Source organism: Mytilus californianus, unplaced genomic scaffold, assembly GCF_021869535.1.
Source record: "Mytilus californianus isolate M0D057914Y unplaced genomic scaffold, xbMytCali1.0.p SCAF_8, whole genome shotgun sequence".
Taxonomy (NCBI): domain Eukaryota; kingdom Metazoa; phylum Mollusca; class Bivalvia; order Mytilida; family Mytilidae; genus Mytilus; species Mytilus californianus.
Window position 1 is genome coordinate 62231572 of NW_026262734.1, and position 72089 is coordinate 62303660.

The 72089-nt window shown below is 32.4% G+C and overlaps 1 protein-coding gene and 1 long non-coding RNA gene across 2 annotated transcripts; one reads left to right on the forward strand and one right to left on the reverse strand.

The window, feature by feature from the left end:
* Positions 1–20343: 20343 nt before the first annotated feature.
* LOC127712131 (microfibril-associated glycoprotein 4-like) lies at positions 20344–40564 on the forward strand. The gene is made up of 6 exons (XM_052218394.1): positions 20344–20676; positions 31983–32097; positions 32848–32972; positions 36226–36322; positions 37213–37377; positions 40169–40564. The coding sequence occupies exons 1-6, from the start codon at positions 20374–20376 to the stop codon at positions 40423–40425; spliced, it is 1062 nt and encodes a 353-aa protein (XP_052074354.1). The 5' UTR covers positions 20344–20373; the 3' UTR covers positions 40426–40564.
* A 21941-nt stretch (positions 40565–62505) lies between these two features.
* LOC127710704 (uncharacterized) lies at positions 62506–65184 on the reverse strand. Its single transcript, XR_007986288.1, has 2 exons — positions 64514–65184; positions 62506–63146 (listed from the first exon to the last, which is right to left on the reverse strand). It is a non-coding gene; the product is annotated as an uncharacterized LOC127710704 (long non-coding RNA).
* Between the last annotated feature and the right edge of the window lie 6905 nt (positions 65185–72089).

Below are 72089 nucleotides of genomic sequence, written 5' to 3' on the forward strand. Positions count from 1 at the left end.
AAAGGGATTACATTTTGTTTTCCCGAAAATGACAACAAAAAATAGAAGCCCAATTGCAAAAAAGAGAATTTAGTGTTCAAATATCAACGAGGGAATTCAAAATTTAAATAAGACCAAGTTTATGATTTAAGTTTTAGATTAAGATTACTAATTTGCAATCAATAAATTTAACATTTTGTAAGTTTGTCTTAAATCAGTGGTTTAAATGAGAAAACCACATTCTGTTATAATTATTTGAATTTTATACAAAAATTATCAAATAGAAAAGTCATATTTGGAAGGATCACATATACGCTGATAGCTAATGTATATTCCATAGTTAATGCGTTCTCTTTAATATTATCTATTTCAATGTGTGAGATAATCTCTGTCTTCAAGAATGAAAAAAAGATTCCACGAGTCTTCGGAAGATCGATAGATGCGAAGCATTATGAAAATTTAAAAAATATGTTAAAATAACACCAAGGAAAAATGATTTTCTAGCTGACTTATATATAGTCTCAAATTTACGGTTTTCCAATTTGTAATATCTGTTTAACTCAGTGATCATTCTGCTCCGAGATTTTCAAATATTTATGTTATATCACACATGAAGCTTGACAAATATGCTGATACTTTTGTCTCTCCCATCTGCAAGGTACTTTATCTCTCTTTAAGTTGAGATTTTTTACCTGCTTTGAAGACCTGCTTTGAAGTACCGAATTTCATGTAAAGTCGTGCACTTTTACCCTTCCGTATGTACATTTGATTTTTATATGTTTATATACGTCAACTTACATCTTCGATGAATGAGTATAAAAACGTTATGAAACCTTTCATTATATTCAAAGATATAATCCGCATTCAAACTTTCAGTCTTCATGTGCTAACAAGAAGCTTTATTGTACAGTGCTTTTAAAACTGTCGTATTTAGTTATAAAGAGTAAGTAACTTGACTTACATCTAGAAATTGACAATGAGGGTCGGTTGAAAACAAAACTTTACGACAAAAGAGATGATTTCAGCTTCCCAATTGTGAACTTTCCATTTCTATGTAGCAACATTCCAGCAGCGCCTGCATACGGAGTATATATCTCCCAATTGATACGGTGTTCCCGGGCTTGTATTTCCTATCATGATTTCCTTGATAGAGTATTGCTTCTCACATGGAAGCTATTAAACCAAGAGTTCCAAATGGTGAAGTTGAAATCATCCCTTCGTAAATTTTACGGACGCCATTACGAGTTGGTTGACCGTTACGGAATAATCGTTTCACAGATGATATCGGATATGTTCCTTATGTCGTAACTACAATACCCTTTCCTTTTCACGAATGTGACCTACCGAATTAGACTATTTACCGGATTTGTAATAACATAAGCAACACGACGGGTGCCACATGTGGAGCAGGATCTGCTTACCCTTCCGGAGCACCTGAGATCACCCCCAGTTTTTGATGGAGTTCGTGTTGCTTAGTCTTTAGTTTTCTATGTTGTGTCATCTGTACTATTATTTGTCTGTTTGTCTTTTTATTTTTGGCCATGGAGTTGTCAGTTTGTTTTCGATATATGAGTTTGACTGTCCCTCTGGTATCTTTCGTCCCTCTTTTAAGTTTTATGTGCTTTTAGTTAAATCGCACTATTACATGTACAATCTTGTTATCTTTACTAATGATAGAAAACGAACTTACCGAATGGTATAAAAAGTGGCAGGTCACTGTTCGTGATAACACAGGTATCTTCTAAACAAGGGTTTGGCCAACACGCGTTTTGATCCTGCAAATATGTTTCCTTGTGTTTAATACATATATATTATTTTATCAGATAACGCTCTCATATTTTGACAGTTATAGCGCATTCATTGTTGAGATTTCTACTCTAGTATTACTTCCTTTTTTATATTTTCATCTATTTATTTGTCTTTCAAATTTGCATGCATTCCATCCAAATCATTTTCCCTATTTATACATTTTTTCCTTTCATCAAACAATTAGCTTTATGTGCCCCGTGGTTGTTTAAATGCTTGTATTATACACGAAATTGTGGCAGTATTTGTTTTAAGATTTCGTTACCCAACAAAGTCTGGGATGTAATGACTTAACCTGCATCTGTGCACTTTTATGTACCTGAGATCACCCCGATTTTAGTGGGGTTCATAGATATAAGAAGATGTGGTATGAGTGCCAATGAGACAACTCTCCATTCATGTCTTTATTTTTTGTGTGTTGTGTTTTGTATACTGTTGTTTGCCTTTTTGCTTTTTTGTCTTTTTTTGGCATGGCGCTGTTATTTTATTTTAGACTAAAAAGTTTGGATGTCCCTTTGGTATCTTTCTTATATCATAGAAATCAGCTTAAATGGGTTCTTAAAGATATCTTGAAAAAAAGTTTTAACAGAAACCCCAAACTTTAAGGTAAATTCAAATAGGAGAAAGTCCATAAAACCTTACAGAATCAAACGCCCAACTATATCAACCAAACGAACGAATGGAAAACAACCATCATATTCCGAACTTGGAACAGATATTTTCCGAAGTGAGATGTGAGCTGTTACTCCGCTTTGAAAGCATAATAATGACTTTAAGATGTAACCAAAATAGTATATATGAAACCGAAAGCACACATACAAACCTTTATAAGAATAACTTTTCGGAAGAAAAAGAGCCGATAATAGATAAATTCAAAACTGTTTTCCCAGAATTTTACAGCAAAAAAAAAAAATAACAAAATTGAGAAAAAATTAGATCGGCTGTATCAATTCTTCAACCATTTCTGTGCATGTAAAGTGAACACGTAGACGACTTAATGATAAATTACAATTCCTGGTACAGAAAATGTAAATAAACATTATAAAACACATTCATTATTGGCGATTCCAGGTAATTGCCGCCGTTGAAAATGTGACCAAGTCCATGCACAATTACCCAAGTTGTTATCACTTGTTTAGCCATCAGTATTTTCCTGAAATAATTTAAATTATATTTCATAATTCCGTAATGTCATTCATTCGATAAAAATGTAAAATGGTATAGAAAAATCACAATGCAATTATTAGTTGTATGGTGTAAACAATGAGTAAGTATATTCAAATTTTAAGAAAGTATTAAATATGTCGTGTAGATTTCTTTGTAGAATAAACATGCAATGTGTGTCGATATTTTTACTGGTCTTCGTTCAGGAATATACCTAAAAGATAAAATATTTCCGATGAGTTATGAATATTTAATCTTGACCATTATAGCTTTCTATACTTTCTCTTAAAAGTTTTGTAAGAACTCTAGAAAGGTTCAAAGCGACATTTACACGCAAGCAAACGAGAGATAACAAAATGACGGAAATGGTCATCACGTACAAACTGCAGACATCTGAGCTGCAGGAATTGTACGATGTACCATCAATATTGTTGAACCTATTTACAACTATATTAATAAAGGGTTATTGCAATAATAATAAGGAATATACGTGCAGTATATCACCCTTTGATATTAATTGAATGTATTAATTAGTCAAAATCGTATAAACACTTGATAAGTGTGATGATATGTTTGCAGTCTTACCTGATTGAAAATTTGTTCACTTATAAGCTACAAAGTATTTGAAGAAATTTTGAAATAAACAACAACAATAAATAATAGGTTAAACTGAATTCTAATCGAGTTATGTTGCATCCAAATGGTTAGCGGACTGCTGTATTGCATGCATAAGTTTTTATAACCGCTGTTTAATTACAGATTAGCAAAGTGTAACTTTCCGCTCAGAAATTTTCAACAAATGATCAATTTGACACCTTCAACAGCAGTTTTTTTAAGGGGTCCTGTTGCCTTGCTCTCTGATTTTTCACATAGTTTTGTAAGGGTGATGAAAATTAATCAAAAACACTAAACAAGAAAATAACCTCTCTCCAATCAAAATAATTACAAGGAGCCTAGGAAGAAAAATTTACCAAAGTAAGTAAAAATACAACATCTGCAGATCGCACTGTTGAGCCTTTTTTTTTATTTTTTTATTAGATTAACCTTAATTCAATTGATATGCAAAATTATAATAAACCTATCTCTATATCATTATAATGCAACGAATCGTTACCTACTAATGTTGACAAATACTACATAATTAATTAATTACGTCAAAATTATAAATCATTTGCAGCGGTAACAATTATGTTGTTTAATAATAATATTGATTTTATCAAAACCCATGAGTATTTATATACCAGAAATGCATTTGTATTAAATCTTATATAATCTGAATCATAGATTTATGACATTGAAAACTCGGAGACACATGATTTTATAGGAACAGAAAAAGACGTTAACAAAGCAGAGCGCTGCGTTGTCTGTGCCCCAAAAGAAGAAGGATACTTCAAGAAATATGTATCGTATGCTATCGCCAAATGCCATGTTATGGAAAAATACTCAGTCTTCGGGGCAATGCACTTTTTGTCATTTTTTACAGCAACACAAGATGGGAAACATACCAGGTGCACAAGAACTACTGGGGATAACGAATAACGAAAAAATAGTAAAAGAATATTTTGATAACTTAAGTACAACAGAGGCAAGAAATAAAATTTTTAAATGTAGAAATAAGATCTAGAACAGATAGAATAGAGGTTAGATGTACAATGACTACATCCACAGTAGTCCTGTCAAATACTCATGTGCAGGATGAAAGAACAAAAAGACCGTCAAGTACTCATGTGCAAGATGAAAGGAAAAGTAGGTCATACTCGAGAAAAGAACATTTCTAAGAAGATATAGATTATATAGTGCATAATCTTCCAATTCAAATCATTATGTTCCTGGGACACTTGCCAACAGAAGGGAACATGCTGAACTGTCATTTTAAACGTCTTATGGGTCATTCCCTTCAAAATTACAAACCTACCAGAATAATAAAATTGCAAATGAAATCTACTCCACCTATCCTGTTAGTTTCAGAAGGTCTGTCAGAGCCAGCTACTGGTGTACAGTACCAGTTAATAGTACGTCCTTCACTTTCAAAGAAATGAGACCAACACGTCATGCGTCCGAAGCGCTTATTTGGATTAACCTTCATCAGGAACGCTTAAAGCCGAATATTTGAAAGCTGTGGATGTATCAGGACCAAACACAGATGAAGAGCTATATGACCGAAAAGTACCTTAAAAAATAGCCAAATCCATTTAAGGTCAACTTTGCCTGAAGGAGTTGAAACCTTAGTTTCTTTATAATTTAAAAATTTATACACTGACAATTTTAGAAAAGTTTGTTATAAATCATATCAGTACTAAAGTACTGACGACTGAGCTGATGATAGCCTCGGGGACTGATAGTCAACCAGCAGAGGAATCGACCCAGTGCTTTAAAAACATGAAAACAACACGTCAAAGCATCAACACCAGTCAGTCGTGAACTGATTCAAGCGATGCCTGTAGAAAAGGCAAACAACCTACAACATACGATATAAAAAATAGACTTTCTGTTAAAAGGAACACCGCTATGAAGGAGAATCGTCTAGTTTTAAACGTAAGTGGTACTAAATTTGACATATCGCTACAAACATTAAAATCAATTGTAATCAGTCGTAGTCGATACAAGGTATGGGTATAATGGTAAGCTGGAAATCTACCTAGACAGATATCCAGCTCACTATTGCATATTATTAACTATTTCAGAAATCAGGGAACGTGTGATATTGACACTTTGCCGAAGGAAAAAAGGGTACTTGAAAGTACTTCTAAGGGAAGACACAAATTTGATGTTGGAAGACTTATGTTTCATCATACAAATAAAATTGAAGTTATTCGTCATTGTAAGGAGACTTGATAACTTGAAGACAAGAAATTGAATTAGAAAAAAGGAGACAATGTGATGAACAGTAATTTATAACGGTATATATTATCATTATATTTTGATAATTTATTGTGCTTGATATGTTTTACTTTGATTCTTTATTGAGATGTAATTATGATATGTCCCTATTTAAACTTTGTACCTTGATTTATCGTCTGATTTATATATAAGAGTCAGTATTGATTTTTATCACAAGTAAATTTAAAAAAAAAATTTAATGAAAATCAACCGGGAAAGGGCCTGGTAAATATATAAACACCAAGATGTTTCAGTCGTCATAACATTATCCCAGAATAATTTAAAATGTGACATGTGTAAGTTCAGTTACTATTAAGAGCAATTTGTGGAAATTTTTTGTCTTTACTATGTACGGATGGCTGAAAGTGCAAGTTTGATATTTAAAATATATTGCAAAAGATTACCTGGGAACGAATAAATGACGGCGATACCTTTATCATCTTTCAATGTCCATAAAACTTAGGTTACAACTTGGATAGATATAAGAAGATGTGGTTTGTCCATCCAAGTCACAATTTGTAAAACTAAACCATTATAGGTCAAAGTACGGCCTTCAACATGGAGCCTTGGCTCACACCGAACAGCAAGCTATAAAGGGCTCTAAAAATGACTAGTGTAAAACCATTCAAACAGCAAAAACAACGGTCTAATCTATATAAAAAAACGATAGGCATAGATATAATTTCTATTTAGATATGTACGAGTTACATAAAGTGTCTCTTTAAGAAAAAAAATCAAAAGAAAACGATCACGTGCGTTGGATAGACGAAAATTCATCTTGATATCAGTTTATATATACAAAAGTATAAACAAGAATACAGAACTCCAAGGCAAATTCAAAATTGGTAGATTTATGAAAACTGACAAAATCAAAGCTAGACTCTAACAACCGACGGAACGAATGGAAAACGTCTGTCATATTCCTGACTTGGTACACTCAATTTCCAAAGAAAATATTAGATCACACCTATAGTTTTATAGCTATCTTAACATTCAACTTGTATGACATTTGTTTCTAGGTCTATTATATTGATACAATTGGGTGAGGCACCCAAACAGGCATAATAGGTTATTTATGACAACAATTGGGATCCAGCCGCCTAAACCATGTAAACACACATCACAGAAATACAACGCAACTGGATAAAAAAAATATACAAAGACGCAAACAAAAACGTTATTGTAGTCGATAGTAAATCTGACAAAGACGCCAACAAAAAGGTTTTGTAGTTGATAGTACATCCAGTATATAGCATACACTTTCTCGGTAAAGTACACATTCAGTTATATATAAATACAAGAGTAATTAAAATGAAATGGACACTGTAAAACTCTCTTGCGTCTGATTTGCACCTATGGATCCACCTCCATCAGGAACGCCCAAAGCCAAAAACTGCTAGCTGGATGAATAAATACCGAGTCACGTCAAGAGTCATAAGACCAAAAGGAAAATAATAGCTCAAATACAAATAAGGGCGGAAATGTAAAGTAAATAAAAAGATACATAACTTCAGCTTCTAGAATTGAAAACCATCTTGTTTCATTTGTGAAGTAGACACTGAATATTTATCTATATGGTCTAGGTACTTTCCGATGAACTTGTTGAGTAAGAATACAAGACGTTCTTTGACATAACCCTGGATCATTATTTTTTTGCTCAGACACCGATGACGTTTTATAAATTCTGAGTAGCAGCTGTAAGCTCTTGAATATCGTGTGAATTGCGAAATGTTTACTCCATACTTATGTGAAGTTTGTATATTGCTGCTTAGGTGAGGAAAATTTATAATTTCATATTTGAAATCATCATATATTCTTGGTACTGAGATGACCGCTGTAGTCAAATTCGAGGGATAGGTCTAAAAGTTTTAGTTCAGGAGGATATATTAATAGGACCCGATCACAAAATTAAGTATTGCTAATGCAAAATCAATATACTTGTATGTGAAATTAATTGATCTACCTTCTTTGATCTTCTTGTTTTTACAAGTGTATGCAGGAACTCCAACTCATATAAAGATAGGAAAAGGTCGGACAAAAGAGGGGCACTGTTGGTTCCCATAGGAATGCCGACAACTTGTTGAAAATTTGACCTCCAAATAAGTTGTCAATGAGAAATTCTAGCATACTGATCACTTGTTCCTCGGTGTAGTATGTTTATTTGCGTTTTCATTGTTAACAATATACGCCAAATTATATCCCAGTTTGTAGAGTAAGATACCAGTTTGATGGAGGAAAGCATTATGAATTATTACTTTTAAACATTTTAATGTGGTATGGTGGTGTTAAGTGTGAAAAAATCGAGGGTTTTGATAAAATGTATTCCAGAGAATGGCCGAGATTTAAAATTGTCCGGAAGTTTTTTTTAGTTCTTAAGAATCCACATATGGTAAATGCCACTTCGCGGTATCATTTTGATAGTAGGTTTTTGAGCACAGGAACTGTCATCTACACATTAGTGTCTGTATGTGAATATAAGAATTTAAAAGTTATGTTGGTTCAGATTAAAACAAAATCATAGGAAACTATTTTTACAAACATGATCATCAGTTTAAAAGCTATACTTTTTTTAACGTTTCAATAACGGTATCAATTGTTCTCTCAAAATATTTAAGGTGATACCCTTAGGGACTAACAGTCCATCAGCAGAGGTATCGATCAAAGAACAGACCAAACCTGTTTCGTTTGTATGTTATAATCACGCAGAATATCTTTTGAAAAGATAATGTATACTCATATGTCTGTGAATCCATTTTTAAATGAAAAGCACAACTAACCATTTATCAAACAAGCATGCATATGAAAAATATAATAATTCATTAGAAATAAAGTAAGTATCTGATATCAAATAAAATTTTGTTACAAACTGAGTGCTTGTCAAGATATTTCAAAGTACAAATTTAATAATTAAACACAATTCAATTTAATTCAATGTTTTATCAAAGTCCCATCTTTCAACAACATATATTTATACATTGTAAAACAATATCACTTAAATTGAGAGCGCTTCTATACAGAGTCATGAGAGACTATATATTAAGTATATTAAAACGTATAGATATATTACATTTAACAATATAAATAATGTACTTTGTAATTAAATAACAGGTTTTGGCACACACACGTATCATATTTACATCTGAAAGTAAAATTACTATGATTATACATCTGAGAGTTAAAACACGTATGTTTGGTTGTCAACTTAATTATTAAAATGTTCATTAAAACTTTCATCAAAATAATATAAAGGTTTCTAAACTCTTCATTAAGAGGACATCTTTAAAATAAAACATGCGCTTCGTCTTTGATAAAATCATTATATACATGACATACTCTTTGTTCTAAAACTATATTTTATATCACCCAGTTTCAATGCACAGTGGGGCTACACCACATCTAAGTTTGGAAAAAGCGCTCCTGTAACTAAATGGGAGGGCTATTTTATAGAATTAATCTGGTTCTAAATTTTCTTTGAACAATTTGTAAATTCATAGCTTATTGCTACCTCTATCCGATAGGGATTTCTCAGAATGTAACAAATCCAATTATGGACATGTTTATCTAGTAATAAACATTAAAATAAGATAAAATATGTAACAAAAGTTTTAGATTTTTTCATCGTTTGCTATAATAACAACGACATCAGCATATAACAAACCACACAGTTGTTCATCGCCTATTTCTATTGTGCAGTCAAATACTGAAGAAAACATAACCAAATCATAAATATATAAGTTGAACGAAACAGGCGAAAAAGGACATTCTTGTTCCAAGCTACAGCGTACACCAGACCAGTCTGTGAAATTGCTGTATATTCTTACGTAACATAAAACATTTGTATGCATTGACCTGAAATGGCCAAAAAACTTAACCAAGTCACTCAAGCATGAAATATAGGTCGAAGTATATAAATTGCTTAGATGGTAGTACTTGTGAAATATAATTGATATATCACTATGGGTTCCCGAGATATAACTGCCAAATTCTTTCAGAGTCACTCAAGCATACAATTAAGGTCAAATTGATCAAAATATTTTTGAACTGTGTTCTCCATTCTAAGAGGACTGCAGTGGTATAATAGCATTGATATATCGCAAAGGGTTTCGGAGAAATGGCCTTAACACAAAAACTGAACCAATCCAGCCGTATGTACAAACTTCCACATTCGTGGACAGGACATAATAAATTACTCAAGTAAGAGCACAGAAACCAATTTTTCTACTGATGGGCAATAAAAACTACAGACCATTACAATATATAATCTTGTGAGGTTCTAACTGAGAGCTGTAAATTTGGTGCTGATTAATAAATCAATTTATCCGCTCCTTGGGACAATATCATATTTCACACCTATGAAACCAATAAAGACCGGATAGCATCCTTGTTTGGTATTGACTGATAGTTTTTTTATTCTGTTTTAAGTTGTCAAACTGATAATACAAACTTCAACTGATGTAAAAGAGGGGCGAAAGATACCAGAGGGACAGTCAAACTCATAGATCGAAAATAAACTGACAACGCCATGGCTTAAAAATTAAAAGACAAACAGACAAATAATAGTACACAACACACAACATAAGTGAATGAAATAGACTTATTTTGGGGATTTTACTTACTTGTGACTGGGAAAAATCATTTTGACTTCCATACTCTTCTGATGTTACTGTATATTCTGATGCAGAAATTTCAATTTTAAAAATAAAAATGCATTTCGATTACAATTTTTGAAATGCTGCATGTGCTAAATGCAGCTACACATTTTTAGTTTTCAAACTTAATTAATTACTTTAGAAATAAATATATACAGATGTTCTAAAATGACAAGGCCTTTATACTGTATAATTTGTGGTTAACTGTTATTCTAATCTTGTAAAAACTGAGAAAGTTTGTACCACAGACAAACATAATTTTTTTTATGTAAGACATGATGCATGTATATAAACCTGTTTATACAAACTTGACATTAATACATCTACTATACATATAAAGCAAATGAAGAGACCCCTTCAGTTCATATAACGCAAGCCTTCATCTGCCATCAAAGTAAGTAATGAAGAAAAAAATGCAAATGAAAATATATACTTTCGTTTAAATAAATATACTTCTTTGCAAAATGTTCAGGAGATTATTTTCTATTTTCTTTGAACTTTCATCAATTGAGAAGTAATTTTCATAAAATTTTATGCTTCGAAATTATTGTTAAAAGGGACAGATTTCTAGAGGGCTAATGGAAGTTAAGCACCCCTTCAGGTAGCAAAAATTCTAGTTTTCTTATTTGAATTATTTTACATTTGTCATTTCGGGGCCTTTTATAGCTGACTATGTGGTATGGGCTTTGCTCATTGTTGAAGACCGTACAGTGACCTATAGCTGTTAACTTTTATGTCATTTGGTCTTTGGTGTAGAGTTATGTCATTGGCAATTATCAATGATTATACCACATCTTCTTATTTTAATATTTATATGTCCATTTGAATTGTGCCAAAAAAAATTAAATATTGTGAAACCGTGCTATGCTTGGAATACAATTGCGGTATTTAAAATCATATATGGTTATTGTGTTGAAATCATGCAAATTACATAGATATTGTCAACCTTGCTATAATTGGCTAATATTTTAGGAACCCCCCCCCCCCCCCCCCCCCTCAAAAAAAAATTTAAATAAAGAAAGAAAGAAACATCAATTATATTATTACATTCACTAGCTGTGCTTACAAGACTATCACAATTATTTTCCTTTTCTATTAATTTATCCAACTCGTCAGTCTTCATTTTGAAGGCTTCATCCTCTGTATTCCAGTTTGTGCATTGCTGAATCTGTTGAATATAAATGTAAAATCATTATATTTCTTATACTATTGATAAGAATTATATTGTTTATTTAATATTATTTGTCTACATCAGGTCAACATTTTTTTTCTTTTGGATTGCTTAATATTTTTTATCCAGGGGCCCTTGATAGCCTTTCCATACCAAATGAATTGTTCTCATGACTAAAGCCACACCGTGACCTGTATTTGTTTATATATGTGTTCTTTGGTGGATAGCTGTCTCATGGCCAATCATACCACATCTTCCTCTTTGTAGAATTTATATTGAACAAACATACAGTCAATCAAGCATAAACATATGCCAAAGACTTAAATTTTAGTGGATCATGGTGCAATGTATCTGTTGTATTGTCATTATATTTCCAGCTAGAATTTCTAAAATTATTTAGTAATTAGTTTCACCGCTGGTGTCAGACCTGTTTACAAAGAAAAAGTCAAACTGAGTCCATTTTTTTATTATTATTTGGTCCAGTAAATTAGGTTAGAGTCCATTAACCCTATGCAATTTGTATAACATGTATAAAGTGTATTTTACTGAGCAGTTATGTTAATATTCATTGGATTTTATTTTGCCATTTTCATGTTTGTAGAGCTTGCAAAGCTGAACAAGTATATAAGGGTAATGAATTTGAAAATGGATAAATTCCACTGATATTCTGATCATTAAAATAATATATTGTTTGCCATACCTGGTCATATTCACACTTTCCTTGATCCAGACTTTCACCTTATATTTCTGTGTACTGCTTGAAAATTTTAATAAGGCAGCTGGTACATGCAGCTGGAAAAAGAACATTGACTTAACATCGGTTGTATTTATCATTTAATTGTATGGAAATGTGTGTCTTCAGATTCAATTTTTTTGAAAGGTTTCACAGTTATTTTCATAATGGCTGTTTTAATATATTGTATTTGTTTTTCTCATATTGGTACTGATCATTCCTGAAAACTTATATATACATGTATATGTATATGGTTAGAAATTTTACAGCCATGGTTATGTTTAGTTTTCATCTTCGAGATACTTACATTCAACTACTTCAACTCATTTTGGCCAGTTCAACTTAATTTGTAGATTTTCATCCACCAGGACAAAATATTGATTGAACTGGACAATTTTATATTTTTTTTTTTATACATTTGTGGGTAACCCCTATAAAGTAAATGCAATTTTCTGATCAGAAATGTAGTTATAATCTTTCATGTTAATGAAACAATAATATCTTTATCCAGTAAAAGACCCGAAATGCAATTAAAAGTAATCTACTGTCTAATATACAGACCAAGACATTATGTTCAGTCGTCACGCTTAACCACAGGCCCACCAGCCCACGCTTGTAAAATTTCTTTTGTACCTGTAAAAATCTATAAATCGGTTAAGGAGGAGTTGTGGATTTAAGATGTGAATCCTTCCCCTCTTAGAATTTGCCGAAGTCCGCGTTATGATATCAGGGAACCACAAATATCATTCTGATAAAAAAAAATTAGAAAGACATGCACAATGGCATTATATGAAAAAGATACCCTAAACGATTTATGAAAATTCATTCATTGGTTAATTATTTCATGCATTTTCGCTAGGCTTTGAAAAACACCCCCATTCGTATATTGATATAAGCGAAAATCACTACCCATTCATCATTGTTCACATACATGTATTTCATAAGAAAATCACAACCCATTTATATCATGTATATATATATATATATATATTTCCCACCTATCATTTCTTATAATTTCAATGAGATGTCAACCACATGGGATCCGTGGTTCATATTATTAGATTAAAAGATCAGAACACAGTTTTTACAGACATCTTAACAGAAGATGAACATGTTCATTTGTATGACCGATTGACATATAAATTTCTACCCATTGATATATTACCTCCAAGAAATTGCACCCCATTGATATATTTGACATTCCAAAAATGTGACCTTTACCAGCGGCACGTCTGTGTATACCTTTATATAGGAATAAACACCTAGTGTGTGAACCTTCTCCCTTGTAAAGGGTTGCTCAAAACTGGGGCTCTTTTCATTTTTAGAGGGTTATTTAAAAATATTAGAAAAATAATAATAAATTACCAGGGCATTAGAAAATGACAAATAACCAGTCATATACAATTAAGTTTTTTTAACTTACGTGTTCCAATTGGAAGTGTCAGACCATACCACTTCTGAATCTTCTCAACATCGTTGATATTAATGTTCCGGCTAGGCTTTGGTTTTTTAACACTAACAACAGAATTTGATGATACTAGAGAATGAGCACTTATCAAAGTAGGAAGCTGACATACTTTTCTCCTTCTCAAATCCGAGTTTCTATTTGGTTAAAATGAGTTGAACATATGAACAAAAATCAGTATATTTATTTGGCAAAAACACAGATTCAGTTAAAATAATATTTGTGTCATTGGCATCACATGTCTTGATATCAGTTGCATCGTCAGAACACTCATGTGTAGTGCATTTGGTGTTACAATTGCAAACAATTTCGTGTATCTGCTGCTACTTCAAGCTTTTCATTACAACATAAACACAAAAGAGTTATACTAAGGGAAATAACTCTAGCAGAATTTTGCACTTCTAACTGCAAATTTCTAAATGATCAAGAGTGAATATTTTTCTTATTTGAAATAATACATATCTTATTTTTGGTATATAAAAGCTATTAGGTGGGGACTTTGTTCTATGTTAATTTTAATGGAATTCTATTGGTGCAATTTGAAGAAACACCAAATTGGATTTTAAAGGTTTCTACTATAAAATTTCAAAAAATTAGTTAAATGGTTACCATGGGAATGAAAATTACCGCATGTTTATTATGACAATAATGTTTCTACATGACTAAGCATTCATTAAGCAAAGTTTTATCAAAATCTGTGACCACAGGTTTCCATCATATTTTGATGATTACAGAGAATGGCTCTAAATATGGTTAGAAGAAAAGGATGAATTTTGGGTTCCATTACTTTGTTTTTTACACAGGTTTTTTTTAATTTTTTTTTAACCATGTGTATATTTTGTCAGCAATTTGACTGTTTCTTTTTCTATTGTGATTGCACGATTAATCTCAGGAATAGTCGGGGAAAATGCAAAACATTTCAAAACAATAAATCCAATTAGACGTATATTATCAAGTAAATGTTTAATCGTAAACACACCTAATTTATCAAAACAGTCACCAACTAACTACATTTATTCTTTTTTTAAATATTTTTTTAGGGGATGGGTTAATGATTGTTTTTCAACGGCATTACCCTGGCACCCTATCATGAATTTATGGTTTCTTTCTGGAAATATGTGACTTTCTTTTTTGAAATAGTTTTCTCTTTTTGAATTATAATGTATGTTTTAATTGAATTATGATATCATCTTGAATTCAATATAAAACTTAGGCTGAATAAATAATATAAAAATAAGAAGATGTGGTATGATTGCCAATGAGACAACTATCCACCAATGTTCAAATGAAGTGGATGTAAGCAATTATAGGCAACCCGTACGGCATTCAACAATGAGAAAACCCCATCCCGTATAGTCGGCTATAAAAGGTTCCGACATGAAAAATATGAAACAATTTAATAGAGAAAACTAACGGCCTAATTTATAACAAAACAATTTACGAAAAACAAAGATGACAGACATGAACCAACGACAACCACTGAACTACAGGCTCCTGACTTGGGACAGGCACATACAAAATGTGGCGGGGTTAATATAAATAAGAAGATGTGGTATGAGTGCCAATGAGACAACTCTCCATCCAAGTCAAAATGTATAAAAAGTTAACAATTATAGGTGAAAGTACGGCCTTCAACACTGAGCCTTGGCTCTCACCGAACATCAAGCTATAAAGGGCCCCAAAATGACCAGTGTAAAACAATTCAAGCAGGAAAACCAATATTCTAATCTATATATAAAACGAGAAACACCTATGAACCACACTAACAAACAACAACCACTAAACAACAGGCTCCTGACTTAGGACAGGTGCATAAAAATGCAGTGGGTTTAAACGTTTTAACAGGCGCCGACCTTCATCCTAACCTGAGACAGAAACAGACACACCATAAAATATCAATTGACATGGCTTAACTCGATCAAAAAGACATTTAAACAAAAACAAGTAAACACAAACTGAACGAATAAGTTTGATCTATGACACAATTTAAATACAATTTTAAAACGTAGGTGCCTATATAACAAAGACGTTACAGGTAGTAATAAAAAAGGTGTAGGAAGAGTGTCAGTAAGAAAACTCTTACCTGGGACAAAATGGCGTTAAATAAAACAACGTTGACAGGTAAATTTAAATATAATAATTTTGGTGTTAGGAGAACGGAAGTAAACATTTTTTACAAAATTAATTTGTTGTTCAGAGTACGAGTACAGAAGTGAAAATTTATCGTCATACTAAATATTTATCAAAGGTTGTACATATAAGAAATAGTGAGACGAGATATAACACAAAATAGGTAAACATTGAATTATAGAAATACATTACAAATTGTGTCAACAGGTCAAATTAACACAAAAGTACGATTTGAGAGTACTCGCAGTTACGGAAAGCTAGTTAAAAGCCAAAAACAATTAACAATAAAAAATAATACATCAGAGACTAAAATCAATTAAAACACATCCCAGGGATTTAGTGTTTTAACGCCAAAGAAGACATGACATGAGCAATGCCAAAATAAAAGTATCGATAGGCAGTAGGATCGTTAGGATTTAACCTTATGATAAATACTGTGGATTCATTAATATTCGTTGGATACTAATTTTCGTGGATTTCGTGGATACAGGTGAACCACGAAATTAAATGTTCAACGAATGTCAAATTTTCTATAGGCTTGTATGCAGACTTCAGCAAAACCACGAAATTAAATATCCACGAACATTCAAGTTTTCCCTAATCCACGAAAATTGGTACCCACGAAAATAAATGAATCCACAGTATGTATCATGTAATATATAGATATATCAATCTCTAAATAGAAAATTAAAGTGAATGTGTATTTATACATCCCAAAAACTATTCGAAAAGAATACAAATTTAGTTATGTTTTAATTTATTGATGACAAAGTCGATGTTAGTGCCAATGTAAACAATATTCGAAGATCTTATTACAACATTAATAAGATCATCTTTATCAATAAGTTTGTTTAAAGGGTCGATGAGTTTACACGGATCACATGTTTGTGAGCGCTCAACCCTCCCCCTAACCTGGGACAGTGGTGTAACAGCACAACATAATAACAAACTATCAAAATCTGTTGAAAAAGGCTTAACTCAGTCTTACATCCAAACACTTCAGACTGAAAATTTCATATCTTCTCTCAATTATAAAATGGTTAATTAAAGCTGTAAATCTGTTATCTGATGCTGATAAAGGTACAGATAATATTACTTAACAAACATATGTCTAAAACAAAAAAATTGAGTTTGTAATAACAGTAGAGATGATAATACAAAATGTGTCCAGTTTCTGATATTACCATTCCAGGACAGAAACAATGAAATTAATTGAAATTTTGATTATTTTAACATTTTATAACTAATGATGGAAATTAAATATCAATAAGGATGAAGGAAAGTTTGTGATGTTATATTTCCCTACACATTAAAAAAAAATTGAAATTTTTATTTGTCTTCCTATAATTTTTAATTTGTATTACATGTTTACATTTGTAATTAACTAGATATTCACATTTGTATTTACTATTAATTTATTCATGCAACAATTACCACCAATTATCAAGAAAACTAAACATGTGGTATTCATCAACTAACAAACTTATAATTGTAGTGACAAATTTATTTGAAAATTTTTGTGTTTTCTAAGTGGTGTTGGTGATAAGCAGATTTTCCATCCAACATCATTTTGATGCAAATTATTGGGCATAGTTGTAGGACTGTAACTCATCAGATCGATACAAAGCAGGTGATAAGACAAATAATGATCGGTTAGACTAACTTAAACGACATAATTATTTGAACAAACTTAAAGTCTGAGTGCTTGGCTTTGGTTAAACGTACATAATGATCACACAGATGAATATATCTGAAAGAGAGGCGAAAGATACCAAAGGGACATTCAAACTCATAAGTCGAAAATAAACTGACACCGCCATGGCTAAAAAAATGAAAAAGACCAACACACAAACAACATTACACAAAACACAATATAGATAACTAAAGACTGAGTAACACGAACCCCACCACAAACTGGAGATGATCTCAAGCATAGATTTTATTCACTTTCGCTCATACTAGGCACGTTTATTACCTTTAAGTTCACCATTGCAACCATTAGTTGATTGGCGCGATAAATTTATTGCGGTTTCAGCTCAAACGAATTTGTTCCTTTAACTGGATTAGCCATTGGTGTTTCTTACCTAATGCATACCTTCTATGATATTACGTCGACTGACATTTGCATATATTAACGAACTGTTAATAGTTTTTATGTCTTTACATAAAGAAAATATAAACATATTTTGGCCTAGTTGACTTACCTATACGAAGTTTTGAGAGACCGCGGAGTAAAACCTATATATAAACACCCAATCATACCTTTATGAATCGGATTTACGAATATTTATAATCACCCCTGGAATTGTGAAAAAAAAGTTTATGTGTATACCTACGAACATCTTATACTTTGCCACAAATTTTCACAGATTGTAAAACAAAAGGGGAAACATTAGTATTTAGATGGTCATACGTACTTTTATTTGAGCGATAAAATTTAAGGTACATCTCTTTTTGACTGAACGGGAAGTTATTTCTAAATGAAGGCATGTTAAACCTTAAATACTCTTACCTCACAAACCTTTTACTTTTTGTTTATTGTTTTTATGGTCTTGAATGTACGTGTTATTGGAAAATATCCAAAAGATTTTAACATATTATCAAATTTAAGTAGTTTATCGAAGTTCAATATATTAAAGGTAAGAATGAGTAAATAATATGCTCCATGATATCACGTCAATTATCATTACATTATCATTTATACCAATTGTGTTCTGTAAATATACAAGTGTTATAAATTATCATCAATAACTGTCTCAATCTCAATGGTGGAATTTGGGTTGCTGCATAATTTTTCATTTTATATTTATTTTCAATTCTGTTTTAATCATTAAAGATGACTTCTAAACCTATCACAATTAATATAATTTGATCTATTTTGTTGAAATTGTCAGATCAAGGTTTTTTTTTTGGTCAATTGCAGAGGAAGTCTTTTTTAATTTTTCGACGAAATAAATTTTGGCAAGTAGAGTGTTGTTGGGTCAAATCTGTATCGTAAAACAGTACACGACTAATGTTGAAATTATTCAACACGTGACAAACATTTTATTAACGATATAAATTATTTATGTTTCATCCGGATACAGTCCTTATCTTTTCCTGAAATGTCAAGACAATATTATCGACTAAACACCTACTGAACTATGCATGTATTTCAAAGGACAGGTATCGTATAACCCATTCAATACACGACGCTTCATTTTTAAGAGAATTTAAATTTGACATATTGCATTAGGAATTATTCAATATCTGGTATAAAAATAAAATGTTATTCCAACTTGATAAAACTAAATTACAGATACAAAGACAAGCATAACAAAATAATTAAAACTGCATAATCACACGACAATACAGAAATTAAGTGCGACAGGGCAAGTTAAAAACTATATCGGCATCCTGAGGGTAAAATTAATTGGACCGGTGAAATAATTTAATATGTAATTGATTCATCTGCATTCCTTTTACATATTTATTGCAAACAGCTAGATATAGCTTTCAAACTACTTACAGACGCATAGTTTTACAGGGGGTCGATACTGTTTCAGAATAAATTGCTGTAAACAAGTAAACAAGAAAAAAAAATGGTGAAGTCTTAATTAGGAAACTAATTTAAAAGCTAGGCAAAAATTGAGGACTCATATTTTTCATGAACAATTTTTTTCTGAATTTAGCACATTAACACATATCTTTTGTGTCTTTTATAATGCACAATACAAGCTAACTTATTTCAGAATATTAATGAAAAACAATAGAACCTGGCAATACGGATATTTTTTTTTTTACCCAAACTCTTAAATGTATGGTTTCTTACTGAAAGTAATTTACTTTCTTTTCAGAAATATTGTTCTCTTTTTGAAATTTTAATTGAAACATGATATAATGTTGATTTCAATATAAAACTAAAGCTGAATAAACTATAGTTTTTATTTTTTTAACTTCCTATTGACTTTAACAGATAGACTCCAGATAAATGACTATGCCACGAAAATTTTAAAAATTGTTTGTTTGTTATTGTTGAATGGTCAAATGGAAGTTTTTAGAAGTTGTATGAAAAGACTAGGTGAATATTTAAAAAGGAAAAACGATTAAACTGATAAAAAATGAGACGTTTGAATGTTCCCTATTTCTCATTAAAACGCTAAATTCATTAGTTATTTATTGCTGCATTGACGAAAATTGAGTTAAATTGATTTAACAAATGTCACTTCTTCATGAATTTTGCAGTATAAATGTTATTGTATTTTATATTTAGTTTCAGTTCCCTGACAACTGAATAAATAGAGACTCATTTACTTGTCGATCTTGTCAGTGTTATACAATGACACTCAATTAAACACATCCAAAGTGTTTTGAAAAAAGCGGGGAAAAACTTCACTACTTTTCATAGTAATTCAGTATGCACAACATGTACCGTCTGACGTTTTTGTTAGCTTTCTTATTTGCTTGGACATTATGTGAAATAGTTGTTATCAAAAAACAAAAAGACACAATATATAGTGGTCACGTGCTGTTTACGGTAGCTATACCAATGTGGTCATTGTGCGCCCAGTTTTGCTCGAGAGTGCAGTTGTGCAAATCTATAAACTTTATATCATGGAATAAAACTTGCCAGATAAATGATGCTGAACCGGGGGAAAGTAAATGTGGACTCATTGAAAGTACTGGAAATAGCTTTGTAGCTGCCTCGACCTTTCCAAAGGTAATAACGATATAAGATCTATCAAAACAAATTATGGGAAAATATTTCAGAACATTTATGATAATAAAATATCTTATATTATAATACTTATTTCGGAAAAAAAAGTCATATTTGATTATCATTTTTCGGTTTTAAGGATGTTTTGTCATAGAATAGCTAGTATTCAATGTAAACATATTTTAGTCTTTAGAAAGGCAAGTTTTCAAATGTTCTTAATATAGTCTGTAAATATAGAAACTTTTGCAATATTTTTATAAATGCGAAAAAGCGATAGTATCAGGTTTGCAATTACGAAAACTCTCATTTACATTTTTAGTGAAAAATGTATTTATATTGATAGATATCTAATTAAAGTTTCCATTGAAAACAAATCTGATAATTTGATATATAATTTGAATTGATTACACAATTATGAAATGACTCATACAAGTTATAAGACATTAAATGCCTATACGCCATATTGCTATTTATCCCTCATTTCAGAATATGTCAAACCTTGACGTAGAATTTGAATGACATTGCAAGAAAAATGGTGGTATTACATTGCAAAGGGGGTTATTGTTTGACATCATCAGGTCTAGTGTCGCAAAATTAGGAACAACTGTCACGGAAATCTAAATAGCTGGAATATTTGTAAAGGGCAGTTTTTATAACTGCTGGGCAAGTTAAAAATTTTCTGCTAAGGAATATCTTCATTAAATTCCTTAACATACAATACATGCATTAATGGCGATATTCATGTTGACCTTATGATCTCATTCATCAAGATTTTCTTTTGTGTCTGTATCTAAAAGTTTTGGCCTAGATCTTGATGGAAAAACTTTATTATTAAAATGGTCAGCGTTTATATATGACATAGTACACTTCTATTACACTATTATTCTGGAAAAAGAGTAGGTTCACAATAATACAAATTTTACACAGAAATAATAATAGTACGACTAGTAAACAAACTAACTTCTTTATTTATGAAGTAGGTATGAACCCTTAATTGTGAGAACTTTTATAATTTACCAAAACGAACCAGCCACTATGTAACCAACAACTTTTACTGGCAAATTAAAATTTTATATTGTATATATTAATTGCATATTCTACATTAGGTATCAAAACTAAAGCTAAGGTTGAAAAGATCCTAGTTTATGTTGACGTGACACGATTTTGACTGTTCTGTTTTAGATTTTATAACTTAACGGTTTATTTATTTGGCTTAACATTTTGTATTGAGCGTCCCTTACAAAATGTATTTAGATACGCATGAAGAAGGTTATTCTAGGAAAACGCACCATGAGCATTTCAACCAGTATCATTTATGTTCATTTAGCGAGATTATGTTGTTGGATATAACACAGATCACAGATCTTCCATTATAGAGTATCTTTCTTTCTCCGGTTCACATAGTTTGATGGTACTGCATTTTTATATACAAAAAAAAAAGTATCGGTGATTATTTTTGGGATGGGGTATGTATTGCATATTACATTCTTTGACCAGCGAGGGAAACGGATTAAAAAAAGTATAATTTTGAAATTTAACTGAATTAATTGTTTGTATTTTGTAACTGGTTGATTATAACTTTTCTAATCAAATACAGTAACTTTTTATTTTAGTAATACTTTATTGTGTTGCAATTATACATGCAACACCGTGAACATTAGTTATACATTTCATGCAAAAGACCAATTAAATTATACGGCATATGTTCAAGTTGCTACGCATTTTATCTTCATGAAAACATTTTTGGGAGAATTATGTTCTAAAATATTTAATTTTTAAATAAACATAGTCCAAAATCATTATTTTTACTTTTAATAATAATAGTCATGTGAAAATGTTCACTTAAAAATTCTAAAATATAAAATATAAAAACAAAAACAAACAAATAAAATTATTTCACAAAACTCAATGTATTGGACATGTTGAATGAAAAACAAATGAAGAGCAAGCCATGTTGACCTCTACCCAAATACTTAAAAGTACGAAACCCTGTAGAGCAAACCATGTTGACCTCTACTAGTAAGTCTAGAATGTTCGACAAAATAAAAACAAATCATTACTACCAAAAGAACAGAAGGTTATTTACTTACATACACAAATTATTAAGTCTTATGTAATGCTGAAAGGCATTGGACTTCAATCTACCCATGTTTTGAATCATAGCTAAAGGCACTCCTCTGAAGTAACAGCCCCAATTCTAAAACTGTGACCCTTATAAACATTTGCATCCAAACCAGCAAACAATAATAAACTTTTCAAAGACGAGTTAAAGTAAAATGATGAAACAGGCTTCCCACACTGAAATCTAAATAGAGGGCTTAGTTTATTATTTGACAACCGTAAATACTCCAGTAGAGCAGTAACAGGACAATATATATTTTCTTTAACCATAGGAATTGATAAAGTCTTTTGTTGCATATTACTGTGTTTTAAAATAATTTTAATGACTTTAAATAATTCGTTATTACACTTAATAATTATTTCTCCAATCCGTAAGAAGCAGAAACATGCCAATGACATCATAGCTTTCAAAAGAAATTGATTATGATATCCTACAAATCTTTTGGAATAGATTGAATTAATTTCTTAAGAATATCGTAGGTTATGGGCAACCTTGTATCAACTGAACTACGTAAGTATTTGGAACCTTTTGACATTTTCTTTACCAAAAAAGGTATCAATCGGGTCTTGTAAAAATCTTATTTTGTGTACATAGCTTATAGCAGAAATGTATGAAGCTATCGTAAAGGGTTGATAATTTTTAATAAAAAGATACGAAATAAAATGAGCGATCATGACACGAGTAGATGGAAGTAATTGACTAACTTGGAAAAAACGTTGTACAAAATTCTTGATACATATTTAACATTCTGTTATATTATGACACTGTATTTGAAGATAAGGATGCAGTAATGAGTTGATCCGTTACAGATTCAAAAATTTAGGTGGAATTTACACAGGAGAAGGATTTAGCCATGGAGCTATCCGATGAACTTTCTAAAAAGAAAATCGAGAAAACAGGTCATTAATCACATTGGTCTTTCCAGGAATATGATTAGCTTGAAAATTGATATTGTACTTCAAAGCAGCTAGCACAAATCTACGGACAAATTACATAATACTCTTTTCTTTTGAAAATGTTTTATTTAGATTTGCAGCAACCGCTGCATTATTCTGTAAAAACAAAATGTTATGATTGGCTAAAAAAGCACCCCAAATATCAATTGACAAAACAATCGTGAACAGCTCTTTTATTGTAATGGGCAAATTTCTTATCTCCTGTGGCCATTCACCTGCAAACTTCCAAAAACAGCAGCAAGCCCATAATGTTTCCCAGCAGCATCTGAATAAAGTTTCAAGACATCTGAGGAAACCCATTCGTCATGTTCGTTATATAAAAAACATGATTTACCATTAAAATCCTTAATAATAATATCCCATAATCTAAGATCTAATCTGGATGTCTAATCTCTTAGAGTTACACTACGTTTACATTTGTACTTACTAAGTAATAATGAATGTTTTGAATTTTTTTCCTCAGGTAAACGAGCAACCATCCGTACGGAATCAATTTCAATTCCATATATTACAAGACAGGTTGTTGGGAGTTGTGTTTTTTCCATTTTTATGGGAACCCCCACTTTCTCTGCAAGGCACATAAAATTGTGCAATGCTGTCAAACAATTATTAGTACCAGATTTTCCTACAAAGAAAAAATATCCCACTGAACTCCTAATAAATGATGATCTCTTTCTTAAATCGTTATGAAGCGAAATGCGTCCTTAATGTCACTTTTAGCCATTAGACACCGTGAACCAGACAACTGGACTAATTCTGTCACTGTCTCAATATTTTGGTATTGCACTGCTGATAAATCAGATCTTGAAAAAAAAGAATGTATTGAAACCCATGTGTAAAACCATTTATCAATTTCTCTTTCAACTGTTGATTGTAACCCGATAAAAATTTATTCAATTCATGAACTTTTACCGGAGAAGGAATGTTTGGCAGAGGTTGCTCGTTTAACTTGACCCTATGTACAAGCGAGGGTACAATGTTTATTGTTACAATGGACACACTGGTGTTTGAGTTTACAGTTTTTGGATGTACATTCCCCGACTTACACATGTTACAAAACGCCCAACAATAGCCGATGGGGAACTGAAATTTTGTTGGACCCTTCTTGGAAATGTAGTTTTAGAGGTTTTTATAAAGGAGTTTCATTCCTGACACGTGGAACTGTTTGACCGTTCAGTCAGAGATACAGACTTCCATAACTCGTCATTTATGGTATCCCATCTCAAATTTAGAATTTTTTTCACCCTTCTAAATTTCTCATTGTATGTTTTAGCTGCTTGAAACCCCAAAGATTTACATAAACCACGAATAGTATAACTATACTTTATCAAAGCCAAAGCAAAATTCAAAGACTTTCCTAAATAAATGGACATAAATATGTCAAAAGCATTCATCCACTGATGAATTGATTGGAGCTCCCTTTTGTTTTTCCCATTTGAAATAGTGGTATTAAAATTTTCAAATAAAGTTGAGGAATCTTCCTCAATATTAGACGGCAGCAAAAAAGCAAAATTCACATAATTATCTGCCCAAATATCATCTCTTTACTTACAACTAATATGAAAATCTAATGGTATGGAATGTTTTAACATATGACATGCATAGGGAGTGTCTACATTAGCAGAGTTTGAGTGGAACTGCTCACCAGCTATTACATCCGGATCCGAAGATAAGGGTGGCTGAAGTTTTGCTAATGATGAGTAATGGTCATCACTGTTATCATGTTGTACAGTTGCCAACGGGGTATACTTGTATTAACCGGAATCTGCATAGACTGGGATGTGCTTGCATGACCTGTTTGTGAAAAATGATGCAGTATGTTTGAAATCTCGATAGTCGGCATCATGTCATTGTCCTTTACTAGTTGAATGCCGGAATTGTGCAACTTTGCAAACAATGCTTCAGCAATGTCATTTGCGGATGGACTGATTTGAAGATTATTGTTTGGAGAACTCATAGGAATATTGTCCAGCAAATCAGCTCGTTGTGGTTGTGTCCTAGTACTCCTTTATTTCTTTGCCATTTGTCTATTTAATGTTGGCAAATCAGTAGTCTCCACCTCAAAGACATTGTCGCCTCCCTCAAATTTCTGGGAGCAGCTTTCCTTTTTGTTCATTGCTTTAGCATTTTGACTGAAATAATTAAAAAAATATACTATTTTAATTGTTAAAATTGTTTAATTTTTTAGCTGAATATTCTGATTTCGACATTTTAGCGTTTAGTGAAACCTGGTTAAACAATAATCATACGGACGAATCAATTGAAATCCTAAATTACCAGCACCCCTTCCGTCGTGACAGGGGTCCACACAAGGGGGATAATTGTTTATGTAAAAAATGATATACATGTTCAACGTCGAAGTGACCTCGAAAGCGAAAGTTTGGAAGCAATATGGTTAGAACTTAGATTTAAAGATAAAAAGGCTTTGCTCGGAACCTTTTATATACCTCCTAATAGTGGATCAGATATCTGGGAAAAAATTGAATATTCGCTTGATATGGTGATTTTAACGATAACCAACTAGCCCCTGTTAATTCAAAAATTACACCTTTGTTAAGCCAATTTAGTCTTACTCAAATGATAGACGAACCTACTCATTTTACTGAATCGTCGTCATCATTGTTAGACCTTTTTATAACAAACGATGCTCACATAATAACATACTGTAGAGTCGGGCCACCTTTATTAGACCAAATACGTTTTCACTGTCCTATAATTAGTCTTTTGAACTTTCCAAAATGTCGTCAAAAAACTTTTTAGCGAAAAATTTGGCTATATGATCGAGGAGATTATGACAGATATCGTAACATTTTATCTGAAAAAAATGAACCTCCATGGCTAACAAATGATGTTAAAAAAAAGATAAGGAAAAAAAATAGAATCCACAGAAAGGCTAAAAAATATAATAACCAATCGGATTGGTCAAAATTTAAGAAAATACGAAATGAAGTTACCAGTTTAATTAGAAAATCAAAGGATGATTATAACAATAATTTAATTAAAAAAATCAGGAACAGTAACCCGTCCACTACTAATTGGTGGAAAACGGTCAAACAAATATCTGGATTAAAAACAAACGACGCAAGTATACCTCCGTTAATGGTTAATAACAACTTAATATTTGACGAAAGCGAAAAGGCAAATGAATTTAATCGATTTTTTTCTTCCCAGTCAAATATTGATGATTCAAGTGCTATGTTACCTGAAGAACTTCATACTATTAGTGGTGACATTAGTTATATAGAACTTACTGTTACTGAAGTTGAAGATATATTGAAAATTGTTAATCCCACAAAAGCTTCTGGCCCAGACCTCATAAGTCCCAAATTGTTAAAAGAAGCATCTTCTGTTTTGAAGTATCCACTATGTAAGCTATTTAACTTATCGTTAAGTACGTCTACTTTTCCAGATCAATGGAAAAGAGCAAATGTTACCCCAGTTTATAAAAATAGTAAACCGAATGACGTTAAAAACTATAGACCTATTTCCTTGTTGAGTGTAATTTCAAAGTGTATGAAACGTTGTGTATATAAACATGTTTACAATCTCTTTAAGCGTAATAATATTTTAACGAAAAATCAGTCAGGCTTTACACGGGGGGATTCAGCGGTTAATCAATTAATTAACATTTCAAATGATTTTGGGAAGGCTTTAGATAGCGGTAAAGAAATAAGGGTAGTATTCTGTGATATAAGTAAAGCGTTTGAACGAGTCTGGCATAAGGGACTGCTATTTAAACTTCAACAAGCGGGCATATCGGGTTCTTTACTAAGGTGGTTTGAAAATTATCTTACAAATAGAGTCCAGCGGGTGGTTATTAACGGTTCAAGTTCCGAATGGTTACCTGTAAATGCAGGCGTCCCACAAGGGTCCATTCTGGGCCCTCTCCTTTTTTTTGATATTTATAAACGATATAATAGAAGACATTCAAGCTCAAATTAAGCTGTTCGCAGATGACACTTCGTTGTATATTATGGTTGACAATCCAACAGAAACAGCTACAATTTTAAATAACGATCTAGATAAGATTTATAATTGGTCAAAAAAATGGCTTGTGAATTTCAATGCCCAAAAAACTGAAAGTATGATAATTTCAAAAAAAATAAATAGACCCTTTCATCCTCCATTAAATATGAATACCCAAGAGCTACAAACAGTAAGTAAACACAAACATCTAGGTGTCTTTTTTTCTAACAACGGATCCTGGAACGACCATATTGAATATATAGTCTCTAAATCTTACAAAAGAATAAATATAATGAGAAAAATGAAAAATGTTCTTGAAAGGTTTACACTTGAAAAAATTTACATATCATTTGTTCGCCCAATTCTTAAATATGCCGATGTCGTTTGGGACTCTCAAAATCAGAATTTGATTGCTAAACTTGAAAATATTCAACTTGACGCAGCGCGTATCGTCACGGGGGATACTAAACTTACCAGTATAAACAATTTATATGTTGAAACTCGATGGGAAAAATTATCTGAAAGACAACGCAATCATAGACTAATTCATTATCACAAAATTTTGAATAATAAAACCCCAGAGTATTTAAGAGACTTATTGCCCGATACAGTAGGAAGTAGTCATTATCATAATACAAGACAAAGAAATAATATTGCACACGTCAACACACGGAACCGTTTATATTCTGAATATTTCATCCCAGCAACAACAAAACTATGGAACACTCTTAACTTAAACATAAGAAACTGTGAATATCTATCATTATTCAAAAAACAAATTAGTACCCAAAATAGTAAGGTCCCAGCGTATTATTATATAGGACATCGTTTTGGTCAAATTCTTCATGCTCGCTTAAGAATGGATTCAAATTCATTGAATTCTCACCTATTCGTTCGTAATTTAGTAGACTCTCCAAATTGTCGTTGTGGTGATGTAGAAACAAATTCTCACTTCCTGTTATCTTGTCCCATATACACTGATTTAAGACATGAACTATTAGATTCTATTTCAGTTCTTCCTGTCCAAGTTAACACAAAAACTTTGCTTTTTGGATCAACGGTACTCTCAGATGAGCAAAATAGTCTTTTATTTAGTTTGGTGCAGAAATATATTATTAAAAGTAAACGTTTTAACCCTTGATGTTAATGCTTCATCATTCAATAGGAACCCAAGCATTTCACACTGTATACATTACAATAATTCATGTTTATTGATTTATTTTTTAAATTTTTTTTCTCATTAAAATTTTTTTTTTTTCTTTTTCTTTCTTCTTCTTCTTTCACCTTTTTCATATTCATATATTTATTACGGAGCATGCCAGTATTTATATTTATGTTTTGTCCAATAAGTGTATTATTTTTGTAAAAGGAGACAGATTTGTAAAAGCAAATTGCTTGTTTCTGAATCCTTAATATTATTTCATTTGAATAATATCGTTTAATGTTGATTTATCTGAATAAATATTGTTTAAACTAATTGTTAGTACAATATTTTCTTAATATGACCAACTGATGAAAATATTGATCCAATAAATATTAGGCATATTTGTAATATGACCAATTGAGGAAAATGTTGATCCAATTATTAGGCATATTTGTAAGCCTATACATGTATAAATGAATACATAGATTCAACCAATATTGAATTAAACATGTAAAAACAAAAATTATATATACTGATATAGTAACTCCTGAATTACAACTATTATGTGTATAGAAAACATGTAAAATTAAATTTATAAACAATTTACCCTATTGTGACACAACCATATAGGTTTATAAATAAAGGCAACAGTAGTATACCGCTGTTCGAAATTCATAAATCGATTGAGAAAAAAACAAATCCGGGTTACAAACTAAAACTGAGGGAAACACATTAAATATAAGAGGAGAACTACGACACAACAGAAACACAACATTAAAATGTAACACACACAGAAACGAACTATAATATAACAATGGCCATTTTCCTGACTTGGTACAGGACATTTTAAGAAAAAAATGGTGGGTTGAACCTGGTTTTGTGGCTAGCCAAACCTCCTGCTTTTATGGCAATGTTAAATATAACATTAAAATAACAACATTACATGACAGGACTACAATAGAAATAAATGGGAGAACATATAGGACAGAGAAACATACGAATAATAGCTAACAAACGGTACCAGGTTTAAAATTTAAGACGCGCGTTTCGTCCACACAAGACTAACCAGTGAAGCTCAGATCAAAAAAGTTGGAAAGCCAAAACAAGTACAAAGTTGAAGAGCATTGAGGACCAAAAGTTCCAAAAAGTTGTGCCAAATACGGCTAAAGATATATGTCTTGGATAAGAAAATAAATAGTATTTAGAATAATTCATACTTTTGCAAACAGTAAATTTATACAAATGACTATATAATAGATATACATGATAACATCGAAGTAGTGACTAACTACAGAATTAAAAAAATTGAAAACAACACGTTTAATAATTTTATGCGTCCGAAGCGCTTTTCTGGATAATAAAAACGAATAAATAAAACAACATAAACCAGCACATAAAAATTCACAGCCGAGTTAGCCAAAGAGATTAACGCAAAAAAAAAAAGGTGACGTCACATTTGAATTTCTGAAATTTTCCCAAAATAGGATAGAATTAGGATAGAATTAGGATAGAATTCAAGATTTGGTTTAAAATACTCATATAACATTTATTAATAACAATGAAAATTACAATACTAATTAATATAAAATGTGGTAGTAATTAGATAATTAATAGTATTATCTAGCTATGTCGGTGTTTCTTATAATATAAACCATTAAGTATGTTCTTCTGCTTGAACCAAAGTCAATACACACGTATGTACATGAAAAATGATTGAAATAGTTAATCCACATGTAAAACATATCATGTAACTGAACCATGTAATAATATAAGACATTAGTAATGTCAACCATTCTTGTGTCATAACCATAATAAATCAAAGCAAGACAGAGGAAAAATATATTGAATTAAGTAGTAATGGAGTACCATATTTTCAGTATGTAACCATAATATTTGTCAAGTTACCACATGACAAGAACCTCCATATCAATTTTTTGTATAGTAGATAATTGCATCAATATCAACATAAAAGTGATAAAATAAATATTTAACTTCGAGCTGGACTACCTACAGCTGCACGAACACTCTTTGCATATTTGTCCATGCCTGTAGCATTTAAATGCACCTTGTCATTTGATAACAGTGCTAGAGTGTTTTTCCAAAACCCCCTGTGTTGCCAGTGCCTTATATCGCAACGTTGATATACATTTTTTCGTAGCTCTTTGTTTATCTCTATAACCTTGTTATTATAATTGTCTTCCAATCCCCCGGAGTATCTCGGGAGCAACTGACCTATAATCACGTGACGAACATGATAGCATTTAATTATGTAATCGGCAAAAACTATTATATCTCTCGCTAATCTATCGGCATTTGATTCAGCGGATAAATCATTGCCGCCGATTTGAAGAAAAACATAATGAGGTTTCTTATCATCAATAATTTTGATAAGCTCTTGCCTTTAAATGCATTTTGGACCCGGACGAAGCGTACTTCCACCCAAACCGAAATACTCGACTTGAATGTCTGTACCATCAAACCCCAAATTTAACCATTCCTGATAGCTTTTTCCAAACATAAATGATTCCAATCTATGAATAAAAGAGTGACCAAAAATTAATGTACGCCGAATCATGGTTCAAAGGCAAAAATCGAAGTTAAAAATAAAATGATTAAGGTTCGCTTTTACCTGAATTATAGCTGTACTTTCAACAAAGATGGACCTTCCTCAGATATTTAGAATTTCACAAGTAGTTGGAAATCTGCTCTGAAAAAGTCTTTAATGCAGTCGGCTCTCTGAATCTCACACACAAATCTGCATACAATAAGTAAACCCCATTTTTGCAAAAAATTAAAACCTCACAATTTCAGCTTCAGCTATACACAGCAATCTTCCTTTTTGCAAAAAGTTACAAAATATTTTCTAAGCTTCAAATAAACGATGTTTCTTCTTGAGAGAAATTAGCTGAATGACTGCATGTCCAAGCTCATGCAATAATCTGATCTTAATTGCCCCTCCCAATAACTGGTTAATCCACTTCCTTATTTGACCATAGCATACACAGATTATGCAGACCTTGACCTCAGGTGGGAGATAAAGTTTCTACACTTATGATGTAAAATTCGGACGAATGATTGAAATATTCATGTTCATGTAAATGTTTTGTTGATCAACTTTCAGCAACTAGCTGGTCAATGCAAAGGAAATGCTTGTAAGCGCAATGAGGCCTGTGTGCCACGGGGACCGAACTACTATTGTGTTCCATTACCAAATAAGTTATCTGAAAGTAGCACACGTAAGTTTAATATTTCATTGCATATGCATCTACACTAATTAATCTGATCCACAAAATGTTTTCATTCATGACTTTAAATGTGTTTACCCTCCACATTTATTGTTGGAGTGAAAAAGCGTTTTTCTCGTGTCTTCGCAGCAGTTTATCAGCAGCTTTTAAAGGATGAAGTTTCATGTAAACCGACTATTTTCAAACAAATTTGTCATATTCAAACTTTATTATGTAAACGATGTTCTACAGTCCTTGAAGTAAAATAGAAAATTGACTTTTAATTATGTCGTTTCGTATGATCTCAGACAAAATTAATAATATAGATCATTTCCGTTATCTCCTCTTTCTATTATTAGAAAAGTGAAATTACCAATAGTTTAAAGAATAGTAAAGAAAGTACTTTAGATCACTTATACAAAAATATTTTATATTTACAACTTAATAATTTTTAATTAATTAATATGAGCTTCAATTGATAAGTATGAAATTGCAAAATTGCAATCTTCATCAATTACACCACACATACAACACGAATGGACGCGGTCTTGTTTTAATGGGGACAAGTACTTTACAGCAAGGACCAGTATGTAAAGATGTTGAAAAGACTGGATAATATTAAGCTCATATCAATATTATTACCACAAATTAAGTGTCATCATTCAATCGTTGTCCGTGCACTATACTTATATATTATCTGATATATGAGATAAGTATGAAGTGATAAACATAAAACAAATCTATTTTTTAAAATAACTTCAGACCCTCGCATACGGGACTGCAGTGACCTTCCACAAGGAAGTTGGTCAGGGATATATACAATATATCCATCAGATGAGAAGTTTGATGTTTACTGTGACATGGATACAGCAGGACTTGGTTGGACGGTAAGTGTAGTGCTGAAGTAGATTTTATTCGACTTTTGTTTTAATGTTATAGTATCATTTTATTCGTACAGAATACAGATATCAATGTTTAGTGTATTTTACTTTTGAAATATTGGTGTTCACTTTGTCGAACAAGTGAAATAAATACCAGTATTTCTCAATTATATCTAACACGACACATTTGTTGTATTAAAAGATTGTTTTATTAAATAAAAAGCAACAATGACTAGATTCATTTTTAGCTCACCTTGCCTAATGGGCAAAGTGAGCTTTTCTCATTACTTGGCGTCCGTCGTCCGTCGTCCGTTACCTTTTACAAAAATGTTCTCCTCTGAAACTACTGGGCCAAATTTAACCAAATCAGCCACAATCATTATTAAGGTATCTAGTTTTAAAAATGTGTCCGGTGACCCCGCCTGCCAATTAACATGGCCGACATGGCTAAAAACAGAACATAGGGTTAAAATGCAGTTTTTGGCCTATATCTCTGAAATTAAATCATTTAGAGCAAACCTGACGGGGTAAAAATGTTTATCAGGTTGAGATCTGTCCGCCTTAAAATTTTCAGACGAATCAGACATCCTGTTGTTGGGTTGCTGCCCCTGAATTGGTAATTTTAAGGAAACTTTGCAGTTTTTGGTTATTATTTTGAATATTATTATAGATAGAAATACACTGTAAACAGCAATAATGTTAAGCAAAGTACGATCTTCAAATAAGTCAAATGACCAAAATTGTTTATTGACCCCTTAAGGAGTTATTGCCCTTTATAGTCAATTTTTCGTAAATTTTTGTAATTTTTTACAAAAATAATCTCCACTTAATCTACTGGGCCAAGTAGAATTAAACTTAGCCACAATTTTCAATAGGGTATCTTGATTGAAAAATGTATCCAATAACCCTGTCATCCAACCAACATGGCAGCCATGGCTAAAAATAGAACATAGGGTTTTACTATAGAAGTCTAAGGGAAAATTGTAAAAAAAAACAATTTCAAATGGTCACAACTTGAAAACAAATTTAAATAATGGTAAGAGGTCTTCGGTAACTATTGTAAGACTACAATGGGATGACCTGCTTTTAATTTAACTACTGGGCCAAATTTAACCAAACTTCTCCTCAAACATTATTAGGCCATAGTGTATCTAATACTATTCATTATGATTTTAACCTTATTTTACATGATTTCCAAAAACACAGAAGATACAGGTGAGCGACACAGGTTCTTGAGAGCCTCTAGTTTCTTTGTTGGCTCTGTTTTCCATTTCCTTTTTGTTTTTAAGTATTTGCTGTTTGTGGTCGGCGGACCTCTTTCTATATTGTTATGAGTTACAATTTATGACTAAAATCAGCAAAGACCCATCGAAACAACATCTGATACAAAAATTTAATAACACTTTTAGATATTTGGATGATATATTGGCTCTCACTAATGACGACTTCAGTATGTACACTAAAGAGATTTATCCGGCTGAACTGACTTTAAATAGAGCTAATACTAACAATGAACAATGCCCTTTTCTGGATCTTGATATCTATATCTTTAACGGGAAACTTGATACCAAAATTTATGATAAAAGAGATGATTTTTCATTTTCTATTGTTGATTATCCAATTTTAGGTGATGACGTTCCTTTATCACCATCTTATGGTGTTTATATATCTCAACTTGTTCCATTCGCTCGTGTATGTAACAACGTATTTGATTTTAACGAAAGAAATCTCTGTTTTACTGAAAAATTATTACACCAGGGTTTTCGATATCACAAACTAGTCAAAACATTTACTAAATGTTATCATCGGTACAAGGACATCATTCGTAAATACAAATCAACATGCAGACATCTTATACGTTTGGGTACTTCACATCCAATCTTCTTTACAAAGCACAAAAATGTCGGCATTTACCTCAAAAGCTAACCAAACCTTTAAACAGACTTATTCAGAAGGGATATAGTTACGATACTGTTGTCAGGTCATTAAAGATGGCATATGTTGGTATTTATATTGATTCACTCATTGCATCGGAAATAAACAAATTTATTCTAAAACCAGTTGTTGGCATGATACGGATTATGCTCTTCTCATATATTTTTGATGGTATGATACTAAACCACTAACGGGAGGGATTGTGCTTGATTTTCATATGATGAAGACATAATCTTTCAATCAGTTTAATTGAGGTCTGGAGCTGGCATATCAGTAACTGCTAGTAGTTCTTTGTTAATTTATGTATAATTGTCATTTTGCTTAGTTTCTTTTGTTACCTGTTCTGACATCGGACTCGGACTTCTTTTAAACTGAATTTTACTGTGCGTATTGATGTGTGTTTGTTTTTTCTACGTTGGCTAGAGGTATAGGGGAGGGTTGAGATCTCACTAAACATGTTTCACCCATGTTTGCGCCTGTTAAAAGTCATGAGCCTATGGCCTTTGTTAGTCTTGTATGATTATTAATTTTAGTTCATTTATATGTTTTGGAGTTTAGTATGACGTCCATTTTCACTGAACTAGTACACATTTTTGTTGAGGGGCCAGCTGAAGCCCGCCTTCGGGTGTGGATTTTCTCGCTGTGTTGAAGACTCATTGGTGGCCTTGGCTGTTGTCTGCTCTTTGGTCGGGTTGTTGTCTCTTTGACACATTCCCCATTTCCATTCTCAATCTTAGATATAGTTTTTTGCACTTTCTGTTTTATTCTCGAGTTATTTCTTCATAAAACCACGAAACTTCTTTAAGCTAACTTTTTTGTTCTGAATTTTTGTTTGCATTGATCTTTATCATCTTAACTAACAACTTAAACCATGGTTGGTGATTGAATTTGCTGAAACTTGATTACAAGTTAAAAATAGTGACAATTCAAAATTCGGGAAATAAACTTCTATCAAATTTCGCAGATATTGTAAGTATATTACATTATTCAAAATCTGTCTCTATTGATTTCCTGTTAGAAGAGGTAAATCAATTAACATAACATAAACGTATTTGACATGTACGATATTAATTTCAATGATCAAAACACTTTTTACCTTCACCAGTAACACAAAAAAAAACAAAAATGTGAAAACGAAAGAGGTACAATTAGATACACACGTGAATAGCTATAAATTAAAAAAAAAAGAATAACGATACATCGAAATAACAATACTGCATTCACACACAATTTTACCTCAGTGGAAATGGACTAATCGCTGAAAATGTCGAGAATGTGTTTTATTTGATTTCATTATTATTTATGTTATATAATTTTTCAAAAGGTTTTCCAAAGCAGAATGAACGGAACTGTTGATTTTTACAGAGGATGGTGCGATTATGAGATTGGATTTGGAAATTTGGAATCCGAGTATTGGTTGGGTAATTTTCGCTTTATAATCCATTGAAAAACACCTTATCCATTCAGCACAGTTAGTTAAGCCATCTTTGTTTACTTTTTTGTATCCTATTCGAGTATACAGTTTTCATCTTAAACGAAAAAAGATTGGTATGATTTCTTTGTATAAGAATGTTAACAATATCAAGTGGAGACAATTCACGTTTGATATAAAGGTTATTATTTGAGCATGCTACTTGTTTAGCTTAAACTTTAGAAATAAGGTTGAAGCTTTTTTTTATCAATAAGGCAATTTGATCTGTATATCATTCAATTGTTTACACATGTCATAGATTAAATCAAAATAACAAATTATCACCCACCCACAATCATAGTTTTATATGATTTGAAAATCAAAACACAAAAAAAAACAATTTTCTGTTTTTCACAACACCTTAACATAGGATTCGACCAAGCAAATTTTGTCTGTGCATTTTTGTGCTGTTATCTGATGTTTTTTTTTAAATGCTTATTTTTTATAAGGATGATAGAAAAAGTAGAATACCAAAAAAAAACGAACTCAAAGGAAAATCCAAAGCGGAATGTCCCTTATCAAATGGCAAAATCAAAAGTTCTAACACATCAAAGGAATGGAAATCAACTATTATATTTCTGACTTGGTACAGGCATTTCGAAATGGGTTGATTATAGCTAGCTAAACCTCTCACTTGTATGACAGTCGCATAGAACTGAAACAATATCTTACTAAGACAATGAAGTACAAACAAAGTAGCTTTAACAAATTGCACAATCATATTAACCCATAAAATCATTTTAATCGCAGCTATTAAGAATTAAAGGATTTAAAAAGAAATAATCAGCCAATCGATTGGTATTCGTTCGCAGATGTATTTCTTATTTCCCTTTTGCACAGGAAATAATTTCATAAATGTTCTAACCTCTTCTGGAAACTACAAGCTTTACATACACCTTGAAGATTTTGAAGGGAATTCGAGCTTTGCAGAGTATTCCGAATTCAGTGTCGGAGATGCCACAACGAAGTATACTTTAAATATAGATGGATATAGCGGTGATGCAGGTATAACTTCACAATTTCACTTGAATATTTTGAATAAAGGGACGTCATGTTTGATATATTCAAATGAGGTATCAATCCAAAATTATAAACAATCTAAAATCTGCATAACAAAATGCGGAATTATACTAGTTAAAATGTTTACTCCATTATCATTGAAACGAAATTAAAATTAAAGTTATTGCTGGTTAATTTGAACAAAATGTTCAGAAAATTCATATTCACAAGTATTTTAATACGTCCACAATGATTTCAAATAATAGAGTACCGAAAGTATATAAATATCAGAGTATTTTGGGTACGAAATTTCTTTGTTACAAATTGAAGGAGAACGAATACACAGTGTTTGATTATATATATATAAATATAAGTACGTCTAAGCAAGTGACAAATCTACGACAGATCCATCCATTGGATCACCAGTGAAGGTGATAAACGGCTAAAAACACATATTATATTCATGATTACTCTAAATATCAGCACAACAATGTTAAATCTGCAAATTTGCGGAAACAAATTTTTGTTCTTCATCCCAATAGCATGAGTTCGAATCCCGGCGAGGGAAGAACAAAAATTTGCTTCCGCAAATTTGCAGATTTAACATTGTTGTGCTGATATTTAAAGTAATTATGAATATAATATGTGATTTCAGCCGTGTATCACCTTCACTTGTCAAGCGTTCGTATGCAGGCGCTGCTGGAATGTTGCTTCCTAGAAATGGAAAATTTAGACTCGGTAAGCTAAAATCATTTCTTTTGTCGAAATTCCCGTAATAAGTCGCTTTCGGGTATGGTGACATGTTTTCCTGCAAACTGTCACCTTTTTAACTAGCACGTTAAACAATCCGGATCAGTGTATCGGTCTAGTTCAAAGCAGAATCTATATTCATATCACATTATCATGTTGTTGTACTTAATATGCATTTAATTTGTCCCTTGACGTAAAACAGTCAAAAATCCATGTATCAATTCATCATTATAGGAAACGCACGAACTGGAATGTCGTATCAACTCTGAGATATATATTGCATATAAAGGCGCTGCTGCTGGAATGTATCTAAACAGGAATGGAAAGTTCACAATTGTAAAATTGAAATCATCTCTCTTGTTAAAAAGTGTAGTTCTCAACCCACCCTCATTGTCAATTTATTTAAATACTAAACTGTATATCTGGCATCATTTATTCAAGTTCATTGGATTAGGAACAGTCAGTATAGTAACCAAATTTTGAATTATTCTTAGAAAGGGCATCATCTATACAGCTGAAAGTGAAATTAACAGATACAACAACATTCTTTTTATGTTTTTAGAGAGGTTCTGGAAGAATTCTGCCTCCTAAGAATAAATGCATTGTTTAATATAAATAAATATATGTATATAAATAAATATAATATGAATAAATGTTGTTCAGTGGTTGTCGTTTGTTGATAAGGTTCATAAGTGTTTCTCGTTTCTCCTTTATTTATATAGATTAGACCGTTGGTTTTCCTGTTTGAATGGTTTTACACTTGTCACTTGTGGGGCCCTTTATAGCTTGCTGTTCGGTGTGAGCCAAGGCTCCGTGTTGAAGGTCGTACTTTGACCTATAATTGTTTACTTTTACAAATTGTGACTTGGATGGAGAGTTGTCTCATTGGCACTCATACAACATCTTATATCTATTGTATAAAAGTAAGAAGATGTGGTATGGTTGCTTATAAAGCAACTCTCCATCAAAAACCAAATGACTAAAAAATAGCAACTATAGGTCACCGTACGGCCTTCAAAACTGGGCAAACCCCATATCGCATAGAAAGCTATAAAAGGCCCCGAAATGACAAATGTAAAATAATTCAACCGAGAAAACTAACGGTCTGATTTATGTACAAAACAACTAACAAAAAACAAATATGATAATACAACAAACGACAACATCTTGATTACAGGCTTCTAACTTAGGATAGGCACTTAAGATTGCGGCTATTCATTTTTCAGCAGATTAAATTAATTATTAAATAGTTGTTTGATAACGCTTATTGATTAAAGCTTTAAATGTTCTCGTTGACAACATTTATGTACGTTTCGGCAATAAGTTTATCAACAGGTTGTATGTATTCCTATGGGCACCAACTGTGGCCCTTTAATAGCAGACTTGTTCTTTACTGTTATGAATCAGTTTTAGGCCAAATTCAGTTAAGACACGTCTGAATTTCATTTAATTGATAAATTAAACAACACTTGCCGTTATCTTGGTGACATTTTTTCGTTAAATAATCAGGAATTTTCTAGATATTTTGCCAAAATTTACTCAAAGGAACTTATTTTTACTAAATCAAATATAAACAGTAATAACTGTCCTTTCCCAGATTTAGATATTTCAGTTTTTCACGGGAATCTTTACACAAAAATCTACGACAAAAGGGATGATTTTCGTTCCCTATTGTTAATTTTCCTTTTTTGAACATGGATGTTCCTTTGCCACCTTTTTAATATACGGAATATATCTCCCTCATACCAAACTGTGACGTCCTGTCCGTATTTGGCTATACTTTAAGTCCTTTTTGTTTGATTAGCTCTCTCACGTTTGAATTGAGTTTGGATTTCCAAATATCTCGGCCTCGAGCATCACTGAAGATACATTAATTGTCGAAAAGCTAACCTGGTGCAGTAAAATTTGTAACATTAATGTTATGAATAGCTAATATTTATTCGAAACAAAAGACACAACGTCAGAATGAAATCTATTTTTTGCAAAGTGTTTCTTGTGTAAGTTTAAATGGAAATTAATGAAATCCAATTTTTGCTTATTTGCCAAGGAGACGCCCTTAAAATCCACAACGGCATGATGTTTTCTACTAAAGACAAAGATAATGACAGAAGAAATGGCAGCTGCGCACAAAAACGTCAAGGGGCATGGTGGTACAATGATTGTTATGCTTCGAATTTGAATGGGGCATATTTAGGTGCACATCACTCTTTTTCTCGTTTGGGTATGAATTGGAATAAATGGAAAGTGTACTACTCGCTGAGATCTACTAAAATGATGATTAAACGACACTTAGAACCAGTTTAAGAAAGACTCACAATTGTTTTATACAAAAGAGCACAGCCATTTTTTTTAAGGAATTTGATGACGTAACCAATGAACAATCGAAAGATACTAACTGAATGTAAAGTATATGCCTACGGAAGAGAAATAAACTTTCTTATTGTGTTTGTCTTATTCGTTCTAACTTACTACCTATGAACGGTATATTTGGTAAAAGGTCAATTTTGAAAACTTTGAAACAGCTATCGGAACAGAGAAGTAAACAAAGTTAAATCTAATTTTGACGTCCTCGTACTACTTCTTTAAGGGCATACGATACAGTTGCAGGGGAGGTAATGACGTTGCTAATGTTAAATGTTATTTTTCACGAAGTCAAACTGTGACATATCGGGAAAAGATGCATTCTCGACTGATTTTTATCATTCAGACTGATTTAACTTCAAAACGAGTTTTCGGACCCCTCTTTTTAAAAATGAAATTTGGCTTGATTATGCATGAAGATTCTTTGTGCCAATTTTTATGAACAAATTACCGATGACAATTTTTTAAATGAGATAAATATACAGCAAAAAATGCCGTTCTTTGACTAAAATCATGAAAATGTGATAAAAATGAATAATTTCCAGAGAATTGTTACACAAATTTAAAGCACACTTATGTAGTAGAGAAGACATTTCAGATGCTTTTACAAAAATCCGTTTGCGTTTATCTTTTGAAACAAAAAGTTAAGTATGTCTTTCCAAAGGATAGAAATGTCCAAGAAACCGACATTTCCCGTAAATATCTGAAATTTCGACCCCATTTATATTTCTAAAAATAGCACATGAAGGTATATTTATTATTACATGTTTGAATTGACTACGTGAAAAATAGCTTGTATGCAAATTTTCGTCAAAAATTCACCGTGCGATCAAAACTGTATCGTATACCCTTAAGTTCAAAAGCAGTAAAGAAACTTATAAAGATGACATAGTAAAACTGGTACACGAAAAATACAAGAAACAAATCCCACACAATATACCACTGCCTGAGAATTCTCTAGTAAATACATTTTAGTCTTAAACGGACATTTTGATTCCTGACATAGAATAAGTCTGTGTTGAAAAGCATGATGAACAAATTAAAAGAAAGGACTGTGTGATATTTTCCGTTTTACTTTGTCAAGATGGGTGAAAATAACCAAAAATTAAACTTTGAAAAGATTGATGTTTACGGAAATGAACATCGTCTTCTTCTCTATCCTTTTTTTGTTGGTAATAGCAGACATAAATATTTAAAAGGCTCCTATAAAGATGATAATAGGCAGATGTGTTATGATTCCCAATGAGAGAGACCAAAAGACTATGTGTAAGCAACTATAAGTCATTATACGTGCTTCAAAAATGAGCAAACCAAATACAGTTTAGTATAGCCGTCATAGGCCCCGAAATGACAATTTACAAAATAATTCAAAAGAGAAAACCAACGGCTAGATTGATGTACAAAACGATAAATGAAAAAAATAATATGACAGACAGCATCCACTGAATTACAGGCATTTGACTTGAAACGGGCACATACAGAATATGGTGGGTTTAACCGAGGACAGAGGTGTAACAGCACACCATGAGAACAAACTGTGTAGTTCAATTCGATACGTCTTCACTCCTGCGATCGGGACAAAACACACACAAAAAAAAAGACAAAAGACCCGAAAAACCGATCTAAGAACACTCGCATTTATTTAAACAGATCAAAGTTAGCTCAAAGTAAATTATATCTGATAAATAAATAATTATTTCCAAAACTAAATATCATTTATCTAGTGTAAAGACACCATAGACAGTCCGACAAAACATGGCCTTTTACAATGCAAAGTTATTGGTATCGACGTCGTATTGGAATACATATCTATATGACCTTTGTAAGTCTTGTATGTTTTTTAATTTTAGTTCATTTATATGTTTTGAAGTTTAGTGTGACGTCCATTTTTACTGAACTAGCACACAATTTTATTTAGGGGCCAGCTGAGGACCACCTCCGGGTGCGGGATTTTCTCGCTGCATTAAAGATCCATTGGTGGCCTATGGCTGTTGTCTGCTCTTTGGTCGGGTTGTTGTCACTTTGACATATTCCCCATTTCCATTTTCAATTTTATTAGTTATGATTAATTTATCTACAACAAAATATCAATGACAGTACCGATAAAGACAATTTTTAAGATCGAAGTACAGTGTTAAATTGATTATCCATGGGATTGGATTGTAACCCTTGGCTAGTGAAGATGTAAATTGATAGCCTTTACGAATACGTATAGATGTATTTAAAAGATCATCAAGTTTAAATAGATCGTATCTATTTGTACTGGTTCAATACACAATATCACCGTGAAAATAGGATGTGATACCCCGTTTGTAATAAGGTTTCTAGAGGCACAGCCAAATTTACAAACCAAAGTGTGTATCTTGAAAGAACTAAGTAAAGGTGTTACGTACTCTCTTGTAACGAAATCATTTGACTTGACAATTTACCCGTTGTACGTAGATCACTTTCATTGAAATTAAAAACATCACTACAGCCATAGACATAGAGTAAGAGTTCAAACTTTCCAAACTTTTAAAGAGATGCGAAAGATGCCAGAGGGATCATCAAACTCATAAGTAGAAAACGAACTGACAATGCCATGGTAAAACCGAAAAACGACCAAAAGACAGAACAGTATACAAAACACAACATAGAAAACTAAAGACTGAGCAACACGAGCCCCACCAAAAACCGATAATGATCTCAGGTGTATCGGAAGGGTAAGCATATCCTGCTCCACATGTGGCACCCGTTGTGTGTTACTCATGCAAGTACAAACTAATTCGGTTTGTTACATTCGAGGAAAAGAGGTCAAATTGTTGGTACGATTATTGGAACATGTCCGTCGTTATCTTTGAAACAGAAGTTCTATTGCGGTCAACCAACTAGTGAAGGCGTCCGTAAAACTTTCAAAGGGATGATTTCAACTTCACCACTTGGAACTCTTTGTTTAAAAGCTTCTTGGTAATCAGCAACCCTCTATCAAAATAATCATACTAGGATACGAATTGCAAGCTCTTGAATATCGTATCAACCTGCTGGAATGTTGCTACATAGAAATGTTATGGTCACAATTGGAAAGCTGAAATCATCACTCTGGTCGTAAAGTTGTGTTCTCAACCGACATGATATAGATAAATGCATATAATCATATAAACTTCCGGAGCACCTGAGATCATCCCTAGTTTTGTTTAAAAGGGGTTGGTGTTTCTCTTGCTTTAGTTTTTAGTGTTGTTCTTTGCGGTTTTAATTTTCCAATGTATCGGTAACAGTCTTTCCTTTCCTTTGTCATAAAAAACGTGTATCAATTTCAAAATTTCACATTCGGTTACGTTTTAGGGTTAGAAAATATAGATGGCCGATGGTTTACGAAATTAGTGATGACTTATGGTTAGATAAAGAGTCAATTAACAATCGGCTATTGCATGATGCCTTATCACTTCATATGACTTATCAACGTAGTTTATAGGAGTTACACGACGGGTGCCACAAGTGGAGCAGAATCTGCTTACCCGTCCAGAGCACCTGATATCCCCCCGGTTTTTGATGGGTTTCAACTCACACAGTCTTTAGTATTCTGTGTTAAGATTTTTGTAGTGTTGTTTGTCTTTTGGTATTTTTGTTTTTTTGTTTTTCGCCATGGCATTGTCAGTTTGTTTTCGACTTATGAGTTTGAATATCTTTGGTAACTTTCGCCTCTCTTTTGATATATTTTTCAACATCAAAAGAAACCGTGTCCTTCTAATAATACCTTTCTCACTGTAGCGGCGACATATAGATAAAACACATTTATCTATGTCGCTATATATAATGAGAATTTTCTTGTAAGGTTACGGTTTATATAAACGTAAAATGTTGAATATACTAGGAAGAAATGTGAACATTTCTTTTCATCAGAAATCGGTTTCTTCAACATTTGAAAAAGTCAACTAATGCCTACAAACTATGTACACTATGTGAGGTTCTGGATGGGGTCTTTTATTTTTTATTCTATCTGTATTCTTTATTCATTTTGACCATTATTTTTTTTTTTTTATTTATTTGCCAATTTTTCTGTTGTCTTGTTTCTGTAAACCCATTTCAGACCCTAAAAGGTGTTGTTCTACAAAAGTTGAAAAACTACTTAATAGTACAAAGTAAAATCACAAAAGCACTGAACTCCGAGGAAAATTCAAAAAGGAAAGTCCTTAATTAAACGGCAAAATCAAAAGCTCAAACACATCAAACGAATGGATAACAACTTTCATATTCCTGATTTGGTACAGGCATTTTCTTATGTAGAAAATTGTGGATTGAACCTGGTTTTATAGCTAGCTAAACCTCTAACTTGTATGACAATCGCATCAAATTCCATTATATTGACAACGATGCGTGAACAAAACAAACAGACACAATAAGTATAAAAATGTCAAAAATAGGGGTACAGCAGTGAACATTGCGTTATCATCTTTTAAATCACTATAAAAACAAACAAATGTAACAAAAAAGCACAAAAAGGCATACATCAAATTAAACATCCTCATTTTGCTTTTTTATTATACGATTTAATTTATCTATATATGTAAAATCCACCCATAAAGGATGGAAGATTTTTAGTACTGGAGTAGAATCGCGCGTTTGACGTCATACTGGTATATATAAAATAATTTTGTCGTTCAAAGTATGACGGGATACATAAGTATACAGAGTCACGTCAAATGGATATCACAAAAAACAGACTTAACAGTAAAAGTAATATTAATAAAGACAAATAAAAGAATACTATAACACGTTATTAAGATAATAAACAACGTCAGTACGCAGAATTTATACTTCAAGACCATCGTGAATTATTTGTGAAGTTGATACGGAATATTTATCAACAAGGTATTGGTACTTTCCGATGACATCTTTTTAGAAAAAGGACGAGACGTTCTTTGACATACCCCTGGTTCATCAACTTTCTGCTCAGACACTGGTGACGTTAGATAGATACTTGCTAACATTTGTTATAATAAATATGAAATTTTTAAGCACACCAACGAAACAAATACAAAAAAAAAATAAGCAATTCATTTTTGTATTCGTAGATCGCTATATAGATAGTTTAGATTATAGGAAAAATTGAAAACAAAATAATTGAAATTGTAATTAGACAAATTTCTTATCTCTAACAAAATCGGGTGTGCTAAAATTTAAAAGAAATTATTTCCTTAATCAAAATCATACAGATATAAAATATCAAAATAAGAAGATGTGGTATGATTGCCAATGAAACAACAGTCCAGTCGCAACTCTCCACCAGAGACCAAGTGACGTAGAAGTTAACCATTGTAGAAAAGATTTTTATTTCTCATTAACTATCAGATAATAATTGCCAAGTGTATGTACATGTATTTTAGTAGGCATCTTACCAAATTATTCATCTATTTTTTTTATTTCACAATTAAGAACGTGTTAATTTTTCATTATGTGTCATGAAATAATAATTGATAATTCTATGTTTTTAAGTAGGCTGTTTGCCAATAAATGTATTTTGTGATTCCGACCTTGAACTCTAACAAGGAATATACTTCCCAATATTTAAAATAAAACAAATATGAGTTTGTCTAAATTAGTTTATGTGTGTGTTAGTACACTGTAAGTTGTCTTAAATGTCTCAATGTCCTTTTATTGAGAGTTGAAGATGTATATTTATATATTAATGTGGCGGCATGGTAATTTACATTATCATCCTTTACGATAGACAAAATTGCTGATCTGAAAGGTACACCATCGACTTGCCACTATACATCATGTACTGTGTTACAACCCTAGATAAAATTGACGAGGAAAGGCATTACATCGACCACCGAAAGCTATATTTTTATGTAGCCTAGGTGGTCGAGTGGTCTAGGGCGCTGGACACGGTGCAGGTGGTGTTGCCACGATGTCACGGAAGCAAAGGTTCGAATCCCCCTGAGGGAAGAACAAAAATTTGCTAACGCAAATTTGAAGATCTCACATTGTTGGGGTAAATTGGAGACGAATTATATATTGCGGTTTTTATCCAACGCAATACTTTTTTGGTCTTTTGGAAAATGTTGTGTGTGCTGTAGTTAGACGTACCCCTCTACCAAGAAATTTGTTTTGCATGCACACGTATAAAAAATGCGGTTTTTATTCAACGCAATCATAGGTTTGAACGTTGTTTTCAATTTAGACTTGTTTATATTTTTTCGTTTGGGCTTGTATTATATTTGCCTTCGGGTTTATATGATCCGTTCATCCTATTTCGACTCTTCAAAATTTAGGAGTCTATCCTAAATTGAGGTAAATTATATGGCCTTTCAAATACCGTTTCGATTCTTAACATCACTGAAGAGACATTAATTGTCGAAATCCGGATATGGTTTACTAATTTTTGCACCTTTTATGTGCGGTATACCATCTTTTTCGCAAGTGTATTGTTTTCTGTTAGGTATTAAATTAATAGTTAAGATCCATTTTGTTACATCTGGCTGTAGCTGATCTCCAAAACCTTACCATCACAATCATAGACCACAACAAGGGTTGGTCAAGGGCCGACAGACTTGCTCGGGAAAGGTTTTGGATAAGAAGCTAAGGACAGTTTCCCCAGAGGGCATAAATGAAAAAACATAGAATAATCACTTATTTTCCCTACTATCACTTAGTTTCCAGTAACTCAGGCTTCCGTCCTTGTTTCTTACATTTTTATGGAATTTTTGAATTATATCAGTTTAAATTACAGGGTTTCTTCATTTGGGAGGGATGTACAAGTACGCAGTCACGTTCAATTATTAAACCTTTGTCAAATTTATTATTATTTGTTAATCACTATCAAACTGCTATTTATTTGGGATGTTTAAATGCGCAGCCTCTGTTTTAATTACTCTACCGTTGTCAAATTTGAAATATTATACCAGCGTAGATCGGTCAGTGCTGTTTATGGGAATGTATTTCCACGCAACCGTTGTTGTAACATCTTAACTGTGGTCACCTTTGATATTTTAGAGTTGTACCAGTTCATATCGCACATTACTATAATAATTTTTATTTGAAGCATATCTTTGCAGTCTCTGTTGTTAATAGCTATATAACATACTTAAATGAAAAAAAAATAGAATTGTACAAGCGTCTCTATGATGTTCAGTTTTGAATGTTTCATTGTATAAATTTCAAGATTGTTGTAGTTTTATAATCAGATTAGATTGATATAATTCATTTTACATCGTTATCATACTGATGAAGGATATCTGTTATCCAAAATATTTAACATTTGTTCATTTTATTATTAGTTTTTGGTGATGTTGTATCCTTTTAGACTTGTTATATATTATATTTTGTAGTGTACTGTATCATAATTATATGATCCATCGCCTCGTGAGATTTATCGTTGGCTATTATTCAGTCATTTAATATATATACATATATATTATTCTTTCGGGTTTATATGATCTGTTCATCCTATCTCGACTCAAAATTCAAGAGTATATCCTAAATTGAGGTAAATAATATGGCCTTCCAAATACCGTTTCGATTCCTAACATCACTGAAGAGACATTAATTGTCGAAATCCGGATGTGGTGTACAAATCTTTGCAACTCATATTTGCGGTATACCATCTTTTCCGCAAGTTTATTGTTTTCTCTTTGGTATTAAATTAATAATTTTTAAGATCCATTTTGTTACATCTGGTGATACGTTTATTTGACAATCGCCAATGGCGGTCAGCAGGGTTTAAGAACATCAGTTGTTCGACCTGTTAGTCAAATGCGTTTTGCTATAATATACTTTTTTACTTTTTTGGTCTTTTGGAAAATGTTGTTTGTGCTGTATTTAGACCCCTCTACCAAGAAATTTGTTTTGCATGCACACGTATAAAAAATGCGGTTTTTATCCGACGCAATCATAGGTTTGAACGTTGTTTTCAATTAAGACTTGTATATATATACAAGTCGAAATTGAAAACAACGTTATAAAACAAGTCTAAATTGAAAACAACGTTCAAACCTATGATTGCGTTGGATAAAAACCGCAATTTTTATACGTGTGCATGCAAAATAAATTTCTTGGTAAAGGGGTCTAAATACAGCACAAACAACATAGAACATAGAAAATGATAGTGCGAGTGGGGCATCCGTGTACTATGGACACATTCTTGTTTTAACTTTATTTCATTTATATGTTTCAGAGTTTAGTGTGACGTCTATTTTCACTGAACTAGTACACATTTTTTTTAAGGGCCAGCTGAAGACCACCTCTAAGTGTGGGATTTTCTCGCTGTGTTGAAGACCCATTGGTTGCCTTGGGCTGTTTCTGCTCTTTGTAAGTCTTGGTTATTTTTATGCCCCACCTAGGGGCATTATGTTTTTCGGTCTGTGCGTCCGTCCGTCTGTTCGTCCGTTCGTCCGTCTGTCCAGCTTCAGGTTAAAGTTTTTGGTCGATTCAGTTGTTCGACCTGTTAGTCAAATGCGTTTTGTTATAATATACTTTTTTACTTTTTTGGTCTTTTGGAAAAATGTTGTTTGTGCTGTATTTAGACCCCTCTACCAAGAAATTTCCGTTTCGATTCCTAACATCACTGGAGAGACATTAATTGTCGAAATCCGGATGTGGTGTACAAATGTTTGCACCTCATATTTGCGGTATACCATCTTTTCCGCAAGTTTATTGTTTTCTCTTTGGTATTAAAATAATAATTTTTAGTTATTAGAGTTTTGACCCCAATTTAACGGTCCACTGAACATAGAAAATGATAGTGCGAGTGGGGGCATCCGTATACTATGGACACATTCTTGTTTTAATTTTATTTTGTTTATATGTTTCGGAGTTTAGTGTGACGTCTATTTTCACTGAACTAGTACACACTTTTGTTTAAGGGCCAGTTGAAGACCGCCTCTAAGTGTGGGATTTTCTCGCTGTGTTGAAACCCATTGGTGGCCATGGGCTGTTTTCTGCTCTTTGGTCGGGTTGTTGTCTCTTTGACACATTCCCTATTCCTATTCTTAATTTTATATGAGAGATACAATAAACTTGGAAATAAAATTTATAATTCGGTAATCTACACATGATAGAAAGAACATATTATTAATAAAGAAACAAACAAAATGTGTGACAGGTTAGAAACAAATATTGGAAGGCCAAATGTACCCTGCAGTGAACGTCAACTTAGCTGCTAATAATATCATTTTAATTTGCTGTTTTCTGTGTGACAAATAAGATTGAAGAAGTAACATCGAATGAGAAGAGATAGCATATGCCGATAATTTATCAAGCAAAATTGCATGAGGTAGGTAGTCAAAAGCCTTTGAAAGTACCATCATAACTACGAGCAGCTATATACGAGTGTTTATCTGATGCTGCGCGCCAGTTTTAAATCCATGTCTACTTCTAGCCGAACAAAGATATGGATGAAATATCTTTTTAAAAAATTACCTTTCCATAAATTTTAGAAAAAAAAATAGGTAAAACATTGACAGGATAAATAGTATACTTTTTCAATGTGGCTGTTTTTTAATCATGCGTAGTGGTGTTAATTGGGTCTGCTTAAGTCTATCGGGGAATACACAAGTTTCTATAGAACAGTTTAGCAATGATGTTAATTGTGGCACATAAATATGTATATAATATTTCACTATCTTGATGGATATGCCTCCTACACCAGTAGCTTTCTAAATTTTGTTGTTTTTTGATAATCTTTGCAACCTTTTCTGTGACTGTTTTCTGGAAATCAAATTGTGTATTTTCGCATTAATGATCTTTCATTTCTATCCATTCATAAAAGTGGACGTTTCCTAGATTGTCTTATTGTCATTGGTGTATCGTTGTGTAAGATAATGTGTGAACCTATTTTCATATTCATTGTATACATTGCTTTTAGTCTGTTAGATGTAGTAATTACCTGTGATCGATATTTTAATTTGATATATGTCAGTTTTGAATCTTCATCAAAACTTTTATAACTACAACAAAAACCGAAAAACGACGAAAAGATAAACCATAGTCTACAAATCAGAACATGGAAAACTAACGACTGGGCAACACGAACCCCACCATAAACCGGTGGTGGTCTCATGTGCTCTGGTGTATCTGATATTAGATCATAATAATAAGTAATACCTAGTAAATTATGAGTATTATTACACATATGCTACTTATTTAATTTGTTGTAAGTATAACATCAACAATTGAGAGTACAGAACCATTAATAATTATTATACTTCATGTCAAAATGCCAGATTTTGATTGGTTTATACGAGGGAGACAATTAACGTCATTAAACTTCATTTCAATTAAAATGCCAGATTTTGATTGGTTAATACGAGGGAGCCAATATACTCTATCCCATGGCAGATACTATTATTACCCTTCATGGAGACGCTTGCTGAAGTGTGCGCTTTAATAAATACTGATGATTGTTATGTACAATTTAAGACGTCATAGTTTATTACTTTGAATTTGAAATTGAACAGACAGTAAATAACAGAACATTCAGTATAATAAATTAAATAAAACATATCTGAGAGGGTGTTAGAGCAGATTGTTACCCCTCGAAAAGACCTTGTCAACCTTGGCTTCGCCTCAGTTGACAATGTTTTCTCGGGGTAACACTCTGCTCTATCACCCTCTCAGCTATGTGTTATTTATATACTATCCCATGGCAAATACTCTATTACCCTTCACGGAGACGCTTGCTCAAGTGTACTCTTTAGTAAATACGGATGATTGTTTAATATGTACAAGACGACATAGTTTATTACTTTGAATTTGAAATTTAATTGACAATATTAAAAGAACATTCAGTTTAATAAATTAAATAACACATATCTGATAGGGTGTTAGAGCAGATTGTTACCCCTCGAAAAGACCTTGTCAACCTTGGCTTTGCCTCAGTTGACATTGTTTTCTCGGGGTAACAATCTGCTCTAACGCCCTCTCAGCTATGTGTTGTTTATAAAGCGATGCATGTTTCTATATAAATTGGGATAAGTGTAAAACATCACGTTCATTGATTGCAGTGGCGGATCCAGAAATTTTCATAAAGGGGGGGGGGGGGGGGGACGCACCGACTGCCTAAGAGGGGGCCCGTTTCAGTCATGCTTCAGTGATTCCCTATATAATCAACCAAATTTTTCCTACAAAAGGGGGGCCCGGGCCCCCAGAAAAACCCTCTAAATCCGCCTCTGGATTGATTGATTGACTGATTGATTGATTGGTGTTTAACTCCACTTTCAGCACTGCTGTTCTGTTTCGTGGCGATCAGTGTGTATCGGTGGAGGAAGCCAGAGTGCCCAAAGAGAACAATCGTCCGACCTCCGATAGGAAAACTGACAATCCTAGTCAATTAGACTTGGAGTCGAGCGCACCTGCCACGTGCGGGATTCGAATTCATAAACTCAATGTAGACAGGCTAGTGATAAAGTAGTTCGACTACTTAGACTAATCTGCCACCGAGGCCTCTTAAAACATCACATATTATATCAATCATAGTATCATTTTTATATGCCCGTCAAAATTTTTACGGGACGTATTATGGTATACAAATGTCGTCTGTCCGTCTGTCTGTCCGGCGTAAACATCTCGCACCGTAACTTGAGAAAGACTTATCCAAATTTCATGAAACTTAAAATAATTGTTTCTCATGATGATCAAACGATCTGTATACTTTTTGATGAAAATAAGATTAAAACTTTTTGAGTTACGGGACTTAGTAGCTAAAACAGGTGTGTGTTTTTTTTCACATGTCGCGCCGTATCTCAAAAACGATTTATGATTATTGCTTAAAATTTACACACTTCTTAGTTATATTAATCTTAAGATCTGTATACGTTTTGGTTTTGATTCAAAATTTCATTTTAGAGATATTGATTTTTTTTTTAAAGGGGGTTTTCACATGTCGCGCCGTATCTCAAAAACGATTTATAATTATTGCTTAAAATTTTACACACTTCTTAGTTATATTAATCTTAAGATCTGTATACGTTTTGGTTTTGATTCAAAATTTCATTTTAGAGATATTGATTTTTTTTTTTAAAAGGGGGGTTTTCACATGTCGCGCCGTATCTCAAAAACGATTTATGATTATTGCTTAAAATTTTACACACTTCTTAGTTATATTAATCTAAAGATCTTTATACTTTTTGGTTTTGATTCAAAATTTTATTTTAGAGATATTGAGTTTTTTTTTTTTTAAAGGGGGTTTTCACATGTCGCGCCGTATCTCAAACACGATTTATGATTATTGCTTAAAACTTTACACACTTCTTAGTTATATTAATCTTAAGATCTGTATACTTTTAGTGATGATTCAAAATTTTATTTTTGAGTTATTGGGTATTTTGTAAAAAAAAAAAGGGGGTGGGATTTTTCACATGTCGCGCCGTATCTCAAAAACCATTTATGATTATTGCTTAAAATTTTACACACTTCTTAGTTATATTAATCTAAAGATCTGTATACTTTTTGGTTTTGATTCAAAATTTTATTTTAGAGATATTGATTTTTTTTTTTTTTTTTTAAAGGGGGTTTTCACATGTCGCGCCGTATCTCAAAAACGATTTATGATTATTGCTTAAAATTTTACACACTTCTTAGTTATATTAATCTAAAGATCTTTATACTTTTTGGTTTTGATTCAAAATTTTATTTTAGAGATATTGAGTTTTTGTTAAAAAAAAGGGGGTATTCACACGTCGCGCCGTATCTCAAAAACGATTTATGATTATTGCTTAAAATTTTACACACTTCTTAGTTATATTAATCTAAAGATCTGTATACTTTTTGGTTTTGATTCAAAATTTTATTTTAGAGATATTGATTTTTTTTTTTTTTTTAAAGGGGGTTTTCACATGTCGCGCCGTATCTCAAAAACGATTTATGATTATTGCTTAAAATTTTACACACTTCTTAGTTATATTAATCTAAAGATCTGTATACTTTTTGGTTTTGATTCAAAATCTTATTTGAGAGATATTGAGTTTTTTGTTAAAAAAAAAGGGGGGGTCGCATATCGCGCCGTATGTCAGAAACTATATATGATTATTGCATAAAAATTCACACACAAGACGACAGTCGTATCATGCGCTCATGGCGCAGCTGTTTATTTACTACTTAACGTGTCAAAATTCGTATAAACAATTCAAGAACTAAACTATTGTCATAATGCAAAATACATGCACCTATATTTTTGGAAAAGATATCTGAGAAATTATTGTCAGACACTGATTGGACATTATTATTGCTCATCTTTAGACATTTGATGTTATTTAAGTGAACTTCTAAACTAATGTTCTCTAAGTCACCAGACTCTTTGTCACCTGTACAACTAGATTGAAAGTCAAAATTAATGAATATCATGATGCCACCACCTTGTATGCACCGGCATAGAGACATATTGTTTACTGATCTTTACTTGAAAATCTTCTATTATGCCACAAATTCCACAACAGTCCCTTCATTATCAAAATAGTTACAATTCCATGAAAATGGCAACAGTTATGGGAGTAGTTACAAAAGCTAATACAAATGAGAATATAATGTGTAGTACAGCCGTTGTTTCGTCATCAACTCTTGAGACTATTTCAATGTATTATTAAGCGCAAGAAAAATTTCACGCTAGCTGCGGCCATTTGATCTTCATGCAGTACCATGAACTGTTTGTTAATTATTCATAAAATATGTGATCTGAACAATGCAAAAATGTCAGTCTTAGTTTTGAAGACACGTTAAAGGTAGCTCTTGTGACTCACTTTACTGCATTTAGTTCAGGCGAGGCAGCAATCCGTCAGTCGCTGCAAGGTATCATATACTTTAACAGAATATATACAAAATAGAAATAGTCTATCATAAGAACCAATGCATTTATTAATATCCATTTAAACCAATTTATCAATAATCTTTGAAAACGACTTCGTCAAATATACAACTAATTAGAAAAAAAAAATAACTTCATTGAAACAATCTGGAAATAGCAAGTGTAGAGGAAATGCTTATCTCATATTTAATAAATATAACCGAGATGCATAATGCTAAGGCAATTAATTGTTCGCTAAATATCCATGGTCTGTGTAAACAGTTTATTCTGAAATAGACGTGATCAGAAATTCTAATATGTCGATCTTCTTTCGTTTTAAAAATAAGGCCATGTTCTAATCCCAAAAACAGAACAACGCTATAGGGATCAGAATTAATATTTCTGTGAGTGTTGCTCTCTTGGGAATTTAATTAAATTTTTAAAAGGAAGTTTTCATGTATTTAAACCCATTTTAAACGTAAAACGTTTTGTGTTCTAGAACGTTTATAGAGTTTTATTGGTCTTTATGACTGACAATTCCCTCTACTCCCATTTCGATGTAAGTAAAACAAAACTCAACACATAAGTAATGATAATCATATTTTGGCATAAATAAACATTTACAATCATACATGTCATAAATAATTTTTCATTAAAAGTCCATATTAATTATAAATATTAACTTCCAAAATATATAAATGCACCAAACCAACGGCCACTATAAAGTGTCCAGTGTTAAATAAAAAACTACACTATAATATAAACATACCTGATAATACAAACAACAAATACTGGAATCCTGCAAACTAATAGAGGTTCACAGGTAAACCAGATGTAGAAGTAATGGTCTAGCCCAGCTTTCTTGACCATCATCTTCTGAAAAATAAAGTTAAAAACCACAAAGTATCTTGACCAAAAAAGTACATGTAAATACAATATTCTAATTACAAATGATTAACTACACCTATAAAAAAGTTTCGTATAACAGAAACGCCAAAATAACTTAAATGTAATCTATCTTTATAAAAACATTTTCTTTTATAAATAGATCCTGGTTGCTGAACAAATTGCTTGTAAGTTTTAACAAATAAAATATTTCTCTTCAACGTTAACTTCGCCAATGCTTTATTACAATCTATAACAGTTTGTTTTGTGTCATCAAAATCTATGGGTCTTGGCAAAATTGCTGAAACTACTATCTTTAAAGACTCTAAAGTGTTGTAAATAAAATCAATTAAATTATTGTAATATTGAATAATCAATTTACTGGATAAACCATTCCCAACATCGTTTGTGCCTACATGCAATAACAAATGTGTGTATCTTCTCAACAGTGCTTTATTGTCTTTCACAAATTGATGAAGTGTGTATATATTAGCACCAGATATAGCATTGCATTCCAGCCAGTTAATGTTATTTACGTATTTGCAAGTAGAATCTGACAACAACAAAACCTTATTTTTTGACACATTGTCTACAAAAAAATAACAAACAAAAAATTAAATGGGAATTTCCTCAACCATAGCTCGTGATATAGACAATTTGTCATGTAAATCAAATTCTAAATAAACTTTATAAGCATCACTACGGCAATCCCCGTGAAATTGTATTAACTCAGAAGGAACTTTACTGTGAAAAGCCCATGTAGCCCCTCCTCTGCGAAAAGAATGAGAGGAAAATTTAGAAGAATCTTACCCACACATTTCTAAAATGTCTCTGAGTTTTTTCTGAAAAAATGAATAACATAAAATTTTATTGCCTTTAGTTTGTGGAATTAAAAAGGCGGGGTCATCAGCATTGGCTGGTACTAGAGTGCACATACGATTGTAAGCATTATACGGACAAAGCGGGGAATCCTTTATCTTAACCAATGGTAACTCAAGTTTCCTATTACCATATTGAATGGTTTTTGACCATTCCATTTTAACCAACAAGTAATCACTATAAACAATGACGTTATTTCTGCATAATTGTTTGCGTGGATCAAAATTCTTTGCCGAAGTTGGAACTAGATTAGACTTTCTAACCATGAGAAAAAATGCAAACAAACAACAGCACCAGAAAGTTACATCAGACGGATTAGACGAGACAAACCTCTAAACAATAATTTTATGGAAAACCAATCTTCCGTTGGAAACTCAAATCCTAATAGCAAATGTAAAGTCTTGACACCACTAATATAATTCTGAATAGAAGCTACACTCTTAAAACTTCTACTTAAAAAAATTCCATATAGACAAAGAGTATTTACAGAAGTAGGTAAAGGTGACATATTGAAATATGTGCAAAATAAAAAATAAGAAACAAATTGCACTTTCAAATTCTTGTAAGTTCCTTCTGCAAAGGCAGATTTCTTACACAACTCTGTGTCTTTCTGTAACTTATGTAGTTGAGTATCTACAATAAACAATAATAAAAAAAAAATCTCCAAGGTGAAGTAAAATGAAAGAGATCATCATTCAATTCAATTTCTGTCCAAGAATTGACACGAGTCTGCTTTAAAAACTCAGTGTTAATACCGGGATCCATATCCCACCTTGAAAGCATGTCAGCAACTCTGTTTGCTTCACCACTCAAATGCCGTCCTTTGACTTGAAACTCATGACTAGCTGTCAGAAAACAGATTTCTCTGAGACAAGATTGCATGAAAGTATTTCTGCAAGCACCAGAATTTAGTACAGTGACAGATGAGGAATTATCACAATAAATAACAATCTTAGAACCCTTGAGTACACTCGCCCATACTTTCAGACACACCATAACACAAACAAGTTCCAGAGCATTAATATGCAACTGTTTCCTGCGAATAAATGCCGGAAAGACAGTATGAAAATACCTCCCATTACAAATACCTCCACAACCAACCAAGGTTGAATCACAAGAAAGCACACAATCTGGACTAGACCATTCAATAAGAAACATCATAGAAACCCCATTGTATTTAATTAGAAACTCACTCCACCAAACTAAATCCAACTTAATATACTTGGGTACACGTTTTGTAATGTTTTGACCACCGAAAGTCCGCAACCAAACCAACAACCTCGAAACAAAAAGTCGCCCTGGGCGAACACATGAACTCACGAAATGAAGTTTAACGAGCAAAGATTGTAAATCTATTAAAGAACATTTATCCTTTTGCAACCAACTTTTAACCAAACCAAGTATTTCCTCTAACCTATCCTTAGTAATAGATAGAGTACAACTTGCTGTATCAAAGAGTATACCAAGAAAAACCATAGAAGTAGAAGGAGGAGCGGCCTTTTCTACAGACTCCTCCAAACCACAGTTGTCCAATACTTCACCGAAAATAGCATAAGCGTCAAAAGCTTTTTCTTGTACGTCACAGCCCGCTAGATCATCAAGATAGTTAACAATTTGTAAATCATAGTGAGCGTCCAATATAAAACTAACCGCGTTAGTCACCCTTTGACAAATATACGCAGCTGACCTTAAGCCCATGGACAATACCCGATCAAAAAAGATATGATTTTCCCATGAAAATCCAACCAAATGCCAATCACCAGGACAGATTGGAATTCGAATCTGTCTATAAGCCCGCTTTAAATCCCGCTTAAAGCACAAAGAACCAGAACCTTTTTTCCTTATCAACTCCACCAAAGAGTCAACTGAAGGATAAGAAACCTTGATAGGATTACCCAAAAACAAGTCCTTACATATATGACTGTTTACCGAGTCCTCACCATCAACACCAAAACTCAAATCTAAAATCACCCTACGATCTAAAGTATCCTTCTTCGGCACATAATTTAATGGAGAAATAACCATGTCAGTCTCAAAGGGATTAATAAAAAAAGGCCCAATAATGCTACCGTAAGTGCACTCTTTTTTCAAATATTTCCTCATATCATCTGGATGGCTTCTTGCTCCAGCATGATTTTTCTCTACAGACAAACCTGAACAAGAACCTCAATGGGAACCCATATTCTGAAAAATTAACTACATCTGAATCATGATACATAGATAACATAGATCTAAAAAAATTGATATTCAGTTTTGAGTATACAGGAATTTTACAACCAAATACATTTGGCATGCCTGAACGCTTAACCTGATTATGAAAACGCACAAGATTTTCAATACCATGTTCACCAAAAATATGTTTCAAACATGTTGAACCCTCACATATATTGCAAAATTCTAGTGCAAAAACATTCTTAATGTTACTGCCATGTAGTCATAACTCATGATGAGGACACGATGGATCTAACTCGGCATTGGGCAATTGCTTGTTATCTTTTAATAAACAAGACACACAAACATGTTGCACATACCTAGTGACCCCCTTAATGACCTTATCATGAGCACCTGAAAAAGAACATTTCTTTTTCTGAAAATCAGAACAAAACCAAACTGACGGTGCTTTTACAATGTTAGCAGATTTGTTACTAACTCTATTCTGTCTAGATCTGACGGCACTGGCTAATAAAGGAGTCTCAATGTCCGCAGTATCATCAGACCACTTATTTTGACCAGATTCAACCCGACGTATCCAGGCAGCATAGAATTGTAACAAAGCTTTCCAATCATACAATTCCACTGTGTATCATCGCCACCGGAAATTGGGTACTAACGAAGAGGAGAGAAATGGGAAAAAAGGAAACAAGGTAAGAATTCATTCAATTTAAAGCATTTCTACTGATTTGACGAGGGTACCGCTTAAGAAATGATTTTCTGATATGTAATTCTTCAAATTATTAGGCCGATAAGAACAAAATTAAGACAAGATTTTGTGTTATACTCCAAAGCTTGCCACTTAGTACCTGAAAATTTCGAGGTCGATTGTCCTCTGTCGCCCCATTTGCAAGATATTCAACTGTTTTTCATTATTTTTCCAGACACGTTTTTAGATTATGATAGTGTGACATCATATTGACTGAAATCTGTTGTCATAAAGATGTTTTTAAAGAATATGGACCAAAACATTGTTTGTTTATTGTACGGCGAATTGCAGGACGTTGTACGGCGAATTGCAAAATAACAACTTTTGTCTGTACGGCGTCTTGCAATATATTGTAATTTAAAGATGAAATTAATCACTGTTTAGATAATATCAAGTGACGAAATTTTGGCTGTATCAAAGCTTTACCGGCTTACAAATATACAAAATAAACTACTTATCAACTATTATAAAATATATGCCATTAATTTCGTTCAGAAGTCGTCGTTGCGTACCTCTATTTGACTATTGTTTTAAAGACAAAAAGGTTTTTTTCAACCATATTATCCTAAATACATTCATATATTGTTGTAATACTAACGACTGTTGTCTTATTTGTTGTCAGGGTGAAATTTTTTAAGTTCAATAAAAAAAACGACCATTCATCTTTTGTTGGCGCTGTTCTTTTTTTTAAATATAAACAGTGGAGATGTTGTATGATTGCAAATAAGATAACTATCCACCAGGGTCAAATAAAGTGTATGTAAGCAATTATATGCTATCGTTTGGCCTTCAACAACGAAAAATCGTACCTTACAGTCGGCTATAAAAAGCCCCGACATGAAAATTGTGGAAGGATTCAACAAGAAAACTAACGGCCTTACTCATAACAAAACAATTAACGAAAAATAACAAATATGATAGAGATGAACCAACGACAACCATCAAACTACAGGCTCGTGGCTTCGGACAGACACATAAAGAATGTGCTGGGTTAAATAGATATAGGAAGATGTGGTATGAGTGCCAATGAGACAACTCTCCATCCAAGTCACAATTTATAAAAGTAAACCATTATAGGTCAAGGTACGGTCTTCAACATTGTTTATTGTTTATTTTTTAAATTTCTGAAATGAATAATTTGTTAAAAGAAAAGTGAAGAAAATACTTTGTTTTCATTGAAAATTAGGAGAAATAAATCATGAATTGTGTTTCGAATTAATTTTCTTGTATCTTATTGAAAATAAGATTGTTTTTTTTTTTTTAGTTTAAGTAAATTCAATCAATCTTTTTATTTACAGGGAAAAAATAATAAAAGACTGTTGCTAAGGCTGTTTGGCCTAAACTGAAATAAGTAGATGGAGGGGTAGTGAAATAGAGTGTATTCGTCCGAATTTTCATTGTTACAGTAGTACATTTTCATGATTACTATGTATAATATTTCTCAGTAAATTTTAATGTGATATTGTGCATATTAAAATTATATAATTAATACAAGTAAGACTTGCATTTGCCTTAAAAGATATAGCAGTACGTGATTGTTTTCAAACACACCTTCTCTGTTTTGAAACTTATAAAGGTATGGATCTCGGCCTATCTGTTTTGTTGAATATAAATGTGAATTCATAGAGTTTCAAAATCAACAGTAAGCCCTATTTTTGTGTGTGAGTGTAAATAATCTAATCTTTAGATAGATGCTAAAATTAAAATAATTTTTCTTAATAAGAAGAAAAATGTGCAACTTAAGCACGCCTGAATGTAAAAAGGTGTACCCGACTTATTCGTTCACGATAAGAATTTACCGATTTCGGTATTTTAAAAAAACTGTTTACGAGGGCAAATAAATAAATGAATGCTATCAAATCAACATTTAAATTTACGTGGATTTTTCCAAAAGAATTTATGAGTATGCACCATCAGGATTCAAAAATATTTCAAACTGTCCTTATTAGATGTTATTTCATTATAATTCTTTAAACTTTGCTAGCTTTTGTGAATTGTATTAATAAGTATATAATATTAAGATGACAACTAAAAAAAACTTCATACAAGGTCATCTTTATTCTCAAGTAGAAAGTTTATATAATTAGTTTATGCCGTAGCCATAGCCGGATTTGTATCCCTTGTATCGGATTCTTCTTTCATTCTTTCCAAAAATGATTAATCTAAGGTTAATATTTTTTTTTAAATTTAAACAGTGTGAGCCACCGAGCTTGTTCATTTCTTACTATATAGAGATGAAGTTTTTTTTTAGAAAATTAATGTTCTTTATTCTAATATATTGGCTGTATCTGCCTTTTACAAATAAGACAATAACATTAATTGAAAAAGGAGACGTGGAATGGTTTTCACTGAGAGGACTTTCAAACAAAGTCCAAATGAAATAGATTTGACCAACTATTGGTTACTATACACTTCACAATGAACAAAACCCATACCGTATCAAAATTGCCTGATTTATGACAAAATCATAAACAAATATGTCGGGCAGCAACTTACGACAGCCGCTATATTACATGTTCCTGACCAGGGACAGACACATATATATTGAGACGGGCTTAAACATGTTTGTGAGCACTCAAACCTCCCTTAACATGGTGCCGTGGTGTAGCAATACAACATATTTTTTTTTGCAGAGAATGATAATCCATTTATATTTCATTTTATCTGAAAGTTGAAAGAGAATTCATTCACTTAATGGTTCTTAATATTCAATGCGGAAAAATTCTCCTGCCATTACCTTCTTCCTTCCTTCCCTCCACCCAGTGACAACCCATCCCCGAAATGTTCGTCACTTATATGCAAATGATGACTAATGTTGCATGGTTAAAACATTTGGTTGAGGCAATCTAAAAACACTGGACACTTTTAATTTGCAAAACACTCATTTGCAAATCCGCCGCCGCCTCTCCTTAGACCTACAGTGTCGTGTATATAACCAAAATGTGCGGAATTACATGGGATTCGATAATTTCATTGCTTTTCTGCTGTTATTATTATATATATTTTGAAATTTGATTTAGAAAAACATGGGATTTTCAATATCCCATGGGATACAGCAAATCCCATGGGATTGACCATTATCCCATGGGATTTTGGTTAAATCCCATAGGATTTTTTTGGGTCCCATGGGATAATTGTAGTCCCATGGGATATTTGTTGTCCCATGGGACCAAAAAAATCCCATGGGACTATAATTATCCCATGGGATTTTTAATATCCCATGGGACAAAATAAAATCCTATGGAATTCAAATTATAAATATACAGTAATGTGTATGTTACAATGAATTCTGTTTGGTAGTAAAAAGTTTATAATATAAATATGAGTGTATTTTGGGTTTTTTTCTTTTTGTCACAAACATGTTTTTAATTTGTTTACATGACAATAAAGATTATTATTATTTTGGAAAGTATTATAATATTTAAAGTCAAAAATAAAATCCTTTAACTGAAATAAAATGATGGCATGTCTTAATAAAAGAAAAAAATATTGATTTGAAATCTTTGTCTTGTTTGTTTTATTATGAAAAATAGAACTGAAAAAAATATTTCATATTCTGACTGAACAAATTGACAAAGCACAGTTAATAGTTTACTCTTTTAATGAGGTAAAGTTTTCTTTGTTATAGTTCCTTTGCAATACATGAATATGCAAACGATTTGAATCTTATACCTTTGTGGTGTTCATAATATTACGTTTATATTTGCAAATTTATAAAATAAACACTTTTCCTGTTAAGTTTTAGTTTTCTTGTTTCAGCTTGCTATGTACAATTATTCAGTCCACTATATAAGAGTCAAGTAAACAAATTATTTCATCCACTAGAATATTCCTACAATTCTTAGACAAAACATTTTTGCAATCTGTTCTTCAAAAATCTTCCTCCGTACATCTTTATTGGATGGAGCGATTTAAATGAGTGGACAAAGCAAGTTCATTTGGACAACAAAATACAAATATATTTTTTCATTCCTCCATTCTTTCAATTGATAATTACGTTGTTGCATTTACATGATTTAGTTCTTGTTCATCTATGATCATGATAATATGACTCCTTTTTGTTTATAGTCATTATGTTGAAATTTCCTCTTTCTTATGTAGGAAAAAAACACATTCTATTTCAAATTAATAAAAAAGTCACACTATGTAGAACAATATCAACTTTAAGTTTTCAGTTCAGTATTGACCTGTTGAATGATGATCATGAAAACCAAGATGTCTGACCTACAAATACACAAAACTCAAAAATTATAAATGAAGAGAAATACAGCAATAAAATGGCTACTTTATCATGTTTATGTACATTTTGATAAAACTTTCATTTGAATATTTAAAATTGTAAGAACTCTTATTTCAGTGCTTTGTGTCTATGGTTTTCATATTAGTTGTTTTTGTGCCTTGTTACAGTCTTTTGAGTTAAGCCAATTGCAACAAATGTTAACAGTTTGTTCAAAGGTTGTGCTGTTATTAAAACCACTGTCCTAGGTTAGGGGTGGGTTGGGTGCTCACAAAATGTTTATTTTATTAGTTGATATTTGCTATAAATTAGCTGTCAGTAACTGTGAGTACTAATAGATCTGTATGTTGAGTCTTTTTTGTTACAGGGAAAGAATAAATATCCAGCCACATCGGGTCTGTGTTTTTGGTAGCTGTTTTTCTGCTTTGTTGCATTCTAATGAGTTAATAAAATTGAGAATGAAAATGGGAATGTATAAAAATAACCTGACCCAAGAGCAGAAAAAAGCCCTTTTCAACTGATTTTATAGTTTTTATATTGAACTGACACTTACACCACAGTCCTTAATTAGAGGAGGATTTGGTGCCAGCAAACATGTTAAACCATGCCACATTTTGTAAGTGTCTGTCCCAAGTCAGGGGCCTGTTATTCAGTGGTTGTCAATTGTTGCTATATATCATATTTGTTTTTTGTTTATTGTTTTGTGCAAAAATAAGGCACTTAGCTTTCGCCTTTGTGGTGTTTCCCCCAAGCATGTTTAGCATGGATAGACATTATGTCCTTTTTAAATGACACCATGCCCTTTTTGAATTGTTTTACATTTGTTTTTTGAATTTCATGGCCTTTTATAGATTACTATGCAGTATAGGGTTTGCTCATTGTCGAAGGCTGTACAGTGAACTAGTTTTGTTAAATTTCATGTCAATTGATCCTTATTGGAGAAAAGTCTCATTGGCAATCATACCGCTTCTTATTTTTATATCAACCCTGCCATATTTGGCCTGTCCAAAATCAGGAGCCTGTACATAGTTCAGTGGTTGATGTTGGTTCACGTATGTCATATTTGTTTTTTCATAACTTGTTCTTTTTTATGAATTAGTCTGGTATATTTGAAGTTTGAATTGATGTTTTGTTCCAAATTTTGTTTGTGGTGTCTTTCATAGATGACTATATCATGTATAGGTTATGGGTTTTCTCATTATTTACAGGTCATCATTAGCCTCTAATAAGTAATTGCATTGCTTTCATCCACTTAATTGAACTCTGGTGGATAGTTTTCTCATTTATTATACCACATCTTATTTTCATAATAATCATTATTCAAGGGCAATAACTTTTATAGAAGTGGACTTACCATTTAGGCTTTGTTGACGTCTGTAAATCTATTTTTGTTGATAATCTCTTTTGTTTATAGTTTCCCTTTATCTTTAATGTTCTTGCCCTACACATAAAAGGGTAAACATTATCATTTAATGACAATAACTACTATTACATAATTAGTAGGCAACTGACAATTTTGGATCATTTGTATATCTTGTCATGCTCATCATTTTTTTTGTTTAATATTATCAATATTCTATGAAAATGAGGTCACAGTAATATTAACCTTGGCAGACAGACAACTTCTTATTTTTATATGACACCTTGCAGTCATTCCATACACTTACAAGTAGACATATGCTTATAATATCTGATAAAAAGAAAAAACCAAGAAAACTTAGCATTGACCAAAGAACCATAAAATACGGTCATGGTTATATGAATCTGCCAGACAGACATGCACACCTTACAATCGTTACATCCGCCAAATATAATTTACCTGTTGCTTAAAGCATATGATAAACTGACAAAACAATGCAAACTTTTCATTGACCAATGAACCATGAAAATGAGGTTAAGGTCATATAAAACATGCCAGACAGATATGTGCATCTTACAATCATTCCATTCACCAAATATAGGGGCCTTATTGCTTACAGTATCCGAAAAATAGACCAAACCACAAAAACTAAACATTGTCCAATGTACTATAAAAATAAAGTCAAGGTAAGACGAAACTTCTCAGTCAAATATATCATGATATGCACCTTACTATCATTCCATACACCAAATATAGTTGACCTATTGCTAATTTGAAAGTAAGAAAATAGAAAAACTGACCAAAAAACAAAAAAAATAACATTGAGCAATGAACCATAAAAATGAGGTCAAGGTCGAATAAAACATGCCAGACTAACATGTACATCCTTAAAAATTTTCATACACCAAATATACTTGACATATTGCATACAGTATTAGAATAAAATGCTCCGCTGGGTGCAGCTTGATACGACCACATAGTTAGAACCCTGAACAGTTGGGGCAAGTATGGACACAACATTCAAGCTTGATACAGCTCTGAATTTGGATTGCGATTAAATATTTGACACAGCATAGGTTTCGGACACAGAACGAATGTGGTCTAAGAACTTAAAAATTTTTAATTTACCTATTATGGTCCAATATCCAAAATCTAAATACATACACGGTTAGATTCAGAATATCAAAGAACCCCAAGAATTCAATTTTTGTTAAAATCAAACTAAGTTTAATTTTGGACCCTTTGGACCTTAATGTAGACCAATTTGAAAACGGGACCAAAAATTAAGAATCTAAATACACGGTTAAATTCAGCATATATCAAAAAACCCCAATATTTCAATTTTTGATGAAATCAAACCATATCATTATTATTTGCTTTTATACATAAATAAAAAATAACCAACTTAAAATGGAAAATTTAAAAGAAAAAAAAAAGTAAAAAAAATCCCCCCCCCCCAATTTTTTTAACCCCCTTATGATTCATCACCCCCAAACTCAATCCCAGCCTTCCCTTTGTAGTATGGTACCTTGCAGTACAATTTCAGAGAGATCCATACACTTGAACACAAGTTATTGTCTGGAAACTAGAAAAATGCTTGTTTTTTTGCCCCTTTTTGGCCCCAAATTCCTAAACGTTTATGGCAATTACCCCCAAACTCAAACCCAGCTTTCCCTTTGTGATATGGAACCTTGTTGTACAATTTCATAAAGATTCATACACTTACAGTAACACACAAGTTATTGTCCTGAAACCAGAAAAAGGCTTGTTTTTTGCCCCTTTTTGGCCCCTAATTCCTAATATTTTAAGGCAATTACCCCCAAAATCAATCCCAGCCTTCCCTTTGGGGTATGGTACCTTGCAGTACAATTTCAGAGAGATCCATACACTTGAACACAAGTTATTGTCTGGAAACTAGAAAAAAACTTATTTTTAGCCCCTTTTTGGCCCGTTATTCCTAAACGCTTTGGGCAATTACACCCAAACTCAATTCGAGCTTTCCCTTTGTAATATGGAACCTTGTAGTAGAATTTCAGAAAGATCCATACACTTACACACAGGTTATTGTCATGAAACTTGAAAAATGCTTGTTTTTTGCCCCTTTTTTGGCCCCTAATTCCTAAAATTTTGAGGCAATTACCCCCAAAATCAATCCCAGCATTCCCTTTGTGATATGGAACCTTGTGGTACAATGTCAGAGAGATCCATACACTAACACACAAGTTATTGTCTGGAAGTTACAAAAATGCTTATTTTTGGCCCCTTTTGTGCCCCTAATTCCTTAACTGTTGGTACCATAACCCCCAAAATCATTCCAAACCTTCCTTTTGTTGTATTGAACCTTATGGTAAAATTTCATAGAGATCCATTCACTTAAACTAAAGTTATTGTGCGAAACCAATGTGTCTTCGGACGAAGACGCCAATGTCATACCAATATACGACCGCAAAAATTTTTTGCAGACAGCCGTATAAAAACTGGACATTTTTACCTAGGAATAGTGATGTCTTGGACTAGGAAAATTAGTCTGGGGACATAAATTACTGACATCTGACTAAATATACTAGTAAATTCTGTATCCATGGACTTTTTATACTAGTTATATTTGTCTGACCAGACAATTTTTACAAGGACTAATTTATCTCTTACACTAGTTCTCAGAGGGACATGTCACCTTACCTTGACACATAATTCTGACTCTGAAAAACCAGTATTTGCTCTTACTTCGTAATAATACTGCATGCTTAGGGGAGAAGCAGCAAATACCAACTTTTAAAGTCTTTGGTTTTACCCCGTTGGGTTCAAAATAAACAACCTTCTGCACTTGAGATGAACACGCTACCACGAGACCAGGCAGTATAATATAAGGAGTTTACCCAAGATTTAAAGTTTCCAAGTTTTTGCAAAAACGGGATCAAAATCATCATTGAAAAGCAATAACTTTTTAATAAGATTAAAGTTTCTCTTTAAATATTACAGTTTTAGAGATAAAAAGGCAAATTCAAGAAATATGAAGAAAAAAAAAAAAGGTAAAAATCTGTATTTAAGGCAACAACTCCTATGAGTCAGCTGCCAGTTTTGATGCCATTTAAATGGACAGTAGATTTTTTTTTCAACATTCTAATCATTTCTACCCTTGTCAGATATTGTCTATCTATTTTGGCCTTTTGTAGCTTATTACGCAGTTTGGCTTTTTAGCCCATTGTTGAAATCTGTACGGTGACCTATATAGTTGTTAACTTCTACGTCTTTAGTTTCTGTTGAAGAGCCGTCACATTGGCAATGTCCAATGATACCATATTTGTATATGTTTTTGTCATGTTGGTGTAAGGGAGTTACCATTTGATTTTTATGGGGGGGGGGGGGGGGGGGGGCTAGGATGAAAAATGTTATCCTGCATTTTTTTTAAGTTGTAATCTCTGTCCTGCCTTTACATTTTTCACTCTATTTGGTCCTGCCTTTTTTTTATTAGTTTATCCTGACTTTTTTTACATAAATTGTCATCCTGCCTTTTTTTGTTGTTGCCAAGTTGCTCATCCTGCCTTTTTTTTTTACTCAAAACTCCTGTCCTTCCTTTTTTTCAAATTTCATCCTAGCCCCCCCCCCCCCATAAAATCAAATGGTAGCTCCCTAAGGAGACAGATTTTTTTATCACCTGGCCTGGTTAGTTTTTCAAGGGTTCGTAAGGATAGAAAATCCGGCAAATTGTAACAAACCCCTGTTGTACGACCATATTTACCAAAAGATTAGTCCAAATAATTATGACGTCTTGCAAGGCTATTTTAACCTTTTTCTGGGCACGTAATAGTCAAAGTTGTGACTGAGTGCGGAAATATGAAGATAGATAGATAGAAAAAAAATTAAAATAGTCTTGCAAGACGTCATAATTATTTTGACTACCTAAAGATGTATCCTAATTCTTACTCATATGGCAAAATTTGGGGTAATTTACTCATTTGCATAGCGGCCATTTTGCCTTATCATGACGGCAGCCCTTACAATAGGATTATATAAGCCCTTTTAATAAAAATGCCAATATGCAAATATCTATGTCGAATGAACAATTTGTTCGCATATAGGTGAATTGTACATGTTTTTAGGCTTCTGTCCGTGTACAAATGGACATTGTCTACTCTCAAACCTTTCGGCCTTTTTAGTTTAAAAATCGGAAGCGTAACCATTGTGTAATTGCTATTTAAGATCAAATAAAATGACGTAAAATCGTAAAATAGCAAGATTCAAAACAGAAATACACATGCAAGAAGATATTGTTCATGATTTGTTCGCATATAGGGAAACACCTTGTAGGTTGAATTTTAAAGTTAAATAACTTTTAACTTACCTGCTTTCTTAAGTTTTCGGCCAAATTCTTTTAAAAACATGATGATTTCAACCTTCCCATTTCGTAAAAAGTCAAATTTTAAGCATTTTCCCTTAGAATTACACAGCATTTTTGTAAATATCCGCCAAAGGAAGTTTTTAAAGATACATTAGTTTTAGATACATGACGGAAAAGGACTGGATTATCCGCAAATCTATAATAAATTAAATTTTCAATCTTAAGCTAAGGGAAGTAATTTGATCAAAAGGGACAAAGTCACGTGGTGCAAATGATTTAAATAAAGTACCTTTGATTTTGCCATATGTTGTTTGGGGAAAAGGAGAATTAACCGAAATACTATTCAATCTAAATCAGTGAACTGAATTATTGTCTTTTGCAGTAGTCCGAGTCGACATCTGTAACTAATCATGCAAATTGATAGTCAACAGTATAGTACCTTTTTCCAGAATGTCAGCTTACAACAAAGAATCACTGGTGATAGGGGAGGGTAACCAATAAATTAATCCTAAATCAGATAAGATGTTCCCAGTAACGGAGAACCCTTTTCTTTGGGTGACTCTTGAGTGAATATAAATAGTGACGGGGGTCTCACAAATAAATATAAATCTGAATTACAGGAACATCGATAAGCAAAGTAAACTTACATATTAATCTCGAAGTTATTTACGATAAAGACAGACTGTGCTCTACAGAGCTTATGTTGTATTGTTATATGTCTAACCGACTTTAACTTGATAAATCTTTTATGAAGGTATTAACTTATACATTTGCGTATATTACTCGGGGGGGGGGGGGGGGGCACTTCCTATATACAAGGTGATAGGACGTGCCGCTGGAATAGGTCACTTTTTCCAGCTTGAAAATATGGGAATAGGTGGGGAAAAGTATCAGAAATATATGATAAGGGGACGACCATTTGATATTCTGGGGGGGGCCAGGAGGATTTTGAAAATAAATAACTCAGCCTTGATAATCACAAAAATAAATAGTTTGTTCTGTGGTAGTTTGAAAATAAATAACCTGACTTGCAATGTATTAAAAATAAATAACTCGGCAGGTCTATTTGAGAGCATGAGATTGCACCAGATTCTTCATAAAATTCAACTTTTTTTTCCAAAAAAAATCGGGAATCACTTCCCAAATCTTTGAATAATAAAAGTATAAATATTATTTAAAATACTTGAAATGTCTGAAAAATGGGTTTCATTTAACTTGAGGTATATTGTCTCAGGAACACTTAACTCACTTTTATTACATATGGCAGTAACTACATTCAGGCAAATGCCTCATGTAGGAAATTTCAAAACCAAAAGCTTGTCTTCATATCAAATTGTTTTCGCGGCAAGAAGCAAGTTCTGTTCTCCCTCAGACGTAGCTCCTGTTTTTGGGGATCAATGTTTCTTATTTATTTGTCTTTTGTTCATTGATTGCCTTCTGTATTCTGTTAGTGTTGCATTCCTTTTGTAATTTAGTAATTTTGTTATTAACTTGATCAAGAGTTTAAAAAAAAACAGCAGCCACATACTTAACTATGTGAATTAAATTTTTGCTTTATCTTTGTCTTTTGATGCTGTTCCTAAAAACTTAAGTCTTACACTGAATCTATACATGTTGCTTTGAGACCAAAATTTGTCAAAAAATTATTAAAACAGAACCTTCATTTTCAGATTAATAAAGGGTATGGGAAACACATTTTGCATAATTAGTTCTATAGCAACTCGGGGACTTCAGCGGCTCCAAAACCCTTCAAATCTTTTTTAGCCTCGCTCCACTCGGCATAAATCATTTGGAATACTTAAAAGACGCTAATTACAGCCAAACTTTAATATCTTGTATGTATGCAATACATGTAAACAGTTGGGAATTCAGAAGATTCATTTCTACAGATGATGATGATTAATTCTGATCAAATGGTACATTATGATTGGACTATTCATGTATTATTTATAATAAAAAATGAATTTAAAAATTGTATGTTTTCAAAAATTATAAATATAGTTGTGAAAATAAATAATCAGTCCCTTGCTTTAATGAAAATGAAAAATCTTGCTTCAACAGTGCAGAAAATAGATAATCTGTCCTCTTAGTTTACAAAAATAAATAACCGATCAAAAACAAATCCTCCTGGCCCCCCCCCAGAATATCAAATGGTCGTCCCCTAAGGTCGATAAAGTTCCAATTACTTGTATATGCAAAGCCCTGTCATTTTTTCACAGCCGAAAGTCTCGCCGTAAGTAAACATTACACACAGACTCTTAGCCTTAAATATTCCACTTTTCCAACACACCCCACGAAACCCAACCAATATGGGAAAAGGTTACAATTTTACCCACGCAATATATGAAAAGGTATACATTTTTAAGATCTAAATTATATGAAAAGGGTGGGATAACAGAACCCCAGCGACACCCCCTATCAATTAAGTATTGAAGTGCCCCTCCCCTCCCCCCTCCTCCCCCCGATGCATTTTTCTGCTACAATCACGCACCCGTTGCTGAGCAGAGAAACATACTTTCAAGCCAGGGACAGTCTATACTAACAGTTAGTATAAAAAGTCCCTGTAAAAAGGCAGGCAAATCCTAACAGTACTGTAACTTAATGATACATGTATATCAAGTTACAGCACCTCACCCAGCACAGTTAGCACACTGGTGTGTGTCCGTCTTATAATATAAAACTGTGTAGGTTCATATCGTTTGATTCAACGTTTTTTCGGATATTTTTTTAGGACCGTTGTCAACACGGTCAAATCCGACCTGCCACTTTGCAACCTGAACTGCAAAAATATAATTCGACTAAAAACAATGCCAGTCAAAATTGCTTTTTAAGACTGGGCGACTGAAAAAGTTTTAAAATGTGACCTTGTGACCCTACTTGGAATTCTCCATTCATCGGCGTGTGTCGGTATTGCTAAAAAGGGGGCATTATTTTTTTTTTCTTTGAACAAAAAATTGTTTCTATCTTTATTAAAAAAAATCAAGACCAATCATAAACTTTTTTTTCAAAACTCAGTGTCCTATTTTATTGTTTTCCCAACAATGTTTAATAAAAGCTTAAAATGTTTGTTTCACTTCCCTCTGACTTCCCTCCTGATTTTTTTTTTTCTCAAGAAATTATAGAATCAGTAAATGGATATATATATATGTCTGTGGTCACCGTCATGCATTTAGATAAGAAATTCCAGCATGCATCATCAAATAATTCATGTGTATTTGTGACATCAACATA

Coding starts and splice junctions, on each gene's coding strand:
- LOC127712131 (XM_052218394.1), top strand. CDS start 20,374: ATGCACAACATGTACCGTCTGACGTTTTTGTTAGCTTTCTTATTTGCT. Junction 20,677..31,982: donor CTGCCTCGACCTTTCCAAAG/GTAATAACGATA, acceptor ATCAACTTTCAG/CAACTAGCTGGTCAATGCAA. Junction 36,323..37,212: donor GGAATCCGAGTATTGGTTGG/GTAATTTTCGCT, acceptor CCTTTTGCACAG/GAAATAATTTCATAAATGTT.